A 72,089-nucleotide genomic window follows, 5' to 3' on the forward strand; every position below is an offset into this window, starting at 1 on the left:
TGCACCTACAAAGTAATTATCAAAAAGTGTATTATCTCTTCTAATACAAAGTTTTCCACTAATTGGTTTGTCTATGTGAATTGCAATATTTTCAAGCATTTTGCCATTTAATTTCTCATCCTCTTTCTGCCAGAAACTTGACTTAGTCTGCATGACTAATTCATTCCTCTTATAAATTGCTCTTCTTTCTTCAACCATATTTAAAAATTTCTTTCCTTCAGCACTTAATTTGCATGTTAGATTATTCTTATAAGCATACTCGTAAGTGAGTTCATTAGTAACAATGAAAAATTCTCTCATTTGCTTTGCTTTCTTATGCTTATTTAAAGCATTATCAATCTTAATATTTGCAAAAATTTCATCATAATTTGAATAGTAATATTCTAAACGTCCAGTTTGATAAAATAAACTAGTTAATACGCTACATGTTACAGCATAAGTGAGAGGAAGCATATTATATGTTACTCCCTCAGAAACAGAAGCAGGTAACTTAACGCAGACGTAGCAGTCTTTTGCATCCATTACCTTAACATATTCACTCAATAGCTTTGTGAATGTATTACTTGAAAAATCACCAATTGATTTATCTTGATGAATGTTAGGCTGATGATCAATAACTTTTGCAGACGCACTATGTTTAGTTTGGCTAACCAGAGCTTTGCTTGTTATGTTAACTTTGTGTAATTCTCTATTCATCTCCAAAGGAATAATCACAGCTAGAACCAACCAGAGCAGAACTAAAATGAGCAGACACACCAGAGTCATCTTACAGCATCTTTTAAAAACAGAACACTTTGAAGTGCTCTCCTTAACATAAGGCATTTTTGGTTAGTTTAGCCTAAAAAAAAAATAAAAATAAATTTTAAAATTCTAAATTTATATTTACACCCCCCTTTTAAAATATATATATATTTTTTTTTAAAACCCTAAACAAGATTTTTTCGACCTTATGTCATACATAAGTTTTCTTCAACTAAACAGTTTTTCTTCGACCTTGTGTCAACTAACAAATTTTCTTCAGCCTTTTGCCAATTTAATATATCTGTACTTCAATCATTGTCACTAATTTCTTGGATTTCGTTTTCTTCTTCACTACTATCATATATGTCAATAACAGGTGGAATTACTAAGTAAGTCCACTCAGGAGACTTGTATTTTTGGTTTGGTCTTATTATTCTCTTCCCTTTTCTCGATATCACTTCAATTTTTCTTCCAACTCCAACTTCTTTTCCAGGACTCTTTTGACTACTGATTTCTTCAACTTGTTCTTTTGGCTTTTTGATCAATCTGACTCTCAATCTTCCACCTGGCCAGTAGTCTGCTTTTCTCACGTACTTCTTCTTTGGTTCAGAATTATTTGATTCTGACTTCCAAGTCCTTTTCTTTCTATTTTCACTTTCACCTTCCACGTCACTTTCTTCAGTTTCGTAGTCTGAAATTTCAATTGACTCAGGAACTTCTCTATTCGGCAATTTCACTCCTTTAGGAACTTCACTTTGTCTTCCATCACTGGTACTCGGTAATTCGTCTTCCTCCTCTTCCTCAATTACCCCCAACTTCCCAGATTTCGGATTTTTGTTCCTTACTTCAGAGTTTGTTCTCTGCCTTTCGATACTCTCCTGGTCTGAAACTTCTTTTTGTTCTGCTTCTTTGTCTTCAATGGAGACAACCGAATCCTCAGTTATCTTTCCTTTTAACAGATTCTCTTCACCTTCAGAATCTATTTCAATTATTTCCAAGTCTTTTCTTGTCAAATTTCCATTCACTGGCACAGTTTCCAGATGTCGACTTTCTTGTCGATCTTCAGAATCTGGAATTATTTCACCTTCTGTTTCGCCTTCTGCCTCAGAATCAGAATCGTCTGTTGTATCACTTTCAACATCAGAACTCTCAGGAGTTGGTACTGGAATAGTATGACTAGGATGAATCCAACGTTTCAATCCTCTGCACTTTACAGCATTAGTAGTGATCAAAATTATCTGCCTAGGTTTCTGCCATCTAGGAGCTAGACAATTCCTTCTCCGATGTACTTTCGTTCTGACCCAATCGCCAGGTCTCAGATCATGTGTCAAAACCTTTTCATCTGATTGAGCTTCAGTTCCCACCTGATTAGACACAGAAGTTACCATATCAGATAACCTTTTACAGTAATCCAAAATTGCACTGTCATTTATGCTCAACAGTTTACCTACAGGTACAAAAGCTTGCCTCATAACTCTTCCCATTAAAATTTCATGAGGACTTAAACCTGTCTTTTTATCTGGTGTACTTCTTAATGACATCAAAACAAGTGGAAGAGCATCAGTCCACTTTATACCTGTTTCAAGACACATTTTTCCAATTCTGTTTTTAATTGTTCCATTTATTTGTTCAACCACTCCTGATGCCTCTGGTCTGTATGCACAGTGTATTTTCTGCTCAATGCTCAAAGCTTCGCAAATTAACTTCATCAGTTTGTTATCAAAATGGCTTCCTCCATCACTCTCAATAGTGACTGGAAAACCGTACCTTGGGATGATTTCTCTAAGCATTAGTTTTGCTACTGTAATTGAATCACAATGTCGTGTAGGGAAAGCCTCTACCCATCTTGAAAATAAGCACACAATTACAAGTACATATTTCAAACAATTGTGTAAGGGCATTTCAATGAAATCCATTTGTAATCTGGTAAAGGGACCACCCTCTCGACCAATTATTCCTGTCCCCACCACTGATTTTCTGTTTGGATTCATTTGTTGGCATGATAAACACCTTTGACAAAAAGATTCAGCAATAGTTCTAAACTTGGTATTGAACCATGTTTCTCTGAAAAGTCTAACCATAGAATCTCTTCCCAGATGTGCTGGACCATGATATAATCTGGCCATGTCAGCAATCAAGCAATTTGGTAAGACTACTCTGCCATCTTTGTAAATCCACACTCCATCTTCTTCACGTGGTCTACAATCTGATCTTAACCATAAGTCTTTTTCTTCATCTTCTGCTTCATTTTGTAAATCTCTAATCTCATGCCATGTTTCTACAACAGTTGTTAGCATTAATGAATTTGAATCAGTTTCTTTACTCCTCTCCCGATTGTATGAATAATTTTTCCTTGCGCAGTATTTAGCTGTTTCATCTGCGAAGGCATTTCCTTTGGAAATATAATCAGTTCCTCTAGTGTGCGCTGCACACTTAACAATGGCGATTTCTTTTGGCAATTGTATTGCTTCAATTAATCTCCTAATGAAAACTGCATTTTTAATTGGTGATCCTGCTGATGTCATGTATCCTTTCTGTGACCAGAGTTGTCCATAATCATGTACAACTCCGTATCCATACTGACTATCAGTAATAATGGTAACTCTTATATCCTTTGATATTTCACATGCACGAATTAAAGCAATCAATTCAGCCACTTGTGCTGAACGAACTCCTTCAAGACATGATGCTTCTTCGACATCTGTGACTGTACAAACTGAATATGAAGCTTTTAAGACACCTCCTTCGGATCTTAAGCATGAGCCATCTACAAAGTAGACAAAATCCGATTCAGGCAAAGGTCTGTCTTTGATGTCTTTTCTTGGTTTTGTGCAGAATTCCATGACATCTAAACATTCATGTTCTGTTTCAATGTCATCAACAATTTCAGAATCAGGCAATAATGTAGAAGGATTCAGATTTAAACATCTTGAAATCGAAACATTATCTGCTCCCAGTATGATTTTCTCATACTTTGTCAATCTGCTACTTGTTAAATGTTGAGTCTTACCTCTTGTCAGTAATATTTCAACTGAATGAGGCACAAAAACTTTCACAGGAAATCCCATAATGATCCCCTCACTTTGTTCGAGGCTGATACTTGTAGCTGCAACTGCTTTCAAACAACCTGGTAATGCCTTTGCAATTGGATCAAGAACTGCAGAGAAGTATGCAATAGGTTTCTTTGAATTTCCATGTCTCTGAATTAACACAGATAATGCACATCCTTCTCTCTCACTGCAATATAGTTCAAAATCTTTCTCATAATTTGGCATACCTAAAGCTGGAGCTTGCCATAAGCTCTTTTTCAAGTTCTCAAAAGAATCCATCTCAGCATCATTGAGAATAATTGGATCTTTTATATCTGACTTTGTCAGTCTTTGTAGTGGTTTTGCAATTACTGAAAATCCACTTATCCATTGTCGACAGTAACCAACCATTCCCAAGAACATTCTTACCTGTCTTTGTGTTCTTGGTGGTAACATTGCTTGAATCATTTTTATTCTCTCTATTGTTACTTGTCTTTTTCCCTTTGCAATTCTGTGACCAAGATATTTTACTTCTTGTTTGCAAAACTGTAGTTTTGCTGGGGACACTTTATGTCCTTCTTCTGCAAGGCGATTTAACAGAATTATTGTGTCTGTTACACAATTTTCTCTTGTCTTTGCAGCTATTAACAAATCATCAATATACTGCACTAGTGTAGACCTGCCAGGTAAGTCTAGGTCTTCTAATGATCTTTTTAACAATTCGTTAAAGATTGAAGGACTTTCTGTATAGCCCTGAGGGATTCTTGACCATCCGAGGGTCTTACCTTGGAATCTGAAAGCAAAAATTTCATAACTGTCTGGATGTAATGGAACAGTAAAGAATGCATTGCAAAGGTCAATGACTGTATACCATTCAGCATCATGTGGAATCTGGAATAGAATTACTGCTGGATTTGGAACCACAGGACAACATGGAACGACAATTTGATTAATCTTTCTCAAATCTTGTACGATTCTAAATGTTCCATTAGACTTTTTAACTCCCATAATTGGTGAATTACAAGAGCTACTCTCCATTTCCTTTAATACACCTTGCTTGATTAATTTTTCAATTATAGGTGTAATACCTTCAATTGTTTCTGTTTTCATTTTATATTGTGGAATGTTTGGAAATTCTATTCCCTGTTTCAATGTAATTTTTACTGGATCTACGTTTTTCATCAGACCCATCTCATTTCCAGTAAAATCCCATATTTCAGATTTCACTGTTTCTTTAAGTTCTTCAGGTAAATCTTTTTCTTCAAAGGCAGGAAACCATTTTGTTTCTTCTGCTTCCATCATCATCATTGTCATTCTGTATAAACCATCTTCCTCCATTGTTTGTAACTCAACTCCATCAGGAGAGCAATATATTCTACAATTCATTTTACATAGGATGTCTCTGCCCAATAAATTCACTGGACTACTATTACAAACCACAAATCTGTGTTTGTCTCTGTAATTTCCAATTTCAACTGGTACTGGATCAGTTAAATCAGTTTTAATTTGTTGATTACTTACTCCGACAACTTGGATGGTATCCCCAGAGAGAGGTAGGTTTTCAATTTCCACTGATCTAACAGTAGAACGGGTAGCACCAGTGTCCACTAGAAAAGTGATGTCTACATCATTAACTTTCCCGTTTACAAAAGGACCAGACTGGTCAACCTCGAGAGTGGCTCCAACAACACACTCTTCCTCCTCTCTCGGGCACCGTCAACAATAATCATCAGAATCGCTGTCTTGACTTTCTGCTAATAAAAATTGTTGTGAAGCATTTTGCATTTGAACCTTTTGCTGCTTTTGCTGTTTTTGTGGTTTTATTACCTGTTCACTTCCCTGAAATCCCACGTTTGGATTATATTTTTGAACTCCCCCACAATTCGGAAAAGGTGGTTGTGGTAATTGGTCTTGACGATTATTCACCTGTTGTTGTTGTTGTTGCTGTAACTGTCGCTGAATATTTAATTCGTTTAACCCCTGTTGCATCTGTAGCTGTCGCTGCAGGTCAACACCATTCTGCATCTGTGGATTCAATAAGGGATTCTTTAAGTTTTTAGGAGGATGAGGACACTCGTCTCTCCAATGTCCAATTTCGCCACAATTAAAACAAGGTAATCTTTGTTTCAACTCCTCAATCTTTGGGCTAAATTTCTTTGGGAAATTATTACTTTTAAACTTTCCTTGTATCTGGTTTGTATTTCCAGTTTGAACAAAATTAGTGTTCTTATTACCCATGCTGGCAATCTGTTGCTCAGCCACTTTTACCTGAGCCCACATGGCTTTCTCCTTCAGCTTCTTCTGTTTTACTTCTATTTCATCGCTACAATACTTAGCTTTTCTTAGAATATCATCTACAGATAGTGATTGCCATCCGACAATACTATTTCTGATCATTTCTCCAATTTCAGGTTTTAGTCCATAAACAAATCTATAGACAAAATGGCTCATGTCTTTTTCATCTAATTTTTCATAACCACTGTATTGTTTAAAGATTAACAGTAGTCTTTCATAAAAAGAATGAACTGATTCTTTTGTTTCCTGTTCTGTCCTTTCTATTTTAACCCAATCAACTTCTTTAGGTGGAATTTTGTTTTTCATCCAAACAATTACTTTTTCATAAAAATCCATTACAAGTGGATTTGGAGCACCTGTTTCTTTAATTCGCTCAGGTTCTGTTTTTGGCCAACTAATCGATATTTTACATTCTGTCCAAAGATCAGATGGAACGACAATATCAAAAAATCCATCTAAATCAATCCACAGAACCTTTGACACTTTGATGAATCTATCGACTTGCCTGTACCACTCAACTGGTTTTTCCCTCAATTTTGGAAAGTCATTTGTAAATAACAGAATGTCCTGTCTCGACCAAGGGACATGAACATATCCTCCACCTGCAATTTCTCTCATTGGAAATTGTTTTGACAATTTTTCCAATCTTTCATCTTCCTTCTTTTTCGTCCATTTTACTCTCCATTTATTCAGTTCTCCTAGCTTTTTGATATAGACAATCAAATCTTTAATATGAACTATTCTTCCCATTGAGTTTAAACTCTCAATGTCACTTTCTGAAAAGTCTAATCTGTAATGTTTCGCAAAATTCTTTTGTTTACTCACATCGATTTCAAGTTCTGCTGCTAGATCCTCTAGTTGATCATATTTATTTTTTGTTTTCCATTGTATGCTTTTGCAAATGAACAGTAGTTCATCATCTCGATAGTAATTTAAACTATCTGGACCAATTGTTCCAATTATTAATTCTTCGATATTCGCTTTTAATTTGGCCACATCAAGTTTTGGTGAGGTTACCCTGACTTCAGGACTCCCTATATCTGATATAGCACCCATTGGTGTTTTTGGAGATAAATCCTCATTAAAGGTTAAATCAGACATTCTCGATTTAGAAGAGTTTATTTCAGATAAGTCTGAATAAAATTTTTCAGCAGCCTTTTGAATTTCTGTATTTAAAGGAATAGTTAATCCAGTTTTGTTTGTTTCCTTTTGGTCAAATACGGGCTGAACAGGACCAATTGTTACTGGAACTGTCACAGCTTCCATGCCTTTTGTCATTCTTTTTATTAATTCTTCTTTTGATCTTAAATATTCATTATAATCAACATCTTCAACATTTCTTGCCTCTCTTGTATAATCTTTTGGAGGTTCTCTTGCTCTTGGAGCCATTGTAAAATGTCTACCTTCATTTCGAGCATTCTCGAATTCTGGTCTTCTAGGAGTTTCAATGATTTCACAATTATTAGGATAAAGTTTAGGAGCTTCATTAATTGGAGGTGCACTCGGTGAAGTTTCAGTAGAAACCACTGGAGTAGACCATGATCTAGGAGGTCTCAAAGGCTGATTCTTTCTAGCAGTTGTATATATTTCTTCCATAACTGCATCCTCAGATTCACTTTCCATAGATTTCCCTGTAGGAGTACCCATTACCATTTCATGAATTAAATACAATCCTTCACTCATGTTTCCCTGTCTCCACATTCGCAATCTATCTTCATGAGTTTCTCTTCTCCAAGGTGGATTTTTAGAAGGTCTTTTAATTCCACTAGCTTCTCTTTGTAACTGATACATCTCGTCTTCCCACTCAACTAAAGCTTCAAATTGAGTTGGTCTCGGTTTCGGAACAAGAGCATTCATTTTCTCTCGTAAATTTCTTAAAACCTTTACATTAAATGAACCATCATCAGGCCAAGTTAAAACACCGTTGTTCTTAGTATAGCGTTTCCAACTATCGAACCATAAGACAGTATGATATCCATATTCACCTTCCATATACGCTGCAGGTGTTTTATACTTATGAAGTAGTTTACCACCTCGCGTTTCGATTTTCTTGTCAGGTGAAAATAAATTCTTAAACTTCTGAAATAATGTTGGCTTTTTCTCAACATGTTTAAAATGATAACTCATTTTTAAGAGTTAAATCTAATTCACAAAATCGTTCGTAAAATATTTCCGGGATGTTCCGTAAAACAACCAATCCGTGCGCGAAACACACCAACAAGCCAATGACAGTTGAGCTACGTCACTTTTCTGCTCAACCAATAAGATTGGTGTTTTTCTGAAGGATCAATCAGCTCACAGGTCGTCAGAGACTCAAGAGCCAATCAGAATATAGCTTGTGACGTAGGTCACCCAATCCCAGCGCGGCTCTGTGACGTACACAGCAGCTGCGGTTTCTCGTTTCTCACTACTGGCGCTTACCCCTCCTTCACAAAATCTTTTCACAGCGCCATTTTAAGAACACTTTTCAGTGTAAATTAATTCTTAACGATGACTATAAGGACAACATCTGTTCGTTTCACTATTTAGGATAGTTTACATACATTCAAGTATCCACACTTCGGAATAGACGGCGCTATTCACACTAAGGATAATATTCAATTGTCAGTAGAGTAACTCTTACCCCACCCTTCTAACACGTATAATTATGAACTCGCTTTGCTCTGAACCCACCGCGAAGTGAAAGTTCTAAGAGTTCCACTTGAACATAAAATACAATTCAAACTCGCACTTTCACACTGAAATTTCCTTAATTTTCAGACACACATGAAATCCGTACAGGACTCTCACCTGTTTATAGAGATCATGCACCGTTAGCAAAATAACGACGTTATCCGTACAGGGCTCTCACCTGTTTATAGATATGAAACATGTACCCGTACAGGACTCTAACCTGTTTATAGATAATCATGCACCGACGCTAATTTACCCTTCACTCAAGCTCGGATATAACTAATACTCTTATCACAGTGAGTTTTATGGAAGGCGCTTTGTCCCTATTCTCATGCTGCTTAAATTTCTTAGAAAACCCTCACTTTACAAGATTCAGACCTAGCCCTAAAACTGTGCTGCTCGGCGACAACACTATGGTACACGGCGATACCTCTTGTGATACTCGGCGATATCACTACAAACAGAACAGATGGCTTGCGTGACTAATTTCTCGCCACACAATCTATACCGGTATAGCTTACAGATAGCACGAAAAACGAACTCAACATGTGTTAAAACATCGATCCTATTTCCATACCATAACACTTTAGTAATCCTTAGCAACCAACATATTACCTTGGTTACCCTTAGCAACCATCAATTTCTGCTACCAGAGAATTGATCCAGCGGCCTATAGAAAATATATCATAAACAACGCTACCCAACTTCATAACCTATAAACAAAATTCTATACCAAAATTTGGACCCATTTATAAACCTGACATATTTTGGGCCTACTGAATCAGGTGGTCAGATTAAATCTATATACACATTATCTACAAACTATATACATATTTATACATCTGCGGAAAGAATTTTGTCATTAGAATAAAACTTGACCTTTTAAACGACCACCAATGGCGACATGATCTAGCTAATAGTAACCTATACTCCTGAATAACCAAGACCAGCTTGTTTGTCAAAAGTAAGATTTTATTTACTAAATTATGGTATATAAGTTGATAGTTTTATAAATGAATTTTATTAGCAATAAAACAAGCATGATTGTAAAGAAATGTGAGAAAATACAATTTAAGTAAGTGAATCAAATTTAAAGTAAATATATAAAGTTTAGCATTTCTAAAACCTAATTCCCTAACTAAGCTAAATAGATAGAATTTAAAGTAAAGTTCATTTGAGGATTCTTACGTGCTCCACGCAAAGTCCGACAGCACATCACCCTCATCGGAAAGTCAGAAAGCAGCAGCCAGCCCATCCCTAGGGGCATGACTTTTTATACCTTTCTACGCTAACTAGACTACGCAAAGGAAAGTTTTCAGAAATCTTCGACGTCCCATTGGCTGAGAGTGACAAGTGACATGTCACCCACTTTTCAAAACTTCCATTAAGTCACATTTCTTAGAGACCATTGTCCCTTCCGAGTGCAACCAGGAGCTTCCTTGTATTGCAACAATTGTATAAAGTCATTCTCGCAGCGTCCATTGACTTCCAATTGATTTCCGCGGATGCCAAGTTAAGGACTGACAAAATGTTCTTTTTCGACCTTGGCCATGTCCGACAGAATGACGATAGCGCGTTAGTTTTTGCTTTGTGAACGCAGCTTTTGACGAATAATTTATTTCAGAATGGGCGTCTCAGCACTTTTGCAGAAGTAAAATTCAGCATATTGTAGTTCGGGCAGACAAGGCCCAAAAGCAGACAACCTAAGTTTTCTAATATAAAACAAACACAAGAAAAGTATTAATGTAAGAAATAATGTAGATTCTGTATCCACCCCAGGATTTACTAATTAATTAACCCACCCGATTAATCAAAATGTTACCTAGCCAATGCAAACAAATAAAGCAGCGTTTATATCTACCAGTCTCCGTTACTCCATGAGACTTATATGCACCTAGAATAGTAGAAATGACATCACACAGACAAGGAAAAGCAAAACAAGCACATGCTTCTTTTAAGTTTGCAGCAGTTAGTAATGACAAAAACGAAAACAATAAATTATTTTATTATTTTGCACGAACAAAAAGATGCAACAATTATGCACGTTTATGAGCACACATGTTAGTCCCCCCATGTGTAAAGTTTAATCTAAGTTGTATTAACATGATAAATCACAAAACATTAATATTATTATTCATGTTATGGAAATGTGACTTCACGAGTTTAAACAAAATTTTGTTTTATATCTCGCTCCATCACTAGTTACACCGTCTCGCCCACATGGAGTTTCTTTTTCAATGGATCAAGAGGTTGTTGTTTCGGCAGGGGGGGTTGTGGAGTCTAGCTCAGCTGTGGTTCCTTTTAGCCCATTATTGTTTTCCCCTCCGGTGTCGGTTAGGGGTGAAGTGGTTTCTGTGTGCAGTGGTTCTGTGGGTGAGGGCGAGTGGGCACAGGTGGGGGGTCATGAGGGGTCTTTTCTTTTACAATCAGGTCTTGGGGATGAGGCTTTGGGCTCTTTTCAGGTTCCTGCTTTTTCTGGAGCTGTGGACAAGGGAGTGGTGGGGTCTTCTCCTGTGGTGGGGCATTTGCTTGGGGCTCACCCGGGGGTTAGAGTTCGGTCTTGGGGGGGGGTCTTGATATTTTTCCTTCTTGGACTGAAGGTTTGAGTGACGCCCAAAAGTGTCAGAAAGGGGGCAGTCATGAGGATGACGTTTCAAGGTCTGGTGTGGTGCATTTTCCAGGTTTACAGGTTGGGGGTCGTAAGAGGGTGTCGGGTGATTTGACTGTGGTGCGTCAGGAGGGTGGGGGTCAGGGTTCTCAGGTGCAGGGTCCGAAGTCTGCTATTGTTCAGGCAATGTTAGACTGGAGTAGTGATGAGGAGGTGTGTGGGCCTTCCCCCCCACCCCATCAGTCGGGCACTGTTGTTTCGGGGAAGGATCCTGTTTGTTCGGTTGATTGGCAGGTAGGTGGTCAAGGTTTTGGTAGGGCAACAGTAGGTGAGTTTTCAGGTGCTGGTGATTTCTGTAGTAAGGGTCCCGGCACATCAGTCCGGCCTTTTTCTTTTCAGGATAGGGAGCGGTCTGGAGCAGCAGACTTGGTAGGGCGGAAGGCAGCCCATTTGCGCCAAGGTGAAGTGAGGGTGGAGCCTTGCGCGGCACGTCCCGTACCAACGAGGGATCCCGTCGTGGCCAGCAAAAGCAGGTTCGGTGCGACCTCGGTGGCCCCAACGAGGGAAGTCAACACGGTCAGCGTAAGTGGGTCAAGCGCGACCTCGCTGACCTCATCGAGGGAAGTCAACACACTCAGCGTAAGTAGGTCAAGCGCGACCTCGCTGGCCCCATCGAGGGATTACAGCGCAGTTTCCAAGGGCAGGTCCGGAGCGACTTCTCTTGTTCCGCAGGTTCTTCAATTTCACCAAGTGGTTTCGCCAGTTGAAAAAGGTTTTGTGAGTGGTAACAGTGGTGGTGTGCACCGGCGAGTTCAGTCGGCCTCCCCGCCACGCTCGCAGTTAAGGGTTGGTAAGGTCCGTGATCGTTCGCATACCCTGGAACTGGTCCGTAAGGATGTGGTGTTGCCTGCCCCTCCCCAGTTGGATGAATCGTTAATTCTGGACTATGATGAGGATAGCCCAGAGGAGGGTGAAGTACGTGACACGGTGTCTGGGGGGGGGGCATTTTCATGTATCTCTTAGTTCTTCACAGGCACCGGTGGTGCACGCTCGAGCGGCATTGTCCAGACCACGAGAGCTCGGCCCCTCAGTGAGGGCTCCTCGGAGGGCGGATGACGTTTCACGTGTTGCATGGAGAGCGGAGCCGAGTCAGCCTCCTTTGTTATGTCCAGGTGAGAATGTGGTGCCTCGGGCACAGCCTAAAATGGTATCTGTTGGGATTGGGGAGGATTTAGTATCTGGGGGGTCTGAGGGTAAGTTATACAAGGGTCGTTATATGAAGGACCAGAGTGTAGGTACTGAGGGGGTTGATGATGTGGTGGGTGCCAAAGTTGAACGTGGGACTTCTGCAGTCGGGGTGGCAACGGGAAAGGCCTTACATAGTAAGGAGCTAAAAATTAAAAAGTTGCCCTATATGGGAGTCACTAAGCCTTTGGGGGCTCATTTAATGTTGAGCACGAAGGAGAGGATATGGAATGGTGAGTATGTGGAGCTGTTAAAGTTACTCCATAGGGAGGTCCGTGCTAAGGAGGGTTCCAAAGAAGAGGAATACGAATTAGCTAAGCGCCCCAAAGTCCCGTTGAACATTGAAAACTGGACAGCAGCCTTTTTGATTTACGCCAGCGTTTACTGTGAGAAGTTCCCTGAGCGCTGCGTCTCACTGTTTAAATACATGGATGTGATTAGAAAAGCGCAAATCACAAGGAATGACTTTGCATGGGCACAATATGATGAAGAGTTTAGGGCGCGCATGGCCTGGGATCCTGAGGCAAAATGGGGCGAAATGGACACGGACCTTTGGCAACATACTATGGGTGCTTCAGCTAGTGGTAAAACTATCTTTACAGCCAGTGGTTTACCTGTAGTTTATCGCCCCTTTCAGCTGCGACCCACCCGGGGAGGGGTGGGTGCCCTTCCCTCAGCACAGTCTAGTTTCGGGACCTGCTGGGATTTCAATAAAGGGGCGTGCAATAGAGAGTTTTGTAAGTTCCGACATGAATGTTCCCAATGTGGGAAGAAAAATCACCCTTTGGCAAGATGCTGGGGCCCTAGGCCTGCGGGTGGGCAACAGTGGTCGCAGCAGGGTTCGGGAACACACGCCACACCACAGTCCTCTCAAGGTTCCAGGGGAGGGAAACCTTCGTCTGGGGTTGGGCCCAAAGGCTCATACACCGGTTAAGGTATTTTGTTTGGCTGAAGCTTTGCATGGTTATGGGTCTGCTGAGTTGCGAGAATTTTTGTTGTCAGGTTTTAGAGACGGTTTTCATCTAGGTTATGAAGGGCCTCGTGAGAGGCGTTGGTCTAAGAATCTCAAATCGGCAGGTGAGCATAAGGCTGTGGTCCAAGAGAAATTAAATAAAGAAGTGTGTGAGGGCAGAATGGCAGGTCCGTTTGATGATTGGCCTTTGGAGAACTTAATAATTTCACCCATTGGGGTGGTCCCCAAAAAAGAACCAGGGCAGTTCAGGCTCATCCAACATTTGTCATGGCCAGAGGGTGGGTCAGTGAATGACTTTATTGACGATGAAGCTGCTTCTGTTTCCTACTCTTCTGTTGATGTGGCCATGTCATTGGTAGTGGCTGCGGGCCCTTCTGCTTTAATGGCAAAATGCGATATTAAATCCGCATTTAGACTGCTTCCAGTCCATCCTGAAGATTGGAATCTTCTGGGTATCCATTTCCTTGGGAAGTGGTACGTGGACAAAGCATTGCCAATGGGCTGCTCCATGTCATGTGCGTTGTTTGAAACATTCAGTACGTTTTTGCAATGGTTCTTCACTCAAAAATCTGGTCACACTTTGGTCACGCACTATCTGGATGATTTCTTCTTTGTGGGTGCTGCTGATTCTTCAGACTGCCAGAATGCTTTGGTTACATTACAAAAACTTATGGTTCATTTGGGTGTGCCATTGGCTCCGGAGAAGACCATGGGTCCTTGCGCGACCATGTCTTTTTTGGGAATAGAAATTGACTCTCAGTCCATGCAAGCTCGTTTACCCCTTGACAAGAAAAGGAATATGTTGGAGTTGGTGGAGAAGATGTTACCTAAAGAAAAAGTTATGGTGCGGGAGGTTCAAGTTTTGCTAGGTCACCTTAATTTTGCATGTAGGGTGGTCAGGGCGGGCAGAACTTTCTGTAGGCGATTGGGCAGGGCTCTGTCTGGTCATTACTTGCCACATCACCGGGTTCGTCTGTCAGCGGGAGTCAAGGAGGATTTGCGTATGTGGGTCACCTTTTTGCATTCCTTCAATGGTGTTCCGCTATACAGGGAGGTTGATTGGAGCTGGGATGTTCAGATTTTTTCTGATGCGGCTGGCAGCGAGGGTTTTGGCTTGTACTGGCAAGGAAAATGGTGTGCGCAATGGTGGCCTGAGAGTTGGACGAATGGTGGCAGGAGCATTGCCTTTTTGGAACTGTTTCCAGTTGTTGTGGCAGTTACTTTGTGGGGCCGGGATTTGGCTCACAAGAAGGTTCTTTTCAGGATTGATAATCTGGCTGTGGTGCAGGTAATCAATAGACAATCTGCGAGGGATGTGCAAGTTCTGAAATTGCTCAGGGTCTTTGTGTTGGGTTGCCTTAAATTTGACATTTGCTTTAGGGCCCTGCACATTCCTGGTGTGGACAATGACATTGCGGATGCTTTGTCTCGTTCACAGTGGGAGAGATTCCGTGGGCTAGCTTTGGAGGCAGACGAGACGCCGAATCCCATGCCGGAGCATCTATGGACGGTAGGCAACACAGGGTCTTTCAGCTGGTGGTAGGTTCATTGGCTCCTTCTACTAGAACAGCTTATGAGTTGGCGTGGAAAGAGTTTTTGTCTTCTGGAGCTAGTAGGAGAGAACTGCTTTGGCAGAGGTCAGAGGATGTGGTTCAGTTTATTTTGTGTTTAATGGATAAGGGTTTATATAGGGTTACTATTGCTGGGAAGTTAGCGGGCGTTTCCTTTATGGGTAAGTTGTTTTGGGGTTACTCGCCGTCTGCGGGGGAGTTGGGTAGGAGAATGTTGGAAGGGTGGGCTCGGGAGCGGGGAGGTGTTCAGGCGGTGAGGTCTCCTTTGTCGTGGCAGAAGTTGGCAAGTATAGTGTCGGTCTTGCCGGTGGTTTGCAGGGATAGGTCGGAAGCTTGCCTTTTTGCCACTTTGATGGTTAGGATGTTTTTTGGAGCTTTTAGGGTGTCTGAGTTGTTGGGTAACAAGTTTAGAAAAGGTGTTTTGTGGGGGGATGTTCGTTTGTCGGTTAGTGGAGTTCATATCTGGCTTTCTCATTCAAAGACAGATCAGAGGAAAAAAGGCAAAGGTATTTGGTAAGAAGCTGTTTCCTCCTTGGAGACTTGCCCTTTGCGCTGGGCGCGACGCTGGTGGGAGTTTTCGGGTGGGGTTTTGGAGCATTATGTTTTTCAACACTTGGATGGTTCTGTGGTTACTACTTATCAATTGCGCATGGTGTTGCGGAACGCGCTGCGTCAGCTTGGCTTTGATGAGTCACTTTATGGCACACATTCTTTTAGAATTGGAGCTGCGACAGAGGCTTTTAACAGGGGTTGGTCGAGGGAAGACATAATGCGTTTGGGGCGCTGGACTTCAAACTGCTTTCAGCGCTATGTCAGACGTGAGGTTAGGGAGGCGCCTGCGTCTTCTCCTGTTTTGCCTATCTGATACTTCTTTTTCTTTCAGGTTCCGTGGCTGGTCCTCGTTCCGAATTTTCTGCTTTGGTTGCAACCCCCCCCCCCATTTCTTATTCGTTGTTTGGGGGGCAGAAAGGTGGGGTCTCGTGTTCTTTCCCCCACTGCTTTCTGGGTGGCGGATTATTTTGATTTGCCAGTTTTGGGCATGATGGGAGTTGATAGTTTTGAATTCGGTTTTGTCAGGGGAAGTTGTGCAGGTTGATTTCGGGTTTGGAGGCATAGGCTGGGGGATCTGGACTGGTTTGGGCTGTAATTGGGGTTTTGAGATATGGTTTTGGGGCCTGTTGAAGTTATAATGTTTTAATGGGGCTGTTGTATGGTTTTAATATGTGATGGGGTATGTACGGGTGGGGGCGGTATGGTTTGATGAAGGGTGAGGGGCGGGGGCGGGTGTTTTGGGGGTTGAAAAACAAGACAATCATTTGGTAAAGGTTTAGATTGTTAGGCATTTGCCGAGGTGTTGTTGTTGTAAATGTGCACCTGTTTCATTAAAGCGGCCTTTTTCACACACTATCTGGTCTCTTGGTCTGCACACCTTCCCCCACCCCTCCCTCCCAAGGGGGGCTTGGGGGGGGGCAGCCGACCCTTGGGAGCAGGCTTTGTTTGGGCGTTTTTTGGGCTTCTTTTTGGTAGCCTTCAGAGCCCAACCTATAAGTGGGTTGGGCTCTTTCCCCCGGCCACCATTTTAGGCTTAGGTGACCTGGTGGCCGGGTGGATATTTGCAGTTAGCTTTTTTCCCTCCCTCCCGCCCTTTATGAATTTGTTATGCCTTTTTAGGCCTTTTTATGCTCCTCTCCTTTTGACAATTTATTCTTTTTCTCTATGGGTGCAGCTGGTTGTAACAGGTGGACATGGGATTTTCTTTATATTGTTATTCTTTGTCGCTTGAGACAGGTGCGGTGCGGATTATTTTGATTTGCCAGTTTTGGGCATGATGGGAGTTGATAGTTTTGAATTCGGTTTTGTCAGGGGAAGTTGTGCAGGTTGATTTCGGGTTTGGAGGCATAGGCTGGGGGATCTGGACTGGTTTGGGCTGTAATTGGGTTTTGAGATATGGTTTTGGGGCCTGTTGAAGTTATAATGTTTTAATGGGGCTGTTGTATGGTTTTAATATGTGATGGGGTATGTACGGGTGGGGGCGGGTTTGATGAAGGGTGAGGGGCGGGTGTTTTGGGGGTTGAAAAACAAGACAATCATTTGGTAAAGGTTTAGATTGTTAGGCATTTGCCGAGGTGTTGTTGTTGTAAATGTGCACCTGTTTCATTAAAGCGGCCTTTTTCACACACTATCTGGTCTCTTGGTCTGCTCACCTTCCCCCACCCCTCCCTCCCAATGTATCACACACTTGGCTGCGGCATGTTTCATGCATTTCACTAATATTAAATAAACACAAAAACAAAACATCAAACCCGAGAATTCCCCAGCTGGCTCGCATAGTTTACAGCCAGCCAGGGTGATGTATTATGTCAAAACTGCTCAACTCCAATGATAATAACTACGAGCGGTCCGCCTGGGTCAGCGCGCACTCGGCAGCCAGACAGTCTCGTGTCAAAAATCACACAAGCAGACTGTCATAGTGCTAAACGGGCTCTGCCAATTGTCACCGCTGTGGTGCTGTTTAAGTAGTCTGTTGGACCGGCAGCCAGGCACCACAGAGTCAATCGCAACAGCTCCCCCTGACCGGCCCAAATGTTTACCGGACAGACGGAGACAGTGAGTTCGTGACAAGATAGCAGGGCAGAGGCTGGCAGCTGAAAATTAACTACTGCTAAGCGCTATTGTAACTTATCGAAAGCAGAGTGTTCTTAAACGCAGCAGCAGAATGAGAGGTACCTCACTCCACCCAGTGACTCACTTTACAAACGAGTGACGGCCGTCGGGCACGATTCAGACTCTCAGGCTCACTCAGCAACAGCACAGCGGTGTGCTCTGACACCAGTGCCATGGCAAGGTTGATGATCATAGAGCCAAATGCAGTGTAGGAATTGGGGCCTTTGATGCTGGCCACTGTCTGAATCACAGGAAGCTCAGCCATATTTTAAGCTTCCTTGGTGTTGGCGCACAAACCTGTGTCTCATTTACTTACCCAATGCTCACCGATGGCGTGCATGGACCAAGAGTGGGGTAGTCCGTAACGTAATTTGGTGTCCCCCAATGGACCCCTCTCTAGTCAATTAAATATCATACATTAGAAACGAGCTGTAAACATTCTTATTAAGAATGACAGACAAGGGCTAACGTTTAGAAGATTAATAAAAAATAAAAGTACAGAAATACATAAGCTTGGCCATAATTCAATGAAGCATATAAATCAGAACATACAAGAACTCAATAACGTTCTGCTCGAAATCCAGCATATATTTGCCTTCTAAGAAAGGGAAAAGGTGAATTTACAACATAGAGAAATTGTCTTCTTCAATAGGACTTTAGACAAATAATGTCATACTTGTACCACACAAATGCTTGGTTCACAGGGTCTGCAGCAATGGGGAACAAGCAAGAACAAGCCCTGGCGTTGCCAATAGGTCTCGCAGTAGGAAAGTTGGAGCTATTGGTTTTGTAAATGACATTTTATATTTATGTTTTGTGATTTACAATGCCAATACTTTTAACTTTAGCAAATGTGACACTTTTAGCATTTGTAATGCCACATGTTTTGTATTGACTTGACTTAGATGTATTGATATTACAAATAACAATAGCTTTTAATTTTTTAAAATAATTAATACTTAAATAAAAGTGATTGTAATTTATAATGGCAATGGTACGTTTTTGCCAGAGCTATTGGCTTTGGCAATGTATGTAAGCTATGTTCAAGAGCAGCTTGGCTGCTGTGAGGCATGCCATAAAGTTATAATAAAAAAGTGTTAAAAGCATTTTTGTTACCTTATTTATAACCAAGAAGACATAATGTAAAACTGAAAAATGTTTATGCAACTGAGTTGAGGCCTGTTAAACTACCCACAGGGTAGCCTTTTATCAGGGTTTGTGTGGTTTGTGCGTGCAGGTCATCTTTTTCCCTCCAACCCCTTCATCTGGGTTGGGTGAGCGCCAAGATACTCCTTGGAGTGATAGGAGCGCTATAGAAGTGTCCTTTACATTACATTACATTATTTGAGCAAAGTATTTCCTTTCTGTATAAGGTGATAATCAGTTTCACATTATCGTGTTTGATAATAAGATCAAGGAGTGAGAAAATGAAAAAAGCATACGTAATGATGGTGAAGATCACTGATATTGCGTGGCCAATGCGTGCAAGGGACTCAAACGTCTCAGGATTCTTTAAGGAACGGTTGCAGCGCAAGGATTAAGTTTACTTGTCTCTGGTGACCTATTCTCATACGACAACCAAACAAGGAAACTAATGATTATCAATCCTGCAAGACCACAAAAAAGCAGCCTTGACCGCCTGGAGCTGTGGGATTGTGATGTACTCGCCGGACGGCTACAACCCCTCACCCATCCCTTTTATTTTGCGAAGTACTTGGTGTTCAGCATAAAGACAGAGGGTGCCATGCGTCTTTGCACAATGACTCGTATTGACATGGCAATGTGGCAGACATCACCTAAGCCCTACTGCCCCTCACACTGGCACAGAGATAGATTGGCCTGGCACCGTGACAACAATGCATAGCTCTGGGTCACACAACGGCTTGACTGCAGACACCTGAGAGCGTTATAAATGCTGCCGAAAAATGCCCCTTTCTTGCCAGCTGGCTGCCTGTTGCATGGGCCTGCCAGGTGGCAGAATCTATGCTGGCATCGGTGGAAGGCTTCTGTCATACTGGAAGCCCCAGACAAAGGCCTCTAGGTTAGGCTGGGGTAGGCGAGGAGACACGGCAGAGCCTGCAGCACTCTGGGGAGGTGGAAACACAAGAGCCAGCGTGAGGTGGAAAGAGGGCTAGAGTGAATGGGGCTCACGATGGGAGGGGAGAGAAAGCGACTACAATGTGGGGGTGGTAGAGTATCTTTGAGAAGAACGAGGGAGATAAAATTAGAAACGACTACTACAGAGACCATCATCAAATGAATGTGAGGAAAACAAGAAAATAAAGGCAATTGCCCAGGTAAATGGGGACGGGTGTAAGAGGGAAGGGAAGAAAGAGAGACAAAGTGAACGAAGGAGCAAAGCATAGAAAATAACAAGCGTTGCGCGCTCTGAGCTGGGGGAGGGGGAGGGCCATTAAAGGAAGGGGGTGGGCCATTAAAGGAAGGGGGTGGAGAGGAGCCGGTGAAAGCTCGGGCTGAAACTTCAAAGGAAAGCGGACATGGAAGGAAGGGTGGGAGGGAGATTTGCGATCGAGCATATGGGGGGGAGGGGGGTGTGCACCCTGGTGAACTCCATGCGTTTGCCAGCAGAGGTGGTGCGCGCGCAAGAAGTGTCTGGTGGGAAATGAAAGCTGGGCACAATGCGCGTGGTTGTGCCTTGTGCCCTGGCATAGAGGCACAAGATGCCATGTGCCCTGGCATAGAGACAGAGGGTGCCATGCGTCTTTGCACAATAACTCGTGTTGACATGGCAATGTGGCAGACATCCCCTAAGCCCTACTGCCCCTCACACTGGCACAGAGATAGATTGGCCTGGCACCGTGACAACAATGCATAGCTCTGGGTCACACAACGGCTTGACTGAAGACACCTGAGAGCGTCATGAATGCTGCCAAAAAATGCCCCTTTCTTGCCGCTGGCTGCACGTTGCATGGGCCTGCCAGGTGGCAGAATCTATGCTGGCATCGGAGGAAGGCTGCTGTCATACTGGAAGCCCCAGACAGAGGCCTCTAGGTTAGGCCTGCAGCACTCGGGGGAGGTGGAAACACAAGAGCCAGCGTGAGGTTGAAAGAGGGCTAGAGTGAATGGGGCTCCCGGTGGGAGGGGAGAGAAAGTGATTACAATGTGGGGGTGGTAGAGTATCTTTGAGAAGAACGAGGGAGATAAAATTAGAAACGACTACTACAGAGACCATCATCAAATGAATGTGTGGCTGCATCGGTGGAGCTGTGTGGTGGGTCCATCGGTGGAGCTGTGTGGTGGGTGCATCGGTGGAGCTGTGTCGGTGGAGCTGTGTGGTGGCTGCATCGGTGGAGCTGTGTGGTGGGTGCATCGGTGGAGGTGTGTGGTGGCTGCATCGGTGGAGCTGTGTGGTGGCTGCATCGGTGGAGCTGTGTGGTGGGTGCATCGGTGGAGCTGTGTGGTGGGTGCATCGGTGGAGCTGTATGGTGGGTGCCTCGGTGGAGATGTGTGGTGGGTGCATCGGTGGAGCTGTGTCGGTGGAGCTGTGTGGTGGTTGCATCAGTGGAGCTGGGTGGTGGGTGCATCGGTGGAGCTGTGTGGTGGGTGCATCAGTGGAGCTGTGTCGGTGGAGCTGTGTGGTGGTTGCATCAGTGGAGCTGGGTGGTGGGTGCATCGGTGGAGCTGTGTGGTGGGTGCATCGGTGGAGCTGTGTCGGTGGAGCTGTGTGGTGGCTGCATCGGTGGAGCTGTGTGGTGGGTGCATCGGTGGAGCTGTGTGGTGGGTGGGTGCATCGGTGGAGCTGTGTGGTGGGTGCATCGGTGGAGCTGTGTGGTGGGTGCCTCGGTGGAGCTGTGTGGTGGGTGCATCGGTAGAGCTGTGTGGTGGGTGCATCGGTGGAGCTGTGTAGGTGGAGCTGTATGGTGGGTGCCTCGGTGGAGCTGTGTGGTGGGTTCATCGGTGGAGCTGTGTGGTGGGTGCCTCGGTGGAGCTGTATGGTGGGTGCCTCGGTGGAGCTGTGTGGTGGGTGCATTGGTGGAGCTGTGTGGTGGGTGCATCGGTGGAGCTGTGTCGGTGGAGCTGTGTGGTGGCTGCATCAGTGGAGCTGTGTGGTGGGTGCATCGGTGGAGCTGTGTGGTGGGTGCATCGGTGGAGCTGTGTGGTGGGTGCATCGGTGGAGCTGTGTCGGTGGAGCTGTGTGGTGGGTGCATCGGTGGAGCTGTATGGTGGGTGCCTCGGTGGAGCTGTGTGGTGGGTGCATCGGTGGAGCAGTGTGGTGGGTGCATTCATGGAGCTGTGTCGGTGGAGCTGTGTGGTGGGTGCATCGGTGGAGCTGTGTGGTGGGTGCATCAGTGGAGCTGAGTGGTGGGTGCATCGGTGGAGCTGTATGGTGGGTGCCTCGGTGGAGCTGTGTGGTGGGTGCATCGGCGGAGCTATGTGGTGCGTGCCTCGGTGGAACTGTGTGGTGGGTGCCTCGGTGGAGCTGTGTGGTGGGTGCCTCGGTGGAGCTGTGTGGTGGGTGCATCGGTGGAGCTGTGTGGTGGGTGCATCGGTGGAGCTGTGTGGTGGGTGCATCGGTGGAGCTGTGTGGTGGGTGCATCGGTGGAGCTGTGTGGTGGGTGCATTGGTGGAGCTGTTTCGGTGGAGCTGTGTGGTAGGTGTATCGGTGGAGCTGTGTGCATCGGTGGAGCTGTGTGGTGGGTGCATCGGTGGAGCTGTGTGGTGGGTGCATCGGTGGAGTTGTGTCGGTGGAGCTGTGTGGTGGCTGCATCGGTGGAGCTGTGTGGTGGGTGCATCGGTGGAGCTGTGTGGTGGGTGCATCGGTGGAGCTGTGTGGTGGCTGCATCGGTGGAGCTGTGTGGTGGGTGCATCGGTGGAGCTGTATGGTTGGTGCATCGGTGGAGCTGTGTGGTGGGTGCATCGGTGGAGCTGTATGGTGGGTACCTCGGTGGAGCTGTGTGGTGGGTGCATCGGTGGAGCTGTGTCGGTGGAGCTGTGTGGTGGTTGCATCAGTGGAGCTGGGTGGTGGGTGCATCGGTGGAGCTGTGTGGTGGGTGCATCAGTGGAGCTGTGTCAGTGGAGCTGTGTGGTGGTTGCATCAGTGGAGCTGGGTGGTGGGTGCATCAGTGGAGCTGCGTGGTGGCTGCATCGGTGGAGCTGTGTCGGTGGAGCTGTGTGGTGGCTGCATCGGTGGAGCTGTGTGGTGGGTGCATCGGTGGAGCTGTGTGGTGGGTGCATCGGTGGAGCTGTGTGGTGGGTGCCTCGGTGGAGCTGTGTGGTGGGTGCATCAGTGGAGCTGTGTGGTGGGTGCATCGGTGGAGCTGTGTAGGTGGAGCTGTATGGTGGGTGCCTTGGTGGAGCTGTGTGGTGGGTGCATCGGTGGAGCTGTGTGGTGGGTGCCTCGGTGGAGCTGTATGGTGGGTGCCTCGGTGGAGCTGTGTGGTGGGTGCATCGGTGGAGCTGTGTGGTGGGTGCATCGGTGGAGCTGTGTGGTGGGTGCATCGGTGGAGCTGTGTGGTGGGTGCATCGGTGGAGCTGTGTGGTGGGTGCATCGGTGGAGCTGTGTCTGTGGAGCTGTGTGGTGGGTGCATTGGTGGAGCTGTGTGGTGGGTGCATCGGTGGAGCTGTGTGGTGGGTGCCTCGGTGGAGCTCTGTGGTGGGTGCCTCGGTGGAGCTGTGTGGTGGGTGCATCGGTTGAGCTGTGTCGGTGGAGCTGTGTGGTGGCTGCATCGGTGGAGCTGTGTGGTGGGTGCATCGGTGGAGCTGTGTGGTGGGTGCATCGGTGGAGCTGTGTGGTGGGTGCCTCGGTGGAGCTGTGTGGTGGGTGCCTCGGTGGAGCTGTGAGATGGGTGCATCGGTGGAGCTGTGTGGTGGGTGCCTCGGTGGAGCTGTGTGGTGGGTGCCTCGGTGGAGCTGTGAGATGGGTGCATCGGTGGAGCTGTGTCGGTGGAGCTGTGTGGTGGTTGCATCAGTGGAGCTGGGTGGTGGGTGCATCGGTGGAGCTGTGTGGTGGCTGCATCGGCGGAGCTCTGTGGTGGGGGCATAGGTGGATCTCTGTGGTGGGTGCATCAGTAGAGCTGTGTGGTGGGTGCATCAGTGGAGCTGTGTGGTGGGTGCATCGGTGGAGCGGTGTGGTGGGTGCCTCGGTGGAGCGGTATGGTGGGTGCCTCGGTGGAGCTGTGTGGTGGGTGCATAGGTGGAGCTGTGTGGTGGGTGCATCAGTGGAGCTGTGTGGTAGGTGCCTCGGTGGAGCTCTGTGGTGGGGGCATTTGTGGAGCTCTGTGGTGGGGGCATTTGTGGAGCTCTGTGGTGGGGGCATAGGTGGAGCACTGTGGTGGGTGCATCGGTGGAGCTCTGTGGTGGTTGCATCGGTGGAGCTGTGTGGTGGGTGCATCGGTGGAGCTGTGTGGTGGGTGCATCGGTGGAGCTGTGTCGGTGGAGCTGTGTGGTGGTTGCATCAGTGGAGCTGGTTGGTGGGTGCATCGGTGGAGCTGTGTGGTGGGTGCATCGGTGGAGCTGTGTCGGTGGAGCTGTGTGGTGGCTGTATTGGTGGAGCTCTGTGGTGGGGCATAGGTGGAGATCTGTGGTGGGTGCATCGGTGGAGCTCTGTGGTGGGTGCATCAGTGTAGCTGTGTGGTGGGTGCATCGGTGGAGCTGTGTAGTGGGTGCCTCGGTGGAGCTGTGTGGTGGGTGCATAGGTGGAGCTGTGTGGTGGGTGCATCGGTGGAGCTGTGTGGTAGGCGCCTCGGTGGAGCTGTGTGGTAGGTGCCTCAGTGAAGCTGTGTGGTGGGTGCCTCGGTGGAGCTGTGTGGTGGGTGCCTCGGTGGAGCTGTATGGTGGGGCATTTGTGGAGCTCTGTGGTGGGTGCATCGGTGGAGCTCTGTGGTGGGGGCATAGGTGGAGCTCTGTGGTGGGTGCATCGGTGGAGCTCTGTGGTGGGTGCATCAGTGGAGCTGTGTGTTGGGTGCATCGGTGGAGCTGTGTCGGTGGAGCTGTGTGGTGGTTGCATCAGTGGAGCTGGGTGGTGGGTGCATCGGTGGAGCTGTGTTGGTGGAGCTGTGTGGTGGGTGCATCGGTGGAGCTGGGTGCATCAGTGGAGCTGTGTGGTGGGTGCATCGGTGGAGCTGGGTGGTGGGTGCATCTGTGGAGCTGTGTGGTGGGTGCCTCGGTGGAGCTCTGTGGTGGGGCATAGGTGGAGCTCTGTGGTGGGTGCATCGGTAGAGCTCTGTGGTGGGTGCATCAGTGGAGCTGTGTGTTGGGTGCATCGGTGGAGCTGTGTCGGTGGAGCTGTGTGGTGGTTGCATCAGTGGAGCTGGGTGGTGGGTGCATCGGTGGAGCTATGTTGGTGGAGCTGGGTGGTGGGTGCATCGGTGGAGCTGGGTGGTGGGTGCATCGGTGGAGCTGTGTGGTGGGTGCATCGGTGGAGCTGGGTGATGGGTGCATCTGTGGAGCTGTGTGGTGGGTGCATCTGTGGAGCTGTATGGTGGGTGCATCTGTGGAGCTGTGTGGTGGGTGCCTCGGTGGAGCTGTGTGGTGGGTGCATCGGTTGCATCCCACACATTGTTTCAAGATAAAAGTATGCAACTTGCCACCATGCTTGAAATGCATGCAGAAAAAAAGCTTACTAGTTAGAAAGTATTAGGCAAATTAGGACGCTGAGTGAAAATACGCCTGCAAATGCTCACAGCCATGTAAAGTTACAGAAAGCCCCCTGAAATGATAAAAGTGTGTTATATTCAAATAAAAGTACGGTAACACTAGTTAAAACAAGTCTTTGAGGCATAAAGTTTAAACGCAAAAACGAGAAGAACTCACTTAAAAAGTAGCAAACATGCATAATTCCATAGAGCAACCTGAAGCACAGGACGAAGACAAGCACACAAAGGAGACAGCTGGAAAACGTATCCACTATCACAGAGTGCTTAATCAAATAGAGAAGCGAGAAAAGCCATAAACACCAGGGGTGCGGGGAAGCAGATTGCCTTCAAGCATATGGGGAAAGCGAGGCACTACAGAAAGGCGAGCGCGCGTGAATAATTAGGGGAGGACAAATGCAGACACGGCCTGGGGCAAGCTTGTGGGAGGAAAGCTGGTGGCATTGTGCACATGCTCACGTGCACTGCATCAAATCGCCAGTGGTTAAACTCTAGTTAAGCCACAATAGAGCTCGCCAGCTATGCGCATGCGCATCAGCAGGCGAGCCCTAAAAAGTACACAAATTAACACAATAATCACAGATGGTATTATAAACCTAAACATACCCACTCTCAAACTATCAAACCATTCGGAAACCTTACTAAAATCCTTTCCAGTCTCACTAACATAGGATCCTCATGCTACCCATAAGCAATATCTCACAAAAGCTTTTACTTTATCAGGAATATTAGTTAAATTAGCAACAAATTCCCCAATATGCTTTTATGTTAACCGGAATGAAGATGCAGCACTCGCTCACCTTCATAACCTTGCAAACACCTTCTTCCTTCATGAGAGTGATATCTAGCACTAAGTAGTTGTGCATAATCATCGCAAGTATGGCAATTTGCTTGTTATTTATCCGTGTTAGTGGGCCAGCAGTGTTAGAAGTAATCTGATCAACAAGCATAGATAACCTTACAATTTTGACGTCATTAATAGCCACACCAATAGTTGGAATCTTAGGGCCAGATGTATCTAGAATTGCTTTGGCGATTCTTGAATAACAAACTTTACCAATTCGCTACTTAAGAATTGCAAAATTCAATGTATGTAGGATTTACAAAAAAAAATGAGAATCCTACGTATTCCTTAATAGCGAATTCCTATGGGCCTATAGGTACTCGCAAATTGCACATGCAATTTCAAGGGTGCAGGGGTTCCAAAAGGACACCCTGTGCACCCCTGAAATATGCATGTGTGCACATGTGGGACACATACATGCCCTTTGGGCATGTATGTGTTCCACATGCCACTTAGAAAAATGCTAAAAAGTGCATTTTTAAAGGAATTTGGAAATAAGTTGGTGGTGATTTGCGATTCCTTAAAGCCAGGTTGCAATTTCCTGCATTGCATTTAAAGCATGACAAATCGCAATTCTGTAAATGCATTCACAAAATAGGTAATCAAAAAAATTGAGATTACCTATTTTGCGAACGCCTTTTGGGATGATACATCCCAAAAGGCTTTTTACCGCTCACAAACTTACCAATACTGCGAATCGGCCCATTTGCGAACAGGAAAATGCTTGATACATCTTGCCCATAGTCCCTAATACATTTAGTACAATTTGCACTCAACCATGTTTTACTCTCTTCAAACCAACATAATCACTCATCTCATTCCCATACAAAAAACAAGGAATACCAAATCAAGATAGCAAAAATCCACCCACTTACGAGATAGTTTGAAATAATCCGTTTTACCATCACATAAGAAACTCCTCTAAGTATTGGTTCTTCAAACTCACCACTAACAACATAACATGTTTCACACACATTTGTTCCCAGAAACTCTATTGTGCTCCTGTAGGTTTATAAAGCAGCATACACAATTCACCCTTTCTCTCACATTCTTCTTAATGGATGCAAATTTGAACCAAAATTCGTCTTCAACCTTAATCTGTTCTCGATGTTTTCCTCTCACCCTTCTAGTTGCTCAAAATTTTCACTCTCTTCTCATTATACTCCTTACCAAAATGCACACTCTTTACTCAAACTACACACCTACTCCCCTTTAGAATGTTTAGTATTATGGTTAGTTTGTGCAATTGTATTAAAATATTTACTGTAAATTATTGGATTCCAAGAATCTTCAGAAACAGCAAGGTCTTCTAGCAAAGTGTTGAAGTCCGACAAGTATACCTTAGAAACTCATGCATATTAAATATACTAACAGAAACATTTAAGGAAAGGCTATATAAAATTATCAGTTGGTAGTAGGTAGAACCTTTACCTGCAGAAGAAGGAAGTAAAGTACACACCATGTAGTTCTTAACCCCCATTATGTCCACATATTCGTCTTACAGATTTGTCTAAATGTTATCCTTAAAGCTACAAACTAATCTTTAACTATCTTTCACTGTGTTATGTTCAATCTCATTATAGACTGTAGTCACTTCAGACTGTAGTGAAATATATCCAATGGAAAACATTAGACACAATGGAGGCCAATGAAAGCTATCACTATTAGTGGAATCATATTAACAATTTTGCAGCATTTGCAGTATAGCATTTTTATGGAGATCAAAAGCAAACATTAAAAGAAATGGGGTCTCAAATTAATTCTTTAGACATTTTACATTTTTTTCAAACCAATAATACATCCTTTTTTCTTCTTTTATTTTTAACAAAAATCAAAACAAAAATCCGACAACAAAGTTATATTTATCAGTTTGCTTGCTCAGTTCATAACTCAAAACTCTGTTTCTTCGTCTAGATACATTTCAGTTTTAAAAACATTTCACCACTATCAAAGTTTGCAAAAATGTAATATGACTCTTCTTCTGGACAGTTGTTATTGACGTTTTGATTTCTGTGGACCCCTTATGAATATCTTTTTCAATTCCGGGGACCCCCATTGAACCAATATTGGCATCCGGGGACTGCCATAGAGTCAGTACTAGAAGCGGGAATCCCAGCCAAGGCAGTTTCTCAAAAGAACACACATAAATACAGAATAAGGATACTGTGATTTGAACTTTGAAACAACACACAAAAATTCAGAAACATGTATACATCAAATAGATCCTCACATGGTGTTATATTTAATTCACTAACAAATATAGAAACATTTAAAATTTAAATTTTACTGTGAAGTTTGAGGCTTTTCTAAATGTAATTTTTAATTCTAAAATAAATGAGCAATATGCTACACTCTAGCATATAATGTTGTCTTTTTTGCTCTTAATGCATGCATGCTTTCATTGACACTTCAATTGAGATCACCCATTGCCCATGCTATAGTCAGTTTGCTGTTGTTGCGCTGCTTCCAAATATCAAGACAAGGATACCAACTTATTTTGTAGCTGTCCAGTCAAATTCCTTGACATTTATATATGTTTTTAAGCTTTAAATTTAACATTTTGCTTCTATCTGTCTGTCTATCTATCTTTGCCAACAGTTTCTTGTATTATAGACTTCTGTATCTGACTCTTCTTTTTCTTCCTCTTCGTTCATCTTCTTTAGACACAGATGTGCCCATTCAGGAGATGTGTATTTTCTCATTGGGACTCTCTTTCTTGCTGGTCTTTTGGCAACAGGTGATTCAATGTCCCTGTTCTGTGAATCGATTTACATTATTTCAGTTTATTCTCTGATTGACCCTGATTTTTCACTCTCCCAGTGTCTCTTCTTGCACGTTATCTTATCTGACTTAGGCCACTTGTCACCTTGAGGCTCTCTCAATTGTTGTTGCTTCACTTGTGACTACTTCTCAGCCTTCTGCACTCACAGTTGAGTCTGTACTTTGATCAGAATCTCCTCTCACTGCATATAGCTTCTTTCCCTTAGAGGATCTAAAGAAACAAATTCTCAGCTGGAACTTTTCATGAGCTGTGTCAGAGACTGTGCCTTACTGCGACTTCTGGCTTTGCAAAAGTGTTTCACTCTGATTCTCAAATTGAAACTGGCTACTGGTACCTTCCCCAGGATCTTCACCTTCACGTTCACTTTCACCAGCATCAACACTTAACCAGTTTCAGGATTCACCTTTCCAAATTCAACCCTCTGGATCAATGCGGTGAACTTGAGCTTCACTGTGAATCAGTGGTTGTTGTCAACAATTCTTCATCTGCTGTATTCACACTTCTCGTGTGTGCAGCACGGTCCACTGCAGAAAAAAAGAGGCACAAGCATGTGAAAGTACTCAGACAAATGCGGAAGAGGAAGTAAAAAAACAGTCAAAAAGGCACAAACAGGAGATAGCACTGAGAAAAATGGGGGGAGTTGAAGGAGACCAACAATAGAGCCAAAGTAAGAGAAAGCACTCAGAAAAATGGGGGAGAGGATGGAAAAAGCAGTAAAAAAAGACCAAAGCAGGAGAATGCACTCAGAAACATTGGGGGAGTAGAAGGAGAGAGCAGAAAAAAGGAAAACGCATAAGAAAGCACTCAGAAAACTGGTGGGAAATGATGGAAAAAGCACTGAAAAATGTAGCAGAAGCATACGAAAGCACTCAAAAAAACTGGGGGCGTGTATGGAGATAGCAGAAAAAAAGTCAAAAGCATGAGAAAGCACTCAGGAAAATGGGGCAGAGGAAGGAAAAACAGTTTTAAAAAAAAGGCAAAAGCATGCCAAAGCACTCAGAAAAATAAGGGAGAGGATGGAGAAAGCACTGAAAAAATGGGAACAAGCAGAAGAAAGCATTTGGAAAAATGGGAGAGATGATGGAGAATGCACTGAAAATTGGGCAAAAGCAGGAAAAATCACTCCGAAAAACACTGGGAATATAACGAGAGTGCAGAAAAAAGAGGCAAAAGTGAGGGGAGTGAAAGGAGAGAGAGCAGAAAACAGCTACAAAAGCATGGGAAAGAGGAAGCAAAAAGCAGTAAAACAACAAGGCAAAAGCAGGAGGAAGTACTCTGAAAATGGGGAGAGGATGGAGAAAACAAAAAAGAGGCAAAAGCATGAGAAAGCACTCCGAAAAAGAGGGGAAGAGGAAGCAAAATGCAATAAAAAAATAAGGAAAAAAGGAAAAAGCACTCAGAAAAATGGGGGAAGTGGAAGGAGAGAGCAGGATTTTTTTTAGATAAAAGCATGATAAAGCACTCAGAAAAATGGGAGAGAGGAAGAAGAAAGCAGTAAAAATGGGGCAAAAGCAGGAAAAGGCACTCAGAAATATGAAGAAGAGGACGGAGAAAACAGTAAAAAAAAACTAGGCAAAAGCATGAGAAAGCACTCAGAAAACCAGGGGGAGTGTATGAGAGAGCAGAAAAAGGAGGCAAAAGCATGAGAAAGCACTAAATAAAATGGGAAAGAGCAAGGAAAAAGCAGTAAAAAAACAAGGCAAGAGCATGCGAAAGCACTCAGAAAAATAGGGGAGGCGATGGAGAAAGCACTGACAAATTGAGAAATAGCCAGTGAGACCATTCAGAAAAATGGAAGAGAAGATAGAGAAAGCACTGAAAAATTGGGAAAAAGCTGGAGAAAGCATTCAGAAAATTGGGGGAAATGGAAGGAAAGAGCAGAAAAAATGAGGCAGAAGCATGGGAAAGCACTCAGAAATATAGGGGAGAAGAAGGAGAAAGCAGTAAAAAAATGGGATAAAAGCAGGAAAAAGCACTCAGAAAACCAGGGGGAGTGGAACGAGAGAGCAGAGAAAGAGGCAAAAGCATGAGCAAGCACTCAGAAAAATGGGGGAGAGGAAGAAGAAAGTAGTAAAAAGAGTCAAAAGCAGGATAAAGCACTCCGAAAAACGAGGGGAGTAAAAGGAGAGAGAGCAGAAAAAGGCAGCAAAAGCATGAGAAAGGATGGAAAAAGCAGTAAAAAAACAAGGCAAAAGCAGGAGAAAGTACTCTGAAAAATGGTGAAGAGGACGGAGAAAACATAAAAAAAGAGGCAAAAGCATGAGAAAGCACGCAGAATAGGGGAAAAGACGAAGCAAAAAGCAGGAAAAAAACAAGGAAAAAAAGGAGAAAGCACCAGAAAAATGGGGGAGTGGAAGGAGAGAGCAGGACAAAATTAGATAAAAGCAAGATAAAACACTCAGAAAAATGGGAGAGAGGAAGAAGAAAGCAGGAAAAATGGGGCAAAAAACAGAAGAAAGCACTCAGAAATATGGAGAAGAGGAAGGAGAAAACAGAAAAAAATAGGCAAAAGCATGAGAAAGCACTCAGAAAAACTGGGTGAGTGTATGAGAGAGCAGAAAAAAGGAGGCCAAAGCACGAGAAAGCACTCAGAAAAATTGGAAAGAGCAAGAAAAAAGCAGTAAAAAAACAAGGCTAAAACATGCGAAAGCACTCAGAAAAATAGGGAAGGGGAAGAAGAAAGCACTGAAAAATTGAGAAATAGCCGGAGAGAACATTCAGAAAAATGGGGGAGAGGATGGAGAAAGCACTGAAAAATAGGGAAAAAGCTGGAGAAAGCATTAAAAAAATGGGGGAATTGGAAGGAAAGAGCAGAATAAATGAGGCAGAAGCAAGAGAATGCACTCAGAAAAAAGGGGAAGGGAAAGAAAAAGCACTGAAAAATTGAGAAATAGCAGGAGAGAGCATTCAGAAAAATGGGGGAGGGGATGGAGAAAACACTGAAAAATTGGGAAAAAGCTGGAGAAAGCATTCAGAAAATGGGGGAAGTGGAACGAAAGAGCAGAAAAAATGAGGCAAAAGCAGGAGAAAACACTCAAACTGGGGGAGTGGAATGAGAGAGCAGAAAAAGAGGCAAAAGCACGAGAAGGAACCCCAAAGGAGAGGAAGGAAAAAGCAGTAAAAAACAAGGCAAAAGCAGGAGAAAACACTCGAAAATGGGGGAGAGGTAGAATAAAGCATAAAAAAGCATGATAAAGCACTCAGAGAAATGTGGGAAGCGGAAGGAGGGAGCAGGAAAAAATTAAATAAAGCCCGAGAAAGCACTCAGAAAAATGGGGAGAGGAAGGAAAAAGCAATAAAAGACAAGGCAAAAGCAGGAGAAAGCACTCAGTAAAATAGGGGAGAGGAAGAATGAAGCAATATTAAATGAGCCAAAAGCATGAGAAAGAACTCAAAAAAATTAAGGAGAGAAAGGAAAAAGCGGTAAAAAACAAGGCAAAAGCAGGAGAAAACACAGAAAAATGGGGGAGTGTATGGAGAGAGCAGAAAAAACGAGGCAAAAGCATGAGAAAGCACTCAGAACAATGGGAAAGAGAAAGGAAAAAGCAGTAAAAAAACAAGGCAAAGGAATGCGAAAGCAATTAGAAAAATAGGGGAGAAGATGGAGAAAGCACTGAAAAATTGGGAAAAAAGGAGAAAGCATTCAGAAAAATGGGGGAGAGGATGGAGAAAGCACTGAAAAATAGGGGAAAAGCTGGAGAAAGGATTCAGAAAAATGGGGGAGTTGGAATGAAAGAGCTGCAAAAATGAGGCAAAAGCATGATAAGGAACCCCCAAAAATGGGGGAGAGGAAGCAAAAAGCAGTAAAAAAAATAAGGAAAAAGCAGGAGAAAACAGTCAGTAAAATTGTTGGGGAGAGGAAGGAAAAAGCAGTAAAAATCAAGTCAAAAGCAGGAGAAAACACTCAAAAAATGGGGGAGAGGTAGAAGAAGCATATACAAGCATGATAAAGCACTCAGAGAAATGTGGGAAGTGGAAGGAGGGAGCAGGAAAAAATTAAATAAAAGCATGAGAAAGCACTCAGAAAAATGGCGAGAGGAAGGAAAAAGCAATAAAAGACAAGGCAAAAGCAGGAGAAAACACACAAAAAAATGGGGGAGAGGAAGAAAGAAGTAATATTAAATGAGGCAAAAGCATGAGAAAGAACTCAAAAAAATTAAGGAGAGGAGGAAAAAGCAGTAAAAAACAAGGCAAAAGGGGGCGTGGCCGAGGAGGGAACCAAGATGGCCGCCTCTTACTGAAGCTCCGCCGGATCGGGGAGTCGGCGCCTGATAAATGATGTAACCCGCGCTATTCCCGACACCCAAACCTGCGATCCTGATCCACATCCTGCACAGCCCGACGGGTGAAATTTTGGAGGCACTAGCGGCAGCGGACCCGGAGATACGGCGGCGACACCAGCGGCTGGGGTTCAGAAGGGGAGGCCTCGGTGCCGTGGAGTGGAGGTAGGGAGCGCTGCGCCTGGGGCGCAGTGGCGGCCGGTGGGGTCCCCCCGCGGCGATGTCTGAGCTCTCGGGGCTTTGGGCTCGGCTCCGTGGCTGGCCTTTCGGGACCCGGCTCCCCTCGTGCGGCGTTGGGGCACTAGGCGCCTACTTGGGCCTTGAGGCCCGGTGCGGTGGGGGAAGCCGGGATCTCAATTTTGGCCGCGGCAAGGGCGCGGGCGTGGCTCTGGGAGCCGGTTGCTGTGGGGGTGGCCTAGGGGCCGCGCTGGGCGCCACAGGTATCTGCGCCACCCTGCTTCGGGCCCCGCGGTGCTTCTGGCCTCTCCCTATCTACCTGTGCACCTGTGAGGGGAGTTTCATCGCCCCGCTTGACCTGCCGGACGTCTGCGGTGCCCGAGCGGGCCTACACGTGGTCGCCACGCCCATTGTACAATTGGTGCCCCCCCCTCCTGATTGGGGTTCCGGGCTGGGCTGGGACCCACGCAACGTCCCATGGTGTGCAAGATCATTACCCTGCTGCTGACCCATTGCCCTATTTGAGGTGCTCCTGAGTGGTTCAGTCAATTGCCTGGGGCCTGGGACATTACTACTGCCACGTCATCGCGGAGGATATAGAGGCTTGGATCCGGTGGCCCCGCTGCACGGACACAATGGTTAAGCGCGACCCCAATCAGCGCAAGCTTAACTTTGCGGGGGCTTCCCTCCCCGTCACTGACCCTCCACAGGATGTCCTGACTGGGGCGGCTGGAGGAGCGGACCCGGAGGATGCCACTTCTCTCATGACTGCCATGATGACCGAGATGAGGGCCGGTTTTAAAGCGCTAGATGGGCGATTTGACATGCTGGAGCGCCGCATGGCGGACATGGGCTCCAAAATTCAGGCGCACGACCGAAGGCTGGACCTAGTGGAATCCAGAGTATCTGATGCAGAGGATGGTGCAACGAAATCCCTGAAGAGGCTGGAGAGGGTGGAGAGAATCCTTAAAGAGGTCGCCATTAAAAATGAGGACCTTGAGGCATGGGGGAGAAGAAACAACGTGCGCATCACCGGCGTAGCAGAGACCACGCAAACTGGCCGGATGGACACTTTTGTCGAGCAGCTGCTGATTGAACTGTTTGGCCGCGACACCTTCACTCAGGGGTTCGTGGTGGAGCGTGCCCACAGATCGCTGGGACCTCGGCCCAGAACCGGTCTCCCACCACGTCCCATTATTGCTCGCCTTATGAACTTCAGAGACCGTGATGCTGTCCTCGGGGTGGCTCGGGACCGTGGAGTGGTGACATGGCAAGGCAATACTCTATCCTTCTTCCCGGATTTCACCTTCACTGTCCAAGAAGCACGCAAGAAATTCACAGGGGTTAAGGCTGCACTCCGAAACCTCGGCCTTCGATATGGCATGCTCTACCCCGCTAGACTCAAGGTGGACATTGATGGCAGACCCCGCATCTTCGAGACACCGTCTGAAGCCCAAGACTTCTGCCAACATTACAGGCGGAGGGACAGAAGCCCGGCCCGGTCTGATGCCCCGGCTCCGGCTTCTCCGGTCAGAAACGCCTCGCAGGCCAGCGCTGATCTATTTGCTGAGACAGGCAGTGGCTGACGGATGTGACCAGTCACTTTGGGCTTCTGATTAGCTTTGGATGTTCCTCTTGTACCCAGTTCGTTGTGGTTACACATGCTCCGACTTTCCAGTGGTGTCTACTTCCCAACCGGCGTGGCGTTGCCACCCCCCATGGCGGATGCCAATGTTGACTTGCCTATAATTTTTTTCTTGCAGTTGTTCTACTGTTTGAAATTGCGCTTTGTAACTAAGTGGTTTGCTCAGTTCGCTGCATGGTTAATGGGGTTATGCCTCCCAGGGCTGTTTGGAGGCTGGGTGGGGGGAGGAGGTGGGGAGGAGGTTTTGTTTAGTTTTGTATCAATCCGAACACGGATAGCAGTCATACACCACATCGCATTGTACGTCACCTTAGACTTAGACACACTCCAGATTAGGCACGCAAGTTCCTACACTGATGGCTAGACAGACTACACATGTTGACTCCATCACTGATGTCCTGGAATGTTAGGGGTCTGAACGACACGAGGAAGCGCAGGCAGGTCTTTAATTATTTAGGCAGACATAACGTGGACATTGTGTTTCTGCAGGAAACACACTTATGCCCTGCAGGGTCCCGGCTTCTCGCCAGAAGCTGGGGTTCACACCGCTTCTTCTCTGATTATAGCAGGTACTCCAGGGGAGTGGCCATCATCGTGCACAAAGGAGTACCCTTCATACTACACTACACTATAGGGGATCCAGAAGGTCGATATTTGATGGTAACAGGCTCTCTCTTGCATCAGACAGTTACCCTGCTAAACGTGTATGGCCCTAATACTGACACCCCTGCCTTCTTTCAGGACCTTCAGGCGAAACTACTCTCCATGGATACAGGCCAGTTGATTGTATGTGGGGATTTTAATTTACTCCTTAACCCCTCACGTGACGGGACTTCTGCCGCTTTAGATACCAGAAAGCAATCCAGACCAGTCCTAGCTGACATATGTGTCCATTATTCCCTCATTGACATCGAGGCTAGGCTACACGGTGGGGCCCCGGAATGCACACACCATTCCAGCTTCCATAACACGTGGACGAGACTGGATTACTGGCTGCTCTCCCCTGGGGTGGCTGGGTGGGTAACATCTCAAACTACACTTTCACGTACACTGTCGGACCACTCCCCGGTGGCATTACGCTTGGGGATCCCCAGACCGGGCAGATTTGAGCGACAATGGCTATTCCCCGGAAGGGCCCTCATTTACACAGTGTTTGCCGAAACACTCCGAACTGCCATCACCGACTATTTTGAGCTTAATACAGGGTCGGTGGAGACTCACGCTGCCTTGTGGGAGGGATTCAAGGCCACTATCAGAGGGGTGTGCATAGCTACGCATGTGGGGGTCCTGCGCTCCATCAGATCCACCCTCACCCGCATTGAAAATGATATCCGAGCGTTGGAAGATGACTTGCTTCGAAACCCCTCTGAGGCAAACCAGACGTGTCGCCTTACACTACTGATGGAGTTTCGTGAAGAGGCGGACAGGGAATTGCGCTTTTTGACCACTCAACACACATCGCGGCAGTACAGAGAGGTAGACAGGCCCGGAAAGCTGCTTGCACAACTGCTCCGCCCTCCACGTCAAACACAATACATAACAGCAATCGCTGCCCCGAATGGTAGGCTGCTCCACACCACCCCAGAGCTCTGCCACACCTTCTTGTCATACTATACTGACCTCTATACCTCGTCCGCCAACACTGATCTTCGCGAGCAATGCTCTTACTTAGACGAAATAGCATTGGTCTTCTTGGACAAACACATGCAGGAGTTCCTCTCCCACCCAATAACGGTTGACTCGGTCGTGGAGGCTATTGACGCCTTACGGGGCTCGGCTGCTTCTGGCTTGGATGGCTTCTTGGCCGATTTTTATAAGGCGTACAAGGAAGAACTGGTTCCAGTGCTGATAGAGGTCCATGCGGATGCTTAGGAGAAGGGTTACCTGCCCCCCACGTTTAGAGAAGCAGTGATCATATTGCTCCCGAAACCCGGAAAAGACCCTACCCTTTGTGGCTCTTACAGGCCCCTCTCACTGTTGAACACAGACTATAAAATATTAGCCAAAGTAGTGGCCACTCGCCTTGCCCTCTTAATGGAATACATCATATCTCCCGCGCAGTCCGGATTTGTACCACATAGATCCACCTCATTAAATCTGCGAACTTTGTTCTCGGTTATTCACCGTGTAGACCCCGGTGTAATGCACGCACCTTGTTTGTCTCGGAAGTGTCCAGGAGTCACGATGCTTAACACCCTGTCTCCCCCTCGTCACCCCCCGGATGCCAGGAATACACACCAGCACCCGACAAGTAACCAAGGGGAACACAGGGGAACAAAACAAGGGTAAGAAAGGGAAAGAAAAATGGCGCTCCACACTCCTCTTCACTCAGATGATGTATTCTCCTCTGGTGACGGAACAGCTGTAAAACATAAGAACAGTACGTAACTCTAATCCCCTCCCTTCTGTTCTCAATAAATGTAGTGTACTGCAATGTGTATTTACCTATGCAAATGTGGAGGAAACATACACGAAAATATGTAACGTGGGACTGTGAATTTCTTGAATGATGTAAGGTACCTATGTAGTAACAGGGACCTAAATAGAGAGCAACTCATTAATCACTACCATACCATAGAGACGTTATTCACTTTGTACTGAGCAACTCACCAGGTCTATTAAATGAGATCGTGTCAAATGGAAACTCCAACCTAAGTAATATCATAGGTTTATTCCAGGACCTAAACACCACGAAAAGACGAGTGGTACACAAGGCTCCTGAACTGACTGAACTAACGTATAAACAAGAATTATCACCCACTGTTAAAACAGCACAGCGGTGACATAGAAAATTAATCAAGGACAAACTAGTTTACAGGAATTAGAAGCAAGACGCTCCTAATCACTCACAACTTCCGAAACAGGCTCACAACAACCGACTCCTCGACCTCCCACTCGATTCTCTAACTCCTCGGACGCCACGCCAACACCAACCCGGAACGACAAGGTCCAAACACTGGCTAAACGCGAAGCGTTTCCTGTATGTTAGAGGCGGGCTTAAGGCGAGGAACACTGCACTGCCGCGCATGCGCTCTTCATCGCGCATGCGTCATAATCCGAGTACGTATTACCAACCATTCCTATGTGTCGCTAGGATACCTGACACTAACAACAACAACAATCCGATCTCGGCACTAACTCTTCCCGAGTGTACCACTTTGATCTCGACAGGCATGACACCCGGCACCCTTGCGGCCGCCGTGCTTTTGGACGTGGAGAAGGCGTTCGATTCCCTTGAGTGGCCCTTTTTTCTATCAATTATGAGACGCATGGGTATGCCGGAGTGTTTTGTCTCCACGGTGGCATTGTTGTACACGAAACCCACGGCTAGAATTTGATTAAATGGCACCATCACAGAGGCGTTTTCCCTGTCCCGAGGCACAAGACAGGGGTGCCCATTGTCCCCATTATTATTCATTTTAGCTATGGACCCACTGGTCCGACACTTTCAGGAAAAGCACCTTTTTCGGGGCCTACAGTTTCGCACCGGTCCTCTGCTGGCATCGCTATACGCAGATGATTTAATACTCTATGTCCGGGCGCCTTCCCTCAACCTGGCACCGCTGTTGGCGGAAATCACACGGTTTGGCAAATTCTCTGGGCTACGCATGAATTGGCACAAATCCCTTATTTTCCCACTGACCCCCGCCACTACGCAATGGGACTGCGAATACCCGTTGGAATGGTGTTCGGAGTCAGTCAAGTACTTGGGAATACACGTCCATATTAACACTGTAGACATTATTAGGCTCAATTATGGCAGAGCGCTGGATTTCCTGGAAGATAGCATAGACCGATGGCTGCGCTTACCGCTGTCTATGGTGGGGCGCGTTGCCATAGTAAAGATGGTGGTTCTTCCCCGGTTTTTGTATTTATTGAACAACATTCCAATTCCCTTGACTAAGATATTTTTCACCCAGCTGAGAACACTGCTGCTACGGTTGATCTGGGGAAACAAGAATTCTCGGGTCACGTGGCAGACACTGACCCTGCCTTATGAATGCGGCGGCCTGGGTGTACCTGATTTTTATCTGTATTTTTTAGCAGCACAGTGTTCCTTTGCTTATGCCTGGTTTCACCCAGATACTGTACCTGAAACCGGAGGCAGACTTGGCGCTACCGCACTCGTTGGATACGCTTCTCCCTAAGGGGTTCCAGAGAGACCCCCAAGATATTCAGACCGTATCTTCCACATGCTGGGCGTGGGAAAAGCTCCGGAGGCTATTGAAGTTAGATATTCTTTATTCACCACTCCTTCCACTCCCTAATGCGCATTGGCTCCCTAGCACTGGTGAAGAGGTGGTCCGTACCACACTTTCCGAATTCGGCTTAAATACATTGGGCGACCTCTTCCCGGACGGGCATGCCTTTAGTCTGACGGAGGACCCCCGTGTCCTGGATCGCAACTTTATGGACTCCTTTGTCCTGTCCAGAATCCGATCCATGATGCGGGCCACGTTCCCTACCTTCCCACTGGCCCCAGAGGAGGCACTACCTTTGACGACTGTCATTCAACACCCCTCAGGGGCGCATATGGTTACCAAACTTTACAGACTTAGCGTCGCGGCCACCCCCGATGCTGACGTAAAGCTCCGACTGGCATGGGAAAGAGATCTAGGGAAACCCATAACGGACGAAGAATGGGCACAATGCTGCACAGTAACCAAACGGGTATCGCTCAACAGCAGACACAAACTCATTCACTTTAAATTCTTGAGGCGCTTGTATCACACCCCTGCATTGGCCCATAAGATAGACCCCTCCCGCTCTCCTACCTGCCCGAAATGTAAGGCTGTGGACGCTGATTTTGCACATTTATCGTGGACATGCCCTCGACTGAGTGACTACTGGTTACAGGTACACACTACATTTGGTGAGATACTGGGTGTTTCATGACCCCCTCCCCTGAAAATTGCCTTGCTGGGCTATGTGTCAAAATTTCCACAAGCCGTCCGCAGACTCGCAGCACTGGGGTTTTTGTTGGCCAAGAGGGAGGTGGCCCTGCTTTGGTGCTCCAAAAGAAGTCCAAGTGTGAAATCCTGGCTAAAAAGCTTGGCCTCCTGCAATGTTAACTGTGTCGAATATTCTTCCACCATTCCCACTCCATCTCGTCCCTTGGACATATGGGGACCATACCGCACTTATATTGCCAAACTTACCGCGGAACGTCAAGCACAATTAGACAATCAACTGTACCCAGAAGGGGTGGGTTAACCCACGGTATTACTGAACTCTTTACAATGTTAATAATGTACTAAATACATGAGACGTATGGGGATGTTATTGAGCTTGTGCTACTATGTGTCTGTGGACCACTGCGATGGCTATCCCCCTCCCTCTTTATTTTTATTGCTGTGCTATGGAGTGACAGACTTGGTATATTTCAGTACACGGTGGTTATGTGCTCTTTACACTGATGATGGTTTTTGTACAATGCTTGTGAAAATGACAAATAAAGTTAAAAAAAAAAACAAGGCAAAAGCAGGAGAAAACACAGAAAAATGGGGGGGTGTATGGAGAGAGCAGAAAAAAGGAGGCAAAAGCATGAGAAAATGGGAAAGAGAAAGGAAAAGGCAGTAAAGAAAACAAGACAAAGGCATGCGAAAGCAATTAGAAAAATAGGGGAGAAGATGGAGAAAGCACTGAAAAGTTGGGAAAAGGGAGAAAGCATTCAGAAAAATGGGGGAGAGGATGGAGAAAGCACTGAAAAATTGGGAAAAAGCTGGAGAAAGCATTCAGAAAAATGGGGGAAGTGGAAGGAGAGAGCAGGAAAAAATTAGGCAAAAGCATGCGAAAACACTCAGAAAAACAGGGGAGTGGAACAAGAGAGCAGAAAAAAAGAGACAAAGGCATGAGAAAGCACTCAGAAAAATGGGAGAGAGGAAGCAAAAAGCAGTAAAAAAAGAAGGCAAAAGCAACAGAAAGCTCTTTGAAAAATAGGGGAGAGGATGGAGAAAGCACTGAAAAATTGGGAAAAAGCTGGAGAAAGCATTCAGAAAAATGGGGGAAGTGGAAGGAGAGAGCAGGAAAAAATGAGGCAAAAGCAACAGAAAGCTCTTTGAAAAATAGGAAATAATAATGATGACCCTTCAGTAATCAATTATTTATCTAATGAGCTTACCAATTGGCCGCTACCAGTCATAATATGTGGTGACCTCAATATAAATCTTCCACATAACTGGTCAACTAAAGACGATTGGCAATATCGGGGCCGAAAACCAAGGATCTTTAGAGCTATCAGACAGTTATGTATCACTCATGGGTTGGTAGATGGGTGGCAGATTTCGAAGCATAATTCTAATGATCCTGGCTATACTTTTTATTCTAACCCTCACCAGACACATGCCCGGCTGGATTATTTTTTAATTTCCAACTCATTAAAATCGTTATTTAAACTAGAAAAGTTACCTCGTGTCCTCTCGGATCATAACCCCCTGGTATGTACAGTTGATACAGCTTCTTTAACCCAGAAACAACACGTCTGGACATTTGATAGATCTCTGCTACTTGAGAACGAATACTGCAATCACATGAGAAGCTGGATTCTTGAGGTCCTAGCAATAAATAAAGGAAGCACAACGGTAAACTTTGTATGGGATGCCCTAAAAGCAGGAATTAGGGGAGAAACTATACAATATTCCTCTAGGATTAACAAACGTGCTAGAGAATCTCTAAGACTGTTACAGGATGAATTAAAGAGGGTGGAAGAAGATCTTATAAGGGTGACAAGTGGTCCTTCCAATATAGAGGAAATAGATAATATCCAGCAACAGGTTGCAATAGCCAGAGCGTCAATCACAAATGAATACACCATTAAGGCAGTAAAAAAAGCTACAGCCCATCGCGAAATAATGTATGAAGTTAGCGAAACAATGGGGCAGCAGCTAGCTATACAGATGAGACAGCAGACCACACAGAATGTTATACTCGAGATCGATGACCCGACAGAAGGTAGGGTAACTGACTCAGGGAAGATCAGAGAAGCATTCTGGCGCTTTTACAGTGTACTGTATACAGAGGAGGGAGAAATAGACCAAGATATGACTACCGAATATTTAGAAGCAGATACCTGTAAGCAATTAAACGTAGAAGATCAGGAAAGTCTAGACGAGCCCCCCACTCTTGATGAAATAATAAAAACAGTAAAGGATCTCTCCCGTGGGAAGGCAGCGGGACTAGATGCAATCCCATTAGAATTTTATATAGCATTTCTGGACCCACTTCAAGAAATAATGCTAGATCTATGCCTACATGTATTTGGAGGAGGACAGCCTCCAAATTCATGGTCCAGGGCAAAAATTTTGATATTTCCGAAAAAAAACAAGCCCCCGGACCAGATGGGCTCCTATCGCCCTATTACTTTAATAAATGCTGATTCAAAAATGTATTCCAAACTACTGGCTAATCGTATTTCAATAATTATCCATAAATTCATATCCAATATCCAACATGGCTTTATTCCCGGGAGAGAAACCACAAATCATACACAACGGGTAATCAGCTTATTCGACAGTACTCAGGTGGCAGGAGACCCTATGGCGTTAATATTACTCGATGCCGAGAAGGCTTTTGACAGGGTCTCCTGGCAATTCCTCTGGCAGGCCATGTCCCGGGTGGGATTCAAACAGGTTTTTATACAGGCAATCCAAAAGTTATATAATAATCCACGGGCCATGGTAATGGTTAATGGCTGCCTCTCTAAAGAATTGATAATTACGAGAGGAACTAGGCAGGGATGTCCTTGTTCCCCATTGTTGTTTGCCATCTATATTGATCCGTTTATTCGAAGACTGGAAGGCAGTAGGAACATAGCCCCAATATCGACACAAGGCTACCTAACAAAAACCCTCGCATACGCCGATGACATTGCAATCACTACTTCCAATCCAAACTTGGCTATGCCTACTATTGAGTTAGAGGCCAAAATATTCGGAAAAATCTCAGGGTATGCACTAAACCAGGGAAAAACCCAGATTATTATTAATAATAACTGTGATATGACGGACTCGCGTATAACAGAATCTGCTACCTACCTAGGGGTGACCATCACATCTGACTTAGAAAAACTTGTCGACTTAAATCTGAAACCCGCATTGAATAAAATGCAGAAAGATCTCCACCGTATTAACAATTTACACCTCTCATTGATTGGAAGGGTCAACGCACTAAAAATGGTCTACTTTCCAAAGCTACTGTATATATTTAGAGCTATTAATCTTGAAATTTCAGACCGTTGGTTTAAGACAATGGAGCGTATCTTTACAAACTTTATCTGGTCATACAAACAACCCCGCCGTCCATACAAACTGCTGATGCTTCCCAAAGAAAGAGGAGGTTTAGCGCTCCCAAATCTTAAAACATACTACTGGGCAACAGTCTTGTTATATAATCAGGAACTCTTCCATCTCGAGGGGATAGAGGTAGGGGAAGTTAATGAGACCCCATCAATTCACCGGATAATACTGGGGGATAACAGCACAGGCTATCTGTGGAGATATCTATTCGATAGCTATCACAAAAAAGTGAGATTAAAAACGCTTATAGGAGCGTTTAAGGTATGGAAATCTGTGAGGAAGATGGTAGGTTTAGGTCATTTATCCTATTATACACCAACTTATAATAATCCTTCCCTACCGGAAATCTTTAGAAATAGCTGTATTAATAGGTGGAATGCGGCTGGGATCACTCATCTGGGATGTTTTTTCTCCTCAGAGGGGCTACACTCCATTGGAACCATGAGAGATAAGTTTCATCTGGAATGGAAAGACTTCTTTAAGTATCTACAGATTAGAGACTTTTTGTCAAGACATACAATGAGTAAGGGTATCATGTGTAAAATAGACATAGCCGACATTTTAGGCCACTCACAGAAAAAGTTTAAGATCGGGGAGGTATATTCTCTATTACTGAGATATCTTACGGATGATATTCAAAAAATTATCCAGAAGTGGCAAAGCAAAATCTCGATCTCCTCTGAGGAATTTGAACACTCATTTGGGTTATCTCAAACGGTCTTCATGTCCACTAAACTTCAAACCCAATTCTATAAAATATGTTTTTTTATGTATTACACCCCCGGACAAAATATCCAAATGGGGCAGTGGGAGAGGTACATGTTGTTTTCGATGCAATCTACAAAATGCGGACTGTATACATATTTTTTCTTCCTGTCCCGTTTTAACTCCACTTAAAACAAACATTGCACGTTTTCTGACTCTGATCCTTGGAATAACGATTAATCTATCAGATGAAACTGTAGTTCTGGGTGTTACAAATCCTGCTAACCACAAAGCCGGTCGCGAATTGATTTTTATCTCGATGGCCGTAATGAGAATATGTATAGCCTCGGCTTGGTTAGATCCTATAGCCCCATCATATCAACAATGGTTTGCAAGATTGTTAGCTATTTTTAATTTAGAGATGGCGATATACAAAAACAAAGGCAGGAAGAGTCAGATTAAAGGACAAAAAATCTGGTCTCCCTTAATAGAATGGTCTAAAATGCAATGATATATACAGTAGTAACCAGTTTGTTTCGCTTAAACCGCAACTCAACTTTGCAATTTCACGAAATTGAATGTTAATGCATTAACTTAACTTATAAATTTTCCTTTTCAGTATTGTTTTGTATAGCTTTCAATGGCTTTCAAGTGGCCAATTTTGTGTTTTTCTGATCTGCTCGACCGGGGAGGGAGGGATGGGGTCTGTTATATGTTGTATTGTCTTTCTGTTGTAAAATCAAATAAAAAAAAAATTAAAAAAAAAGAAAAATAGGGGAGAGGATGGAGAAAGCACTGAAAAATTGGGAAAAAGCTGGCGAAAACACTCAGAAAAACGGGAGTGGAACAAGAGAGCAGAAAAAAAGAGGTAAAGGCATGAGAAAGCACTCAGAAAAATGGGGGAGAGGAAGCAAAACACAGTTAAAAAAAAAGAAGGCAAAAGCAGGAGAAAGGACTCAGAAAAATTAGGGAGAGGAAGGAAAAAGCTGTAAAAAAAAGCAACAGCCCGACAAAGCACTCAGAAAAATGAGGGAGAGGAAGGAGAAAGCATAAAAAATAAGGCAAAAGCATGATAAAGCACTCAGAAAAAAAGGGGAAGGGGAAGCAAAAAGCAGTAAAAAAAAAGGCAAAAGTAGGAGATAGCACTCGGAAAAGATGTGGGAAGAGGAAGGAGATACCAGGAAAATATGAAATAAAAGCATGAGAAAGCACTCAAAAGGGAGCGAGGAAGGAGAAAGCGGTAAAAATGGGGTAAAGGCAGGAGAAAGCACTCAGAAAAACAGGGGATTGGAACGAGAGGGCAGAAAAAAAATAAGGCAAAAGCACGAGAAATCACTCAGAAAAATGGGAGAGAGGAAGGAAAAAGCAGTAAAAAACATGGCAAAAGCAGGAGAAAGCACTCAGAAACATGGGACGAGTGGAAGGAGAGAGCAGAAAAAACAAGCCAAAAATGGGGTGAGGAAGAGGAAAGCAGTAATAAATCAGGCAAAAGCATGAGAAAGCACTCAAAAAATGGGAAGGAGGAAGGAGAAAGCAGCATAAAACAAAGCTAAATCCAGGGAAAGCACTCAGAAACATGAGAGGAGTGGAAGGAGAGAGCTGAAAAAAACCACGGCAAATGCACAAGAAAGCCCCAGTAAAATGGAGAAGAGGAAGGAGAAATCAGTAAAAAAAATTGGTAAAAGCATGAGAAAGCACTCAGAAAAATGGGGGAGAGGAAGGAAAAATCAGTAAAAAACAAGGCAAAAGCATGAGAAAGCACAGAAAAATCGGGTAGAGTAAGGAGAAAGCAGTAAAAAGTGGGGCAATTGCAGGAGAAAATACTCAAAGAAATTCAGGGGAAGAATGAGAAAGAAGTAAAAAAAAAAAACGGGTCAAAAGCAGAAGAAAGGACTTTTTGGGGAGAGGAAGGAAAAAGCAGTAAAAAAAAGGCAACAGCCGGAGAAAGCACTCAGAAAAATGAGGGAGAGGGAGGAGAAAGCATAAAAAATAAGGCAAAAACATGATAAAGCACTCAGAAAAAGAGGGGAAGGGGAAGCAAAAAGCAGTAAAATAACAAGGCAAAAGTAGGAGAAAGCACTCGGAAAAGATGTGGGAAGAGGAAGGAGAGAGCAGTAAAATATTGTGGTTCCGTGAATTCTGAACCCGTTTTATAAATAGCATGGTTTCCTTACGAATTTGATAGTAGCGAACCGTAACTGGTGAGTTCGGCAAGTACGAGTGATTTCGTCATGCTAGACCTACAGAATCATCATGTATGTGGGGATTTCGTTCCGAACCCTGGGTTCCATTTTGTGTGTGGCAGCCATTCTGTGTGGTTGCCCTTACATAGGCCGATGACTGTGGCCGAGCGAGTCTTTAGTACACGTAACTTTAGCTGACTTCTGAATGACCTGAGCGAACTGACCTCGCTGCCTAAAGCTGACCTGGTTGAACGAGTTCCTTGCCCTAGAGCTGATCAAGATTTAGGATCAGAGTACAGGACATTGTAAAGTTTGATATGCACACACACCTGCCTTATCCTGCTCTATATCTGTTTCCGTTCTTCCTTTATGGCCTCTTTTATGACACGGGTTGTGGTCTTTTTATTATGGGTGTCGTTTGACCATTGTAAGAAAGAATGTTGGGCTTTCCTGTATAATTAATGGTGGGCTGGGCAAATTGAAAGGTGGGTTTGTTGTCATGCAATACGTTAGTTGTGGCAACATGTGGTTGGTTGAACTGTAAATAAGGAATGTTTGCCTGAAGCATAATATTTGGTATAAAAAGGGATGACTCGCTTTGTAAAGTTGAGCAGTCTCCTACGAATATACGCTGTGTTGTACTTCGTGGACCTCTGTTTCTGGTTGCAGCCAATAAATACGATCTTTGACGTCACCAAGAAGTTTCCGTGTTTCTGTAGTCCGAGACAGGTGAATCCGAAGACTTTGGGTGTGTCCCTGGCACCCTGGGTCTTAAATAACCCGGTTCTTCAGTTGGCGCCCAACATGGGGCGACTTCAGCGGTACCGGTCCAAGCCTGAGGTTCGTGAGGAGCCACGTGAGGAAATTCTGGAGGAAGGCCGCCACTTCATCGACCCCTGTATGTCGACGTAGACCAAAGGTGTTTTCTGCGAGGCTTCCCGCTTCCCAACGGCTACGAAGGACTGCTGCCCTGACTGTCGTCCTGTCTTGGTCCCTCGATAGATCCTTTGTAGAGCGAGACGATAGACGTCTTCTGGTGGCGTGACAGATATTTGGTTAAGTATAAGTGGGTCGCTCCCACAAATTTGTTTGGTTCTTGGTTTGGTTCTTTGTTTGGTTCTTGGTATTGGTTCTTAGTTTTGGTCCTTGGTCTTGGTTAATTCGGCTGCTGCAGCAATCGAAGCCGAGGGGCTCGTACATTTGCGAGTATATCGATAGTCGATAACCCCTTGAAGTTGGAAGCTAGATTAGTGAGCTATAAGATGCCTGGTCTTAGCAAGATTAGAAAATGGTTCAGCTGTAGTTGCAACAGGAATTCCCGATTGGAGGATTCATGTCAGATACCTCCGGGTGGAACTCCGACTTATGAGCTCTATTCGAAACATGGTGTGGGTCCTATTACTTATAATGAAGTCTGGATCCACTACACTAGGAAAGATGGTGTCTTAAGATGGCCCGAATATGGTAGTTTTGAATCAAATATTCTAGATAATTTGGAAGTAGCGCTATTTAAGAAGAAAGCCCGGCCGGCGATGTTTGACTCTTTCCGCCTTTGGCGAAAGAAAGCCAAACAGAGAGAAATTAAGCAAGCGAAAAGAGATAGGAAAGAGAAGAGTATGTCAGTATTACAAGCTGCTAGACAGTATAGGGATGATGGAGAGGAGCGCGCTAATGAAGTTCTAGATAGACAACGTTGCATGGCCATAGATAAATGTTATCCGGTCTTGCCGTCTTCTCCTCCGAAAACGGTAGAGGATCTTGAAAAAGATTCTTTACTCTCTCATTTATTGAGATCGCCACCTCCTTATGTACAAGGTGCTACTGCGCCTCCATTACCACCGGTTGTTCTACCCTTTGTTGTTCAACCTCCTGCTGTTGTTCAGCCACCCGGTGCTTCACAGGTGGTTTTGCCTTCTCCTGTGCAACCCGCTCTAGGGTCGCCATCTTTGCTACCAGCTTTGCCTCAAACTCCTTTGCCTTCTACTTCTGTTTCTTCGACTCCGACTGTTCTTATGCCTACACTTTCTTTGCCTCAGAATACTTGTTCTCCTGTTCTTATGTCTACTTCTTCTCCTTCTGTTCGAAAACGAATGACTGAAACTGTTGTTAATCTATTGTCTCCATTGTTTGGGTCACTGAGTATGACCCCTGTTTCGGAACGTAGGCAGAGTCGTAGTCAGCTTCCTAGTTCCGAGGAACGGACTGCGTTGGATTTGTTGGCTCGTAGGTGGATTTCGAATGCTTCAAGGTATGATTTGCCAGCAGTTATGGATGTTTTCTTTCAGTGGGAACCGCCTAAACAAAGGTATGTTTTCGATGTGATGTGTACTTTCTTGCATCAAGAATGGTTAGATAATGAGTTGGGTCCGATTTCGCAGGATGTGCTCGATGTTCAGTCAGATTTTGCTAAAGGGATGATAGTGGACACTGATGTTACCGAAGCTGTAGAGACGATACTGGCTTTTAGATCTAGACTTCCGTCTCAGATGTTGTATGAACCTGATTCCTCTGTTAGGAGGAAAGTGAGACATTATCCTATGAGAGAGGTTCCTCCTGTATGGAAGGAAGCAGTTCAGGCTGATGCCGCTCTCCATATTGTTGCTGCACCGGCACATTTTCAGCGAATATGGGTACATGTCCCTTGGAAGAGAGCAGAGGTCTTGGCTCTTAAGCAGACCTTACCTGACCCTCGTAAGAATCCTGCTGGTTACTATAAAGAGTTGTCTCAGACAGTAGATGCGTGTATAATGAATTTAGCCGACATCGATATGTTACTGGGTAATGTAGTTCCGCAACCTCTGTGGGCGAAGATTCATGCAGTAGAGTTAGGAGATACTTGGGCGAATATTGGTGCTGCAGATGGTAGACAAGAGGGAGGTGCTAAACCTGAACCTTTAGTTGCAGATTTACCCGGTAGAATTATTGCTCTAATGAAGACGATGATGCCTGCTTTACGAGTGAATTGGGATAAGTTAGCAGCATGCAAGCAGAAGAAAGACAAGAGTGTGTCTGACTTCTTCACGAGGTTTGAAGAGACGTTTATTGATCACAGTGGTCAGGATATGAGTACGGAAGGTGGTCAAAGGTTGTTCGTGGATAAATTTGTTTTTAATTTTCTTCCCGAACTATCTAATAAGTTGAAGGATTCTGAGAGTTCATGGGCTGTTTCTTCGTCAGCCCAAATATTGGCTACTGCCCAATATTACGAGAATAGGGATAAGGATGAGAAGGATAAAGTGGAGAAGAAAACGAAAGATTTAAAGACGAAAGTTCTTTTGCAGCAGGCTTATCCGCCTCGTCAGAATCAGCCTCTGTTTCAGTAACCTCCGCAATTTCAGAGATTGTTACAGAAGCCTGAGCCTTATGTTCAGCGATTCTTTCCTAGCCCGAATCAGTGTGCCTACTGTAGAGAGGAAGGTCATTTCAAGAGTAATTACCCGGCTTTGTTACAGCGTGTGAATGGTGCACCTGGTCAGAGAGGTCATGGTGGTTTTCAGCAAGCGCCTAGAGGAAGAGGTCGTGGTGTGATTCCTCAGAATGAGCGTTCCTCTTCCCTACAGAATTCTGCGAATTATTTTGATAGGCAGAATGTTCCGAGTGGTCAGTCACCTCAGTATTATGTTGAGGATTACTATGTCGAAGGTGAGAGTGCTGGTTATGATAGCTAGGACAGCCATGGACAAAGTAAGGGAGTAGTGTCAGTTCCAGTAGATCAGAGTGGACCGTATGTTGAAGTGACTACATCAGGTGTAGTAGAGCCTTTTCTTTTGGATACTGGTGCGACAAAGTGTTCTATTATGCATTCTAAACTCCCTGGCGAGCCTTTGTCTGGCTTGACCAATGTTTCTGTAGGATTTTCAGGCGCCCCAGTTCGTAATCCGGTTTCTAGTCCTTTGTCTCTTTCCATTGGCCCTTGTGAATTGAAAGCTCCACTTATTCTAACGACTGGTTGTGGTGAGAATCTGTTGGGTTTGGATTTGCTGAAAAGATTGTATGCGACATTGCATTGTTCTCCTTCGGGAGTACAACTTACTCTTGGTAAGAAAGTGATTTCTCCAATGTATTTGTCTAAAGATTGTTTGCCACTGGAATTATGTTTGCTTCCTGAAACGCTTTGGGCTACAGGTCCGAATGATGTTGGTCTTTTGCAGATTCCACCGTATGTTGTTACGCTAAAATCGAATGCTAAGTTGCCTCGTATACCACAATATAAAATATCGAGCGATGGTGAGAGAGCTCTTTTAGCGATTGTCTATGATCTGGTTAAGAAGGGTGTGGTTGAGGAAACGAGAGGTAACGTGTGCAATAGTCCGGTTTTGCCTGTTCTTAAGCGTACAGATGCTTCTCAGTCACCTGTGTACCGGTTTGTGATCGACCTTCGAGAGGTCAACAAGATTGTCGTGCCACAGTTTCCTGTGGTACCTGATATCACTGCATTATTGACTCTGATTCCTGCTTCGGCAGCTTGGTTTTCTGTCATCGACTTGAAGAATTCTTTCTTCAGTATTCCTATTGCTGAGGAGAGTAGGGATATTTTTGGCTTCTCATTAGGAGGACTAAGCTTCCGGTTTAAGAGAGCTCCACAAGGATATTGTGAAAGTCCTTCAATCTATAGTCAAGCGTTGAAAACTTAGCTTGACGGGTTTGTGTTACCAGTTGGTTCTACTATTAATCAGTATGTCGATGATTTGTTGATTACGGCTGATGACGAAAAGATTTGTAAAGAGGCTACTTTTTCGTTGTTGCAATATTTGTCTGACCTGCATCATAAAGTATCGCCTTCAAAGTTGCAATATTGCCGCCAAGAGGTAACCTACTTAGGTCATCTCTTGTCGAAGGAGGGAAGGAAATTGACCCCAGAAAGAATTCAAGCGATTGCGCAAATGAGTGTGCCAACGACACAGAGAGAAGTTCGTGCCTTTTTGGGTATTACATCGTATTGTAGGCAATGGATCCCTAATTTTTCTTTGTTGGCGAAGCCTCTGTTAGCATTGACTGTGAAAGATACTCCGTATCCTCTTCCTTGGTCTGAGGAATGTCAGAGAAGTTTTTCGGAATTACGTGATGCATTGTGTTCGGCTCCTGTGTTGGGTACTCCAGACTATAGCAAGCCTTTTACGTTGTATGTCCACGAGAGAGAGGGATGTGCGTTGTCAGTGTTGACACAATCTTTTGGGGACAAGCAGCGTCCATGCTCGTATTTCTCCGCAACGTTAGATCCAGTTGCTAAAGCATTGCCGAGTTGTTTGAGAGCTACAGCCGCAGCTGCCGTTTCTATTTGACAGTCTGATGGTTTGGTGTTGGATAATACTCTGATTGTGATGGTTCCGCATGCAGTGGATACCTTATTAAACAGGACTAAGACACAGCACCTTACTAGTAAACTTCTTTCAGGCTATGAGTTGGGACTGTTGGCTAGCCATGTTCACATCAAGAGATGTAACGTATTGAATCCAGCTGCGTTATTGCCGATCTCTACAGAGACGGATGCTCAAGAACAGCATGATTGTTTTCTTCGTACTGAGGAAGAAACAAAAGCGAGAGTGGATTTAAGAGACACTCCTTTTGAGAATGTGGATGGTACGCTGTGGGTTGATGGTTCGTGTTTTAAGCTTCCGAATGGTGAGACGACTGCAGCGTATGCTATCACAACTTTAAATACAGTTGTTGAGACAGCACGCATACCACAGAATTCTGCGCAAGCAGCAGAATTGATTGCACTGACTAGAGCGTGTGTGTTGTCGGAAGGAAAACGAGTGAATGTTTATACCGATAGTCAGTATGCGTTTGGTGTTGCTCATAGTTTTGGGCGTTTGTGGAGAGAGCGTGGGTTCCTTACTTCCCATGGAGCGAAAATCCAGCATGGGCAGTTAGTGAATGAACTTTTGGAATCTCTCACTCTCCCAAAGCAGATTGCAATTGTGAAATGTAGTGCGCATAAGAGAGCTGTGGACGATGTTGGTCGAGGGAATGCATTCGCGGATGAAGTTGCGAAGGAAACAGCGAAGGATATGATGAGCCGTATGTATGTTGCAGGACCAGCAAGATGGGTTATGGCTGGTGGAATGTGTGAAGACACGATAGAAAGTGTGAAGACGATTCAGGCTGAAGCTACAGAAAAGGAAATGAATGTTTGGAGAGAGAGTACGGGTATGTTGGATTCTACAGGTTGTTGGATTGAGTTGTCGGAACATCAGCGATGGTTGTTGCCAGATGCGTATGTGCTCCCAGTGTTTACAACGGCTCATATAAGTTCGAAAGGAATATGCAAGTTGTTGGCTCTAGTTTGGCAGAATGCTGGAATTCCGAAATGTGCAGAGAACGTGGTGAAACATTGTATGATTTGTCTGCAATATAATCCTGGGAAGGGAATTCCAACTCCAGCTGGTCATTTTACTCCTCCGACGTATCCGTTTGAGGTGATACAGTTAGACTATATTCATATGGAGAGGTGCAACAATTTGAAATACGTTCTTGTGGTTGTTTGCGCCTTTTCAAGATGGATAGAGGCTTACCCCCTAAAAGATAATACTGCCTAGTCTACAGCCAAGGTTTTGTTGAAAGAGTATTTTTCTAGGTATGGAATGCCGATAATTGTGTGGTCGGACAATGGGAGTGAATTTGTGGGTCAGATTATGAAGAAAGTGTGTGTTGGATTAGGGATCAACCAAAAATTTCACACAGCGAATCACCCCCAGTCTGCTGGACTTGTTGAATGTTACAATGGTACGCTTAAGCTCAAATTAGCTAAGGTACAAGCGAGTACTGGTCTTACATGGCCAGATGCCTTGCCGTTGGCTCTTTTGTCAACTAGGACGACTGTGCATTCTCGAGTGGGACTTAGTCCATATGAGATAGTGTTTGGTCGTCCGGCGAATGTTTGGGGAGTACCTCGTCCGAAAGAGTACAGCAGTATTGAATACCCTATGTTGGTGGACTACTTACATGACTTGACTGCTAAATTACGTGTTCTCCACCAACAGGTCTATGACATTTTGCCGACAGCTACAACAGATCCAGGCCACATACATGAACCTGGAAACTACGTTTTGGTAAAGAATTTCCAGCGTACGAAGAATCTGCAGCCTAGATGGACAGGCCCCTATCTGATTTTGCTGGTTACTAGAACCGCTGTTAGAGTAGCTGGCAAAATGAACTGGGTGCATGCCACCCATTGTAAGAAAGTTCCTTTGCCTTTACCATATGATCAGTGGGTAAGGGATGGTATTGCCGATTTAGATTGTGAGAAGGTCCCTAGATTCATCCCGTTTAGTGATGCTCATTTGACATGGACACGGTCTGAACGCGAGGATGACGACGTTCTGCAAGCTGCTGTGCCGCCTCATCTGAAGATTGACACCACCAATCCGAATCCTTTGTTTAAAGACCAGACTGTACCTGACAGAGAACGCAATGATTTGAGACCGAGAAAAACTATACATATGGACAAATAAATAATTTTTTTTATATAGTGAATTTACATTTTGGCAGATCAAGAAACTTTTTTATTTTTGTTTTTCGAACCTCCATCCAAGTTCAGCTGTAGGGTCGCGGTATAAAGACTTGGGATTGCAAACTGTGTAGACACAAGGTCGGCAGTTCGGGTTGGTTCAAGGGAGTTCCCTAGACTGACAGGCGCATACCTTAGCAGAAGAAAACCAACTGCCGCGAACAGCACGGTTAGAGGATGGAGTTTTTTGATGCTGCCCAGAATGTTAGGAGAATGGACTCCAATGTTCGAATATGTACATTGGTTCGTAGCAAATGTTTTTTAACAATGTGTGTTCTAATGTTTTTGAGTATTGTGTTAGCCTGTGTGGGTTTGGTTTTCTATGCCACACAACAGCCGTTTGCACCTACTTCACAACCTATGTCTTTTCCTACTACTGTTTCTTTACATTCGTTTCACCCTTTACCTGAACATGAATTGATTAGACGGTCAGAGTTCGTTAATAACTCGTTTGTGCAACTCCTCCATCAACACCAGTTAGTAGTGAACACCACTAATTGTTGGGTGTGTGGTCTTATGCCACATACTATGGATAGAGGTATTCCTTATCTGGTTTTGCCGTTCAGTTATAATGGGTCCGTATGGGCATATCAGACGATGTTTATATATGCCAACGAAGTCTATCCCCTGCGTTCCATGAAAGACAATTCGAGCAATAGTGCCTTAGTGAAGGGAATAACAGATATGATTAGAAATATCGATACATATGAGACTATTCCCAAAGATGAGGTGTTAGCTTATATCGGATGGAACGTGACAGGATATAGTGTTAGTCTGAGTGAAAAGCAGAGACGAAAAAGGTCACCTCTGATTTGGATCGTACCCCATCGTGGTCATTTTTGTCTGCAAGGGAAGGGCAGGAATTCGAGAGCTCAGTTGGGGAAGAGTGTTTGTACTCAGACGTATGTCTTTGCGTCTCAAACTTCCCCACCATTTTTAGCAGCTAAGGGCAGGTATTTTGTCTGTTACGATAGAGCATACACATGGTTGCCCCCTGATTTTTCGGGAACTGGTTATTTTGCATACCTGTTGCCCCCTACGTATACTGCTGCCGTAGATTACCACAGAACGAGAGTTGTTAGAGGTGTCTTCAGTAAGGAAGATACTGCAGGACAAGAAGTGGGAGACTTTTTCAAGGGTTTCCTACCGTTTTGGGGACCTATGGCGAACAGTAGAAACCTGCGGCTAATGACGCGAGTGGTTGAATCCACCATAAATGAGACTGCTGGTGCCCTTAGTAATTTGACTGCTGAGCTTCAGGCGGATCGCCTTATGATGTTACAAAATCGTATGGTTTTAGACGTCATACTCGCAGATCGAGGTGGGGTATGTAAAGTGATCCAATCGAGTTGCTGCGTTTTCATACCAGACAATGCTCCTACGGTATACCAGGCCATTTCCAAGTTACATAAGATCTCGGAGTCTATACATGTGGATAAAGGAGATTGGTCGTTGATTGAATGGTTTTGGGGATTGTTTTCGACTTCGGGATGGAAGATTTTGATGATCATCGGGATGGTTTTAGCGATTCTCTTCTCATGTTGTCTTTGTGTACAGTGTGGCCCTGCCATATGTGGCCTCTGTGCTAATACGTGTGTGAGAGGATCGGTTTCGAGAGAAGTCCTGAGTAATAGGATGATGCTCCAGCAACATCTTGATGATCTGATGAATATTGACATCGATTCAGACACAGACTGAGTGATTGCCTATGTAAGGGCAAAAGGAGGGTCTGTGGTTCCGTGAATTCTGAACCCGTTTTATAAATAGCATGGTTTAGTTACGAATTTGATAGTAGCGAACCGTAACTGGTGAGTTCGGCAAGTACGAGTGATTTTGCCATGCTAGACCTACAGAATCATCATATATGTGGGGATTTCGTTCCGAACCCTGGGTTCCATTTTGTGTGTGGCAGCCATTTTGTGTGGTTGCCCTCACATAGGCCGATGACTGTGGCCGAGCGAGTCTTTAGTACACGTAACTTTAGCTGACTTCTGAATGACCTGAGCGAACTGACCTCGCTGCCTAAAGCTGACCTGGTTGAACGAGTTCCTTGCCCTAGAGCTGATCAAGATTTAGGATCAGAGTACAGGACATTGTAAAGTTTGATATGCACACACACCTCCCTTATCCTGCTCTATATCTGTTTCTGTTCTTCCTTTATGGCCTCTTTTATGACACGGGTTGTGGTCTTTTTATTATGGGTGTCGTTTGACCATTGTAAGAAATAATGGTGGGCTGGGAAAATTGAAAGGTGGGTTTGTCGTCATGCAATACGTTAGTTGTGGCAACATGTGGTTGGTTGAACTGTAAATAAGGAATGTTTGCCTGAAGCATAATATTTGGTATAAAAAGGGATGACTCGCTTTGTAAAGTTGAGCAGTCTCCTATGAATATACGCTGTGTTGTACTTCGTGGACCTCTGTTTCTGGTTGCAGCCAATAAATACGATCTTTGACGTCACCAAGAAGTTTCCGTGTTTCTGTAGTCCGAGACAGGTGAATCCGAAGACTTTGGGTGTGTCCCTGGCACCGCTGGGTCTTAAATAACCCGGTTCTTCAATATGAAATAAAAGCATGAGAAAGCACTCAGAAAAAGGGAGCGAGGAAGGAGAAAGCGGTAAAAATGGGGCAAAAGCAGGAGAAATCACTCCGAAAAATGGGGGAGAGGAAGGAAAAAGCAGTAAAAAAACAAGGCAAATGCACGAGAAAGCACTCAAAAAATGGAGTGAGGAAGGAGAAAGCAGTAATATATTAGGCAAAAGCATGAGAAAGCACTCAAAAAATGGGAAGGAGAAAGCAGCATAAAAAAAGCAAAATCCAGGGAAAGCACTAAGAAACATGAGAGGAGTGGAAGGAGAGAGCTGAAAAAAACCACAGCAAATGCACAAGAAAGCCTCAGAAAAATGGGGACGAGGAAGGAGGAAGCAGTAAAAATGAGGTGAAAGCAGTAGAAAGCACTCAGAAAAACGGGTGAGAGGAAGAAGAAAGCAGTAAAAAACAGGCCAAAAGCAGGAGAAAGCACTCAGAAAAATGGGGGAGAGAAAGGTGAAAGCAGTAAAAAATTGGGCAATAGCCTGAGAAAGCACTCAGAAAAATGGGGAAGAGGAAGGAAAAAGCAGTGTAAAACTAGGCAAAATGAGGGGAGTTGAAGGAGAGAGATGTAAAAAACAAGGCAAAAGCATGAAAAAGCACTCAGAAAAATGGGGGTGAGGAAGGAAAAATCTGTAAAAAAAGGCAAAAGCAGGAGAAAGCACTCAGAAAAATGGGGGAGAGGAAGGAGGAAACAATAGAAAATGAGGCAAAAGCATACGAAAGCACAGAAAAATCGGGTAGAGTAAGGAGAAACCAGTAGAAAATGGGGCAATTGCAGGAGAAAACACTCAAAGAAATTCTGGAGAGTAATGAGAAAGAATTTTTAAAAAAACGGGTCAAAAGCAGGAGAAAGCACTCAGAAAAACAGGGGAGTGGAATTAGAAAGCAGGCAAAAATGAGGCAAAAGCATGAGAAAGCACTCAGATAAACCAGGGCAGTGGAAGGAGAGAGCTGAAAAAAACCAAGGCAAAAGCCTAAAAAAAGCACTCAGAAAAATGGGGGTGAGGAAGGAGAAAGCAGTAAAAAATTGGGCAATAGCCTGAGAAAGCACTCAGAAAAATGGGGAAGAGGAAGGAAAAAGCAGTGTAAAACAAGGCAAAAGCAGAAGGCACTCAGAAAAATGGGGGAGAGGAGAAAGCAGTGAAAAAAGGGGAAAAAGCAGGAAAAAGCACTCAGAAAAATGGGCGAGTGGAAGGAGAAAGCAGAGAAAAGGAGGCCAATGAATGAGAAAGCACTCAGAAAAAAATGAGAGAGAAAAAGGAAAAAGCAGTAAAAAAAGAAACAAAAGCAGGAGAAAGCACTCCAAAAAACAGAGAGATTGGAAAAAATCAAGGCAAAAGCATTCAAAAAAAGGGGGAGAGGGAGAAAAAACATTAATAAATTAGGCAAAAGCATGAGATATATTTTGTGCCACCATGGAGTTTGGGGTGTTACATGATTATCTGGTGATATGGGATTATATCTGAACAATGATGTGGATGCCTTCCATTGCCAAGGCAACTGCTCTGGGTTTAAAGCTGGTGCTGTGGCATGTGTTTTGGGTGCAATCTAGTGTTGTGGCAACTGCTGCGCATGAAGTCAGGTGCTGTGGCAAGTGAAATATGGTACTGTATGTATGCGTGTGTGTGTGTGTGTGTGTACATATACACACACAGAACAGCAAAAATAAAAGTCCCTATGATCTCTTATCAAAAGAAGCTCCAAAACCTAGGACCAAATGTTTGTCAGTATTGGATATCTTATTGCACAGGTTTCTTTATAAATACTACCACATAATCTAGCATGTGACAAAGAACATAAAATTCTTTTAAAAAAATTCTCAAAGCAATTTATTATTTATTCAAATATATTAAAAAAACATACATTATAAGTTGTATGTAGCTGTAGTGCAACATCATAATACTCCCCCCACTGGAGGTTACAATCTAGAAAAATTCTATTAAAAACTTTATTTAAAAAGACTGTTGACGCAGCGTATCGGTGACATCTTGATGCTTCCACCTTCTTCAGGACTAACAGAGTTTAAAAATCTAAATGATAAAAGTTTAAACAATATACTTGTCTACCTGCTAGGCATATTCCACAGTTTCATTGTCATTATTCCGCATAGACCTGTTATTTTTGTCCTAGTCTAAGCACTTGTGCTGAACCCCAAAAGATTATAACAGAAGCAAACAATATCTGACACTTGGTCCCTACTCTTTTTATGAATTTATCATTTCATAAATTGTCTATACCTGATTAACACATATGTAAACATTAAGCATAATACGGCATGATTCAACTTTTCGTATTTTACAAAGCAACAAGGGAATAGCCAACCTATACAAAAACAAGTTTTTGTGATGTGATGTATTCCTATAGGTTCTGAATCGATCCCCCTATTCCTGACCCTATTCTGGTTAAACAAACCAACAAGTTAACTAGCAGTCAGCCCATGAGGCAGAAAACCCCCATGATGCAGATACCGTTATCTGACGCAGTCACACTACGGCACAGGAACGTGTTATCTGATTAGGTCATAACGCTTGCGATCTGATTAGACAAGCGATATTCCTCCAGCCCCTGATAAGGCATACGGAGTTCTCATAACAAATCAAACCTATGACAACCTGGGCAAAACCCTGCGGCCATTGTTTTGATTTCACCGAGAACTTCAGCAAAAGAATGTGCTAACGAGCAAGTCGTATGACATCCTTATTGACGTATCTATGTCTATCCTTACGTCAATCTCGGCACCTTAAAGGTATAAATATTACCGATATTGCCCTATGCAAACACACGCGGTGGTGACGAGACGGAGCAGCCATACTTGCCGAAGCCCAGAGCAGAGCAGACCCCGCTGGCGCAGCCCCGCCTTCCTGACGCGCTGAGAACGAGACGCGCTGCTTTCTCCTGCCGAGAAATCCAGCACCGGCGCTTCCGGGTAGCCCTCGCAGGCAGCCTGGAATATCGAGACCAGAGAGAGAGATACCATCCCTCATTCATCCTTAATTCCAGGTACAGAACTGAACAACCCCTCGCAGAGAATTCTTTAGTTATTCACTTGGCAAAAACAAACTTAACTTAAACTGTAACTTTCTATTCCCGACCACGTATTAGGCTTAGGTCAGGTACACGGGGTAGGCGTATTTAGAAACACCAGTTGAGTACGTTTAGTCAAATGTATATGTGTATGTAATATATTTTATTCATTTTAAAACATCTTATGGCTTAGAAACCATATCAATGTTTTTACAGTATTATTTCATACTATTGCTTTTAATGTATGCACTTTACTTAACTATAAGTATTGCAATAATATCGATCCATTTCTCTTGTATGAGAAAAGAGACTGATCAATAAATAACACCTTTTTATTGAACACGCCTGTCTCTTCCTTTTCTCTACATTCTGATGAGACTAAGAATGCACGTACTGACTGAGTAAAATAAATTGCCTTTTGTTCACACGACTCTCGAGATACACTCTTGGTTAGGGGAGAGCAAAGTTGTCATGTTCTATGGTTGTCAGAAACTAAATCCCTTCTTGTCTAATCAGGGAAGTTAATTCCTTCCTGAACATTCGAGAAAGTTTCTAGTGAACTCTGAGCTAGCTGGCAAACCCAAAACTTTAAGTCTAATATCGTCAGTAGTAGACCTAGTTAACGTCTGGTCTAGGCCTTTACTATTGAAGGTATTATTCCAATGCGCAGAGCCTATTGGGATAATAGGAACTACACTACATGGCGCCCAACGTGTTTGGAAAGGGCGATAAAACTAACGTAAGACATTTAAAGTAACTCAGTCGTGCTTTCTCACTCAGACCCCTTTCTCCCATAATACTCCAAAGACGTCTGGAGTGGGTAAAAGGTTATATCCGCCAGACCTCGCAGGAGGGAACTCCTATGTATGGTTCTTGGTATAGTCAACGTTGAAGGATACACTGTTCCAAAATATTGTGCATCTAATCTTTGTTTCCATAAGAAACCTGATCTGCAAACAAAAGAAATAACCATCCTGTCGGTAAAATGGTAGACAGTGATGAAGAAAGAGAGGCAGTTAGATTAGCAACTGAACTCGCAGCAGCTGATGCTACCATGCAGGAAGCAGACCAGGATATAATACTCATCCCGGTCATTAAAAGGAAATCTATAACCATAAAACTTATAGAAAATGGACTGACACCTAGAGGTGGTACAGTCATATTCGTAATTGAGGCACACGAATATCGGCAGACAGAGGTATACTATTCATGGATAAATTTTCCAGCAGCAAATCCTGTAACAAAGTACTTCCACTATTACAAAATAGAGGAACCTCCTGAAACGTACACTCCTTTCGAGGAGGTGGAAGTACCACTCAAATTTCAAGAGCATTTGCTCTTATTTGATGGCGCCCTAAAACATAATAATCACATCACCAGGCTCGGTCCTTTAGGTAGACCAGGAGCAACGTGGCCGGTCCTAGCCGGATACACACCACATCCAGACATCGACGGGATGTCTGCAGCCAACCGGTTAACACAGCTAAAACAATTAATAAAAATACATAGACAATTAGTCCAGTATGTGATGCGGACTTCAACAATTCAGCCAGCGATTAAACTCCCACAGCTGACCCCTCACCAGGGGAACACAAATAAAATTACACCACAGAACATCCAGTCCTGCCTAGGTAAAGTACCGGCTAAACGGGAACAAATACCATTCTGGCTAGCGCAGAAAATCACCCAAATAGAGGCGGTGTTTCCAGACACCACCCCGCTAGAAAAGCACAGGATTCTGACTATCTGTCTTCCAATGGGAATCGCACCACACATTGAGGACTGTGACACTTGGGGTACAGTCTTTGCTTCCATCTACACAAAAACGCACGGTGTTCCATCCATTTCGGTAATACCAGATGTGCTAAAACAAATTCAAGATGAATACGGTCCAGAACCCGCTTTAACTCTTGGTATGAAATTACTAAAAGACTTCAAGCAGGTCTCGGCTATATTATTAGCCAACATAAAGGGAGAAGCAGCAAACGTGGCGATCCGCCAGAGGTTAAAGGAAACAGATATAGCAGACCAACCAGCTGAAATTGCCAGAATCATAGAAAAATCCTATGAGGAACTAGGTAGAGATAGTTTAGGTGGAATACCAGTAAAACCACAACTAATTGAAAGTCCTGAAAAAACATTTTTTAATAATAATTCAACATCACAGAAAAAGAGCTGGGATGGAAACAAACAATCCAATCCCAAAGAAAAGAAATTCCAGTCCAGAGGAAGGTCTCCTAGGCGAAGAGAGAAATCTCCGAACCAAAGACACAGGTCACCCCAGAGTGACCCCTCTGGGAAAAGATATAACCTTAGAAATAGGGATAATATAAAAAAGCCTGATAGATATCAAGATATTGATACACGTCCCTCTCAATCTTTTCAGACTTCCTCGCAGAAATCGGAAAGAAGAGGACGATCAGAACAAAGAGAAGAGCACGCCAAGTCCAAAGACAAGGAACCTGCTCAGCTAAAAAAGAAATTACAATTTCCAAAGAAGAAGGTAGCCAGCATTAAAATAGTTAACAATGCCGAGAATTCTGAGGACACAACTGAAAAACGGGGAATGGGCTCAGACAATGCTAGACAGCGCAGCAGAAGTGAGCATAGCTCGCAAAGTCCTTATGAATCATCTGGAGACAGTGGACACGAATGAATATCTTCAAGTGGAAACTGCAGACACCAGAGTTAGTAAACCTCACAAAATATACGAAATAACATTACGTATAGAGGGTGATAAGACTAGAAAAATAAGGGGACTATTTTGGGATAATCTCTCCAAGGGCTATGATATCCTTCTAGCTGAAAAAGACTGGCCACCAGAGTTTGTCAGGGATTGCCCTCATGGCGAAGAAGTAATTATGCCTGCCTTCTCAAATCATATCCCAATTCATAAAAAATACACACTTGCTAGAAAGTGGGCAGTGGCTCTAGCTCCTGCTTTATATAAAAATCACGTGGGATGGGATGAGGACTCTCCTCCTCACAAAATCCAGTTAAAATCACAACCTACTGCACAAAGGCAGTACCCAATTAAGCAAGAAGCTAAAAAACAGGTAAAAGAAATACTAGATCAGCTAGAATACCAGGGGGTGATTGAAACTTGCACCTCACAAATGAACAACCCTTTGTTTCCGGTCTCCAAACCAGACAATTCATATCGTCTAGTTTTGGATTACCGACACCTTAACACATGTTGCAAAACTTTTGCAGTGCAAAATACGCATAGTGCTGCACTAATGAATAACATAGTGCGCAAAAAATACAAAACAACATTAGACATCTCTAATGGATTCTTTTGTCAAAACATAGCACCAGAGAGCAGATATTTGTCTGCGTTCTCAATAAATGGCACTCAAAAACAATTCTGTCGGTTAGCCCAGGGGTACAAGAACAGCCCGGGAGTATTCTCAGCGAGAGTAACAGAATTACTACAAATATATGATGATGAAGCATTATCTTATGTCGACGACATTTACTTAACAGATGATGACTTGGAGACTCACTTGAAGAGAGTGAACACCATAATACTTGGGTTCGCAGCAGAGGGTTACAAATTCAACTTTAAAAAGTCCAGAATTGCCCATCTGACAGTCCTGTTCTTAGGATATGAATTATCAAGTGAAGGCAAAAGCCTGGCTGACAATTTCCTAGAGAAATGTGCCGTAATCCAAGCACCTAGAACACTAAAAAACCTACAGTCGATTCTAGGCTTCCTAAATTTCGGAAGAACATACATTGCAAATTACGCAGAAAGGGTCAAACCCCTATATGATCTGATAAAACCAGATTTTAAAAGATCCAATTGGACTCAAATACACACATAAATTTTGAGATCCTTACAAACAGACATGCTAATTAAAACAAAATTAGAAACACGTGATAACACACGCAATCTTGTGATTCGAGTCATCCCAGGGAGATGCGGATTCACATACCTGACCTCTAATGAGGGAGAAAAGGTACCAATTGCATTCAAATCACACTTGTACACAGAAGCTGAACAGAAATTCAGCAACAAAGAAAAAATTGTTCATGCTGTTCAAACCGCAATAGCTAGAGAAAAAGATCAAGCTGACGGTAGACATGTCACAGTCAGAACAGCAGAATCAGCCTTTGAGGCACTAACAACACCGTGTAATTTACCAACAACAACATTGAATCCGGAATGGATACAATGGGTGAATTCAATCACAACGGACAAAGTATACTATTACTGTGATCCGGAACTAGAAGAAATGGAAAATTTAGAATATGAAAAAACATTCCCTCTGCCAATCGACATTCTGCCTTTACGACATTACGCCTGTGTAATTTATACAGACGGACATGCTCAACCCCCCGTTTGGGGAGAACAGGCATACAACCCCACATGTGGGATTACAAAAGAAGTGTGGCGCAGAGGTAAACTAAAACCTCTATTAACAAAAACACACTCAGTAGAAACTAATTCAGAACAACAAACTGAAATACTAGCATTGAAAATGGCGCTAGATAATGCGGATCGCGAATTCCCGACACTTATAGTGTCAGATTCATATTACTGCGTCAAATCATATAATAAGGATTCGCAGACATGGATTCGGAACGGTTACAAAGATGACACAGATGCACCAATAAAGCAGAAACTGCTCTGGGAACAAATAGCTCTTTTACAAAAAGAGCTACCAAAGACTCACGTGACACACTCACTGAGTCATCAGCGTGATGGCGTTCACGTTGCAGGGAATTCATTGGCTGACACAGCCGCAGCGGCAGCCACTAAATCGGCTCCCGTAGTTCGAAAAAAGCGTACATTAAAATACATTGACGGTGAAACAGTGCTGGCGGTGAAAACGTCATCAAAAGGCGACTGCTCAGCGCTACCGATCAACTATCCACTCAATTATACATACATAATCGATGCAAACTCCGTCCCTTTTGCTCGAATCCCTGGAGTGGGGGATAGAGTGATTCCAAACATGGACAGGAGAAACTTGTTAATCACAGATGCACATATGGGCGAGGGTCTCAGACACCTCAAACTAAAAGATTCTCTGGAAGAATTACAATCACGGTACTGGTGGCCAGGCATGAGCCTGCGTCACACCATGTTTGTAAAAAACTGCCCAAACTGCAACAGAGATCGCAGTGGGGAGAGAAACAGTTTAATACCTCGTCGTTTTACTCCAGAAAAAATCAAGAGTAAAAATGAAGGCTTGCGATTAACATATACAGGCTAGTTTCCACTTATAATGTAGATCACCAGCACTCGGCTGACGTCTGGACTGTTATACAAAGATTTGCGAGTCTAAATGGCATATACGCTAAGAGCATGCTACGTTTGACCATTGTTTTCACTCTAGCCCTCCAGCCTGATGGGAAACATGGCCAAATGAGCATAGCACAGCGGGAATCTTCTCACTTCCTTCCTGAGGGATACGGGATGGTGTAAAGAAAAAACCAAGGCATAAATCAATCTATAACGGAAAGGATATTAGGTTCGGGAGCTGGGTGGGTCAAACATCTAATAAGTGTCCAACGTAGTCTAAATAACTTGCCAAGAAATTCTCTGAAGGGATTCAGTGCGTACAAATTATTATTTGGAACTAGGATGTTGATCTCTGACATTGATAGTCAGACTTCAGTGGTGAAAGAAAAAAGCTTTGATATCAAAGACCGTTTGGCTATTTTGCAGGACTTAAACAAAACAAGAAAAGACCTGAGCAACATAAAGTTTAAACAACAGCCAACAACCACTGAAGAACCACCACCTGTCCCAGCAAGACCTGTCTGGATTCCAAAAGTCGGGGATCTAGTCAGGGAAAAGATCGCGGTAAAGAAGGAATTTGGGCCTTCTTACAGAAAAGCAGTTCCTGTCTTGTCTATCAACGGGACAAGATCAGTTGTACTACCGCCACTTGCTGGTAAAAAGGAGAACCGAGTTGTATCCATCGACCTGGTAAAACCACAATCATGTGGCCGATAACAAACAGTAGGCCAAGTGGACTCCCAATAAGTAGCCGAACACCAAGGTTTGCTACCAGTACAGAGGTCCTAACGAAGAGGCTCATCACATTCGAAACGCCTACAGAAGAACAACAAGGACTATGCAACAATGCAATAGAACTCAGACCTCTGAAAACCCAAATAAAAACTTTTAGCAGAGACACACCAATCTACAATGAAGTACCAAGTGCAAATGCAAGAAACAGTGATCCTGAACCAATTGGAACAATTGACAGAACTGCATCCGGCTACTTCATAAACTTCGATGATTCCTCTGAAGGCTTCAGTGAATCAAAGACACAGACATCATCAAAAACCTTTAAAGATAAAGCTAAAGAACTTTTGAAACAACTGAAAGAAACATATCTGATTTCTCCATGGATCGAATTTTGGGTGGGTTTTGGTGCATTTATCCTCATACTTTGGCTCATCATGGTACTTACTTTGGGACGCTTCATTGAGGGAAAATATGCTAAAATGGACACAGCAAGTCAGAAAATCAACTTGATCCTCAAACCACACACATCGTCACACGTCGAGAAAAGAGAACTTTCTTCAGTCAACTTCACAGCCAATCCTATACCGGGTGGGGTAGCATGGGACAACACAGACTATGAAATTTATGGTCCGGTCGAAATCCTGAAATATCCACACCAAATTAAGATCTCATTGAGTGACTTTGTAAAACCAAGCTCATTTGCTGATGATTGGGACTTCGAAAGCATTAATAATATGATGTCTGACTTAGTAATGTCTGCTAAATTTACCAAACATGATTATTTGCAGGGTTCTACAAATTATGATAGTATGTACTGTTATAACCACTATGGTAACCATTTTTTACATAGATCTGCACAACCTAGAAATGTTTTAAATTATAATCAATGGGAGCATTGTGCAACCCCTCCAAAAGGGAGCTCAAGAACCGTTTACGACAAATATTCATACTTTTCAGGTTTTAACATAAGTAATGCTGAAACATTTTATTTCAAATTGTCAAATAAGACAGGGACAAAGACCATGATAACAAACACAAAATTGATATATTCGGACTCATTCTTTGAAAAAATGAATACTTTTGGTTTTGATTATTGGGACAAAAATGTTGAATTGAAAAGTGTTTGGGGTACAAAAGAATGGCAAGTACAGGGTATAGAATCTTTGTTTAGAGCCTGCATGATCCCAGAACAAATGATATTTTTAAATGACACTGTTCAACAAACTACCTGTCTTGGCCTAGCCAAAATTAAAGACTTAAATAAACCGTCTATTCCAAAACCAACAATGTACGGCAATAGCTCTATAGATGAAGAGATAGACGTAAATTATGTATTAAACCAAAACAGAACACATCCAGATTGGAAACAGTGGTTGATCTGGCCCACAGATACTAATAACTGTCAAGACAGATTCCTAAACAAAACACAGGGGTTCAAAATGACCAGGCCAGACCCTAGATATCCTCAAAGACATCACCCAGGGATAATAACCACCTACAGTGTGGGCAAATTATGCCTTCAATGGCTACAAACTTCCACACTGGCAGAAATTAAGCAACACCTAACTTTACTTACTGATGGTGCTGACTTGCGTGATTTCATTATGGGACCGCGCAAACAGCGTCAAAAACGTTTCATAGCAGCCTCTGTATATGCAGCATACAATGAGGCCTGGAAGGTTACTCAAATTGAAACAGCAGAGAGAATACGGGAAATTGACCGTATTAATTTGGAAAAATCACTTTCTGTAGTGGACAATGGGTTAATGACTCTGTCCTCCAGAATTTTTTCTTTGGACAGCATTGTGTCTTCAGCAATCGACATATTATCGCAAGACTTACTGTTATTACAACACGGTCAGTCTCAATTGCGTTCTATTGTACAGTTTGGCTGGACGTTACAAAATCTGCGTTCAGGCTATGTGCCTTGGCGTTTAATCAACACAACGTCACTATTCCAAATCTTTAACCTTACTGATAGACAAATCAGTATGGCACAAAAGGGTGCTGATTATACAATCTTGAGCATTGAAAAACTCGAAAGATTACCAGTGACAATGTCAGAACGACCTGTCAGTGAATGGATAATACATGGGATAATAAATATTCCAATCTCAACCTTCGGGTTTCAATACTGCCAAAAATATATACAGGCTGGCATGTACGAGAAATTGGGAAAGGGGTACATCAAAACAACATGGAACCTGCCCTATTCACATGCATGTGTCAGTAATAAAGGACAGAAAGTGTTTCTTAGTGGCAATAATTGTGCGATGTCACTAAGCGGCACGCTTCTGTGTAACGGAATTAGTTTGCATGGAGCCTGTGAAGGGAATTCATACAACCTTTCATGTCACCAGCAAGGCGCACCTGCAACAGAGATAGAACCATTCTTTCAAAGACTCTACAATGGGAGTTACATTCTAATTGTAGATCGCAGATGTTGTAGTCTTATGCCCGGGACTCCTTATCTCGTAACTACGACTGCGAAGGTCAAGTGCTGTGGACGCTCATTGTTCCCCAGCTCCTTTCCAGACAGGGAGGCAAGGGCATGGCCCAATTTGAAAATTACTTCTATTCGAATAGATACTTTAAGCAGAATGAAAACAGTGCTTCTTCAGACGCTTACAAGGCTCACGTCATCAAAAGAAACGTATGATCTACAAGTCGCAACGACGACTGCAGAGATACATTCATTATTATCAACTAATTCCCCCATACATTTCGCAGAAATCCTGAATGAAATCTTAAATATTTCTGATACCAATGGGGTCTCAAAGGTATTTAAGACAGTATTTTCGATGGCATTAACACCATTCAAAGCCATACTGGGTATTTTTCCAGATTTCGTCCATTCGATTTTTGGCGGACTTCCCCTGATCTTGGGACTAATTGCAGGAATCCTATTCTTAGTCCTTATTTTTCGTTATGGCAACCCATGTCACAGACAAAACTCTTGCGACAAGGGAAGAAACAATCCTAGCCATTGGATACCGGGACCGGATATCAAAAATCCTGGGACTCTCCCGGCTTAGAGACCTGAACATGACTTGGTTTCTATCATTTCGACCAATGTGGCCAAGATGTGTTTTACCTGTATTGAGGTGTCTGCTATGCGGAGAAGAATGCGTGTTAGACACCTGTCTGACGCTACAATCGGATGCGCCAATGGATGCAGAAACATTGTTGAGCCCGATCAAGGTTCACGCTTTGTGCTGCCCTCAAAGGCTACCAATCCTGATGACGGCATTCGTGGAAGCTTCACCACTACGATTAAGGGGTAGTGAAGTTCAAGATGAAAGCAGCATCGAACAGGTACGACCTTCTGTCAGCAATGCGAATCAGAATGTCAATGGAGAAAATCATGCGCACGAATGCATGGTTACACCTTTTTCCGAGTTAGTGGAACTTTCCCAGGAAGCTGTTGACAGTTTTTTCGAAAGCCTAAATGATATGATGTTCTCACCAGAGCAGAAATAGAGACTTTTGAGCAAGCTCGCACACGGCGTTCCCTGAATTCGGCCTTCAACTTTAAAAATAAAGTCACATGAACAATTTTTACCTCCAGTTCACGGACAGCAATTTTTCAGCAGCCCAAAAATATTTTTACATATTTTTCGGGACACTATCTTCTGCTTAAAGTAAGAACTATTCTTAGAGAACTAAGGTTTCTAAATTTTAGATAGCTTATAGATATTAGCTGCCCGCTGATATGTTCATAGATATTTTATTGTGTGATGGAATGGTCTCGAACTTTTTTTCTGTATTAAGAGCCATTTCATGTGTAAATTCTCATATACCAAATAGCAATAATGTATACAAATGCGTGATTACTTTGGCATTATTCTACAGCTTGAGTGCATACAATACATATGACTGCAATTCTTCCGTATATTTGAAAAATGTCAAAATGCATTTATGTATTTTGGGGTGGTAAGGTATACACTATACTCTATAGTATGTTTTACTATGCATAGATTAGTAAATATGTCCATAGTTAGCGTGGAGTGGGTGTGATGTATTCCTATAGGTTCTGAATCGATCCCCCTATTCCTGACCCTATTCTGGTTAAACAAACCAACAAGTTAACTAGCAGTCAGCCCATGAGGCAGAAAACCCCCATGATGCAGATACCGTTATCTGACGCAGTCACACTACGGCACAGGAACGTGTTATCTGATTAGGTCATAACGCTTGCGATCTGATTAGACAAGCGATATTCCTCCAGCCCCTGATAAGGCATACGGAGTTCTCATAACAAATCAAACCTATGACAACCTGGGCAAAACCCTGCGGCCATTGTTTTGATTTCACCGAGAACTTCAGCAAAAGAATGTGCTAACGAGCAAGTCGTATGACATCCTTATTGACGTATCTATGTCCATCCTTACGTCAATCTCGGCACCTTGAAGGTATAAATATTACCGATATTGCCCTATGCAAACACACGCGGTGGTGACGAGACGGAGCAGCCATACTTGCCGAAGCCCAGAGCAGAGCAGACCCCGCTGGCGCAGCCCCGCCTTCCTGACGCACTGAGAACGAGACGCGCTGCTTTCTCCTGCCGAGAAATCCAGCACCGGCGCTTCCGGGTAGCCCTCGCAGGCAGCCTGGAATATCGAGACCAGAGAGAGAGATACCATCCCTCATTCATCCTTAATTCCAGGTACAGAACTGAACAACCCCTCGCAGAGAATTCTTTAGTTATTCACTTGGCAAAAACAAACTTAACTTAAACTGTAACTTTCTATTCCCGACCACGTATTAGGCTTAGGTCAGGTACACGGGGTAGGCGTATTTAGAAACACCAGTTGAGTACGTTTAGTCAAATGTATATGTGTATGTAATATATTTTATTCATTTTCAAACATCTTATGGCTTAGAAACCATATCAATGTTTTTACAGTATTATTTCATACTATTGCTTTTAATGTATGCACTTTACTTAACTATAAGTATTGCAATAATATCGATCCATTTCTCTTGTATGAGAAAAGAGACTGATCAATAAATAACACCTTTTTATTGAACACGCCTGTCTCTTCCTTTTCTCTACATTCTGATGAGACTAAGAATGCACGTACTGACTGAGTAAAATAAATTGCCTTTTGTTCACACGACTCTCGAGATACACTCTTGGTTAGGGGAGAGCAAAGTTGTCATGTTCTATGGTTGTCAGAAACTAAATCCCTTCTTGTCTAATCAGGGAAGTTAATTCCTTCCTGAACATTCGAGAAAGTTTCTAGTGAACTCTGAGCTAGCTGGCAAACCCAAAACTTTAAGTCTAATATCGTCAGTAGTAGACCTAGTTAACGTCTGGTCTAGGCCTTTACTATTGAAGGTATTATTCCAATGCGCAGAGCCTATTGGGATAATAGGAACTACACTACATGGCGCCCAACGTGTTTGGAAAGGGCGATAAAACTAACGTAAGACATTTAAAGTAACTCAGTCGTGCTTTCTCACTCAGACCCCTTTCTCCCATAATACTCCAAAGACGTCTGGAGTGGGTAAAAGGTTATATCCGCCAGACCTCGCAGGAGGGAACTCCTATGTATGGTTCTTGGTATAGTCAACGTTGAAGGATACACTGTTCCAAAATATTGTGCATCTAATCTTTGTTTCCATAAGAAACCTGATCTGCAAACAAAAGAAATAACCATCCTGTCGGTAAAATGGTAGACAGTGATGAAGAAAGAGAGGCAGTTAGATTAGCAACTGAACTCGCAGCAGCTGATGCTACCATGCAGGAAGCAGACCAGGATATAATACTCATCCCGGTCATTAAAAGGAAATCTATAACCATAAAACTTATAGAAAATGGACTGACACCTAGAGGTGGTACAGTCATATTCGTAATTGAGGCACACGAATATCGGCAGACAGAGGTATACTATTCATGGATAAATTTTCCAGCAGCAAATCCTGTAACAAAGTACTTCCACTATTACAAAATAGAGGAACCTCCTGAAACGTACACTCCTTTCGAGGAGGTGGAAGTACCACTCAAATTTCAAGAGCATTTGCTCTTATTTGATGGCGCCCTAAAACATAATAATCACATCACCAGGCTCGGTCCTTTAGGTAGACCAGGAGCAACGTGGCCGGTCCTAGCCGGATACACACCACATCCAGACATCGACGGGATGTCTGCAGCCAACCGGTTAACACAGCTAAAACAATTAATAAAAATACATAGACAATTAGTCCAGTATGTGATGCGGACTTCAACAATTCAGCCAGCGATTAAACTCCCACAGCTGACCCCTCACCAGGGGAACACAAATAAAATTACACCACAGAACATCCAGTCCTGCCTAGGTAAAGTACCGGCTAAACGGGAACAAATACCATTCTGGCTAGCGCAGAAAATCACCCAAATAGAGGCGGTGTTTCCAGACACCACCCCGCTAGAAAAGCACAGGATTCTGACTATCTGTCTTCCAATGGGAATCGCACCACACATTGAGGACTGTGACACTTGGGGTACAGTCTTTGCTTCCATCTACACAAAAACGCACGGTGTTCCATCCATTTCGGTAATACCAGATGTGCTAAAACAAATTCAAGATGAATACGGTCCAGAACCCGCTTTAACTCTTGGTATGAAATTACTAAAAGACTTCAAGCAGGTCTCGACTATATTATTAGCCAAC

The sequence above is a fragment of the Lissotriton helveticus genome, chromosome 10 (genome assembly GCF_964261635.1).
Source record: "Lissotriton helveticus chromosome 10, aLisHel1.1, whole genome shotgun sequence".
NCBI classification, from domain to species: domain Eukaryota; kingdom Metazoa; phylum Chordata; class Amphibia; order Caudata; family Salamandridae; genus Lissotriton; species Lissotriton helveticus.